Source organism: Anas platyrhynchos, chromosome 3 (genome assembly GCF_047663525.1).
Source record: "Anas platyrhynchos isolate ZD024472 breed Pekin duck chromosome 3, IASCAAS_PekinDuck_T2T, whole genome shotgun sequence".
Taxonomy (NCBI): Eukaryota; Metazoa; Chordata; class Aves; order Anseriformes; family Anatidae; genus Anas; species Anas platyrhynchos.
This window is the reverse complement of record NC_092589.1, coordinates 32,550,589-32,622,677: the sequence shown is the minus strand read 5'-3', so window position 1 is coordinate 32,622,677 and position 72,089 is coordinate 32,550,589. Positions and strand designations below refer to the sequence as shown.

Sequence of the window (72,089 nt, the reverse complement as noted above, 5' to 3'; positions counted from 1 at the left end):
TATGTCTGGGAAGATTTAGCCACCATATGCCTTGGCATAATTTGAATAACTGTCAAAAAAAAAAAAAAAAAAAAAAGTGTGCATTCTAAAATTTAATGGAAACTCTGTGTTTTCATTAAATAAAGTCAACACTTCCCAGTTATCCTATTTTGTTAATAAAGTCTCTTCTAGGAATGTTTATTTTATAAAGGAGCTATTTAAATAGGTAAAACTGTTGTGCTTACATTGTATGTTAGTTAACCAATTCCTACATATAAGCTATATGTATACTATACTATAACAGAAATATTCAGAAAAAAAAAAATAATCTTAATTTATTACTAAAATTATTTCCAAAAACTAAATCCAGTAAAAATAATAAGATATATATATATAAACAGAAAATTATCTGTTTTATTTGGAAAGATTAACTCCTACATATTCAAATTCATTGCACTATCCTAACACACAAGAAAATGAATCAGCTATTTTAACTTTAGTTATCCTAAACTCAGTTCTCCAAGGAGCAGGTAACACTTAAAATATAATGTTTTCAAGTTATATTTACTCTCTGCTGTTATCCCAGAAATAATATGATATTAAACCTGTTTTTCAAGTATCCACTAGAATCAAAATGTCAAGTGAGTCATTCTTTCAACGTATTAGGAAGACGTAGTTATTTTTATTTGTTGAAATTATCGTCATTTGCATATTCACCCCTATCACTAGTAATTCAAGAAAAAATTACTAAAGATGTGATGGTGATTTTAGACAGACTGATTAAATATAACATTATAGCGGAGTCAGTCAGTTAGTCAGAGCAATATTCTCTAGTTGATGAAGCTCTTATTCTAATTATAGGGTATTTATGGCACAAAAAATAGATGGTATTGCTCATGACTCTGTACACAGTAATTTCAGGTTACAGGTGGTTCGGTTTTATGTGTTAGGTGACAGCTTCTCAGCAGACCCAATAGATCCCCTGAGAGGTACCAGTGAAGCTCTTATCATTTTTTTGCCACTTCTTCTAAAGATTGCTAATTCAGGCAAGGTTATACTCACCTATAAATGTGATAGCAATACTGTAGTTGCTGACAGTAATACCATCAGAAACAGAAAGCCCACTCTCCCCAGTCATTAAATTGATACCCTAGCTGAGTTTGCTCCTGTGTATGACCTATTAAATACCTTCACAACAAGATTTCTCTTAGTTTCACACCGGTTAGTCATTTGCAGTGGAAAGAAAAAAAAAATCATATCATAAATCTGAATTATCCCAAACAGTCTTTACTTTTTTTTTTTTTCATGTAGCTGTAGGGTACAATGCATGTGGATCCACACACTCCAGAAGACGTTCTTTCTCCTCCTTTACTGAAGACATATATTCTTTAGAGAAATAAAAAGTACACAATGTTTTTGGCATGCTTGTGAATACATGTGACTTTTAGATATCCCAAGTCTTCCAGCAAAACTAAGTTGACAGTAATCTTTTTCTTGCATCATAGGTAATATGCCATTCATGGCACATCAATTCCTGTTCATGTATTTCTCATTATATATGGGAACAAGGTGAGAAGAGGAGTTAGGAACCATCTAGGAATTTAGACATTATTCAACATGCATGCATGGTAGACTAATATTTTTTTAGATTAACATTTTTAGTCAAGATCAGGGTGAAGAACATCACAGAGATAGTCTAGGAGCAGGAGACATAAGTATTAAAAGTGTCTCCCTCAAATACAAGACTTTCTTTTGTCATACATAATTTTATAAAATCTTATTTTCATGTAAGAAACCACCTCATCATTCTAAATGAGGAGATTAGCAAAAAAATAGGAGAAGTTTAATCACTTACAGAATTAAAACAACAAAAATAAAAAATCCCAAGCAGAGATTGTTGAGTAAAGCCTGCTTAAATCATACAGTGTTGTATAACAGAAAATGCCTTAATGGCCTGTTCTTTTCCATCAGCTCTACCGAGTTATTTTTTGCATTGCTCATCAAGCCCAGGCTTCTCTCCAGTTTTTTTATCTAGCAAGACTTTCCCCCCAAGATTGTGACCCCAGGGGCTGGCAAAGTCAGGACCCTGTACAACGTGTCAGGGGCAACACAAGAGCCCCTAATGGCAGACCTCACTGTTTAGCCCTGCCTAACCTCCTGGCTGTCTGAAGAGGGGGACTGTTTTCTATTTTTTCCCATATTTTCCCTGTCTGGAATAAACGATGAGAGGGAGAGAGGGAGAATTCACTACATCATTAGTATGATAGCATCATGTACCACTTACCTTCACCTCCAGAGTACTTTGCAAGCATTTGCTTAATTGATCTTTCTCATGAATTGAGGGAAAAAAAAAAAAAAAAAAAAAAAAAAAAAGAAGAAGAATTAAAAAAAAAAGAGTATTTTATCAGTGTTGCCTGAACATAACCACAAGTTCCTCTCTTTGATTAATTTACTTAATATTTCAGAGTTGTTCTACTCTCAAATCCTCAAATCTTTTCCTTGCTTGTGTATATAATGATACCTTTCAAGGACTTACCCCAAATATTAACATCTTAAATATATATTGAAGCTGGTATTGATTTTTGTGGGATTGTTCCTGGCTCCATGGCTTTCATAGCTCTGGTGTTTGGTCTCTTTACCTATTTATGTTGATAGTTTTATTCTTTGCATAGCTCAGGTAGTTCTGTAAATCATTTTTAAATATTTTTATTTAAGAGATTATATCTTAATATCAGTTGATAGCATACAGAGTAGCCTAAAGATTTTGTGACTGCTGAGCTATCAAATTCACTTTAGCATATATTACCTATGTCAAAAAGTAAACCATATATCCATTGTCCAGGTGATTACATATGTAAGTTTCATTAACTCAGTGGGAGTATGCTTGCTAATCTTTAAGAACTCTACATGAAACACAATGACATCTGTTCACATGTTTATTATACCCATAATTAAAAATAAATAATGGAAGAGATTATCATAAAAAAAACGGCAGCTGATAGCTGATATCCATAAAGTGTGTTCTGAGATTACCATGTGGAAATAATAGGTAAATGTACCAGAGGGGGGATAACAATATAGCAAGTTTTATGCATGCCACAGTAAATAATGATTGTCACACATGCCACACCTTACAAGAGCTATTATCTCTAGAAAAACATGTTATTAATTAGGTTAAGAGTAATATCATATTTGTCCATTAATTTCATATTTCAGATTCTCTTTAAATTCAGATTTCTCCATTAGCTGAATCTTTAGTTCTTTATTTCAGTCTTCCACGGTTTGGTGAAATTAATTGCTAAGGAATCTTCCTGAGACGCAATCACATGCCTTTCCAAAACAGATTGATCTAATGCCTGATATTGAACTTTCTACAATGTATACTAGTGTCCAAAGACACAATATTCTTGCTAAATTACTTGCTTATCCTGTAGTCTTAGCATGTTGGCTTTTTTTTTTCTATTTAACAAACACAGGGAAACTCAGGATAGGTAAGCTGATTTCATATTCTATCAGTAGTCTGTTCTTACATTGTCATATTGTCTCTTTAAAAGCAATTCAAAGATATAGTGAACAAAGTCTGATTGATATTCTGAAATGTATTATTGTTTAGATTGAACCTTTTCTTATGCAAATTACATGGTACTGTATTTCAAACTGAGAAATAATAATGGGCAATGAAATGAAAAGTAAGAAATGAAGAAAAAGATGGACAGCAAACAAATTTTATTCATTTGACCAAAGACTGAGAATGCACAGAGACAAGTAGGTACAAAGAACAAAACTGATACTTTAGATCAACACAGAGAAAGAAAGAAAGAAAGAAAGAAAGAAAGAAAGAAAGAAAGAAAGAAAGAAAGAAAGAAAGAAAGAAAGAAAGAAAGAAAGAAAGAAAGAAAGAAAGAAAGAAAGAAAGAAAGAAAGAAAGAAAGGAAGGAAGGAAGGAAGGAAGGAAGGAAGGAAGGAAGGAAGGAAGGAAGGAAGGAAGGAAGGAAGGAAGGAAGGAAGGAAGGAAGGAAGGAAGGAAGGAAGGAAGGAAGGAAGGAAGGAAGGAAGGAAGGAAGGAAGGAAGGAAGGAAGGAAGGAAGGAAGGAGGGAAGGAAGGAAGGAAGGGAGGAAGGAGGGAAGGAAGGAAGGAAGGAAGGAAGGAAGGAAGGAAGGAAGGAAGGAAGGAAGGAAGGAAGGAAGGAAGGAAGGAAGGAAGGAAGGAAGGAAGGAAGGAAGGAAGGAAGGAAGGAAGGAAGGAAGGAAGGAAGGAAGGAAGGAAGGAAGGAAGGAAGGAAGGAAGGAAGGAGGGAAGGAAGGAAGGAAGGAAGGAAGGAAGGAAGGAAGGAAGGAAGGAGGGAAGGAAGGAAGGAAGGAAGGAAGGAAGGAAGGAAGGAAGGAAGGAAGGAAGGAAGGAAGGAAGGAAGGAAGGAAGGAAGGAAGGAAGGAAGGAAGGAAGGAAGGAAGGAAGGAAGGAAGGAAAACAAATAAAGCATTAGTCAACATGGTGTACACAGACCATATCAAACAGGTTTTTTTATTTGTTTGTTTTCAGATAAGTCTTTCTAGTTGTAACATAATAAGACAGTGATGATAGGAAATTTTTTTACTTGCCTTCATTAGTTGTTGTGACCCGTTCTGAACCATTTGCCCTGCCTTACTACATTGTCACCTAAATCACAACTGGTAATTGCAGACTTTCTTAGTTGCCTAAGGATAAATTACTACTTTAATTTGAATGTGTTGTCTATTTCTACTCATAAATAATGACTAGTATTGCTGAATGTATTATCCTAATTATTATGTTTATGTAGAACATAATAATTCCCAGCCTCTAAAAACACTTCTGTAGTGTTTTACTGACTGTGTCTCATCATCCCAGGTATCTCTGAGAAACTTATGATCCATTGCTAAATGCTGAATCTTTCTGGCCTTTTGTATGATCCTCAGAAGAGCATTGGACACTAAACTGATCCATGTGTGGGATGTCCAGGGAGAAAATTGCAGATAGAAGAAAAGCAGGAGTCTCTCAGTTTAAGGCCCAATGGCAATTTTCCTCAGCTGCCTCTGCCAAAAAAGCTTACCTTGTTAATATTTATAGTGTAATAATGATTATCTCATTCACAACATTTCAGGAGGAATCTATCAAGCTCCTTGGTCTATGAACACTCCAGGCATTGCAGCCTCTTACAGCAGAGAGTCTGCAGAGAAAACCCAGTTCCCTCAACTCTACAAAATTAACATAAGCTTTTTCTTCCCCCTTCTATTTTCAGATCTGCTTCTTGCAAGCATAACATGTACATAGATATCGTTTGCAAAAGAAATACCACAGGCCTGCAGAATTGATCTGAAGTTATTAGTTCCCATTTTTTTCTGTTCTATATTCACTTCAAATCCCATTGCTCCTGCCTATGCCAGTTGGCATACAAGAATGAAATAAGGCAAATACATCCTCTTCTTTCACTGTAAAATGCTCACTGTTCCTCCATGAGATTTCTAGTGACCCCAAATGGAATTGCACTGTTGGCAGTGTGGAAACAGTCAATAGATTCATTGGCCTAATGGTTGTTTTCTTGTTTTTAGCATAAGTTCACTGAAAACTACTGTGCTGTAGAAGGCAAGCAAATAAGAAAGCCCCTAAGAAAATCTGATTTAGCTACTGGATTCAATACTGTTATATCCAAGTGAATACATCAATGACCTGGGTCATTTGCAGAGTTAGACTAGAGATCTAAAAGTCTTTTGCAGTGTTAGAGGTTTCTGAATCTACAGCATTACTTAGAGGACAGTATGTCAGCACTTGACAGTATACCATCTCACTGTGTTTTTTTGTTGTTGTTTTTGTTGTTTGTTTGTTTGTTTCTTGGTTCTTCAACAGGTTTTGCACCTCAAAAAATATTCAGAAAGCACTCTTTGATAGTGGCTTCAAACCCTCCATATCCATGCCTTACCTGGCAGCACCTTATTATTAGCTCCCTGAACAAACTGGACTCGCTGATGTGCTTCTGACACAGAGTTACATTTTCACATATAGCCAGGCATTTTAAAACAGCAAGAATTTCATCATATTTTTGAATTGGATGTCTTCTGCAACTTCTGGTCACCTTCCACTTTCATCTTTCAACTTCTGCTGAAAGACAGTATCCTTCAGCAAAGATGAATATCAGCTTCACAACAATTTAGTAAGAACATTAAACTCAATTTCATCTTATTTTTCCAGAGCCACAAAGCCCAGGATAAGTGGGATCTTTTATCCAAGAACTGACACCACACCACCTGAAATCTGCAGGAAAAAGTCTACAAATATGCAATTAGACTCAGTCCTGAAAGAAAACAAACAAACAAGTAAACCTCATTTTGTTTACTTTTCGAGAGCATATTTTGTATCCCTTTCTGCAGAGTGTTAGCTGCCCTGCCCTCATTGCCACAGTGTAGTTTCTCAAAAAGGCGTAGTAGTCAGTATGGGTATAACACAAGTGAAATTAGCGGAGCTTTACTCATATGTATCAGCTGAGTATTGCTTTGCAGTTTTGCTAAAAACACAGCAGATAGATTGGAAAATGTGTATGTGGAAAAGAGGAAAGGAAAGGAAAGGAAAGGAAAGGAAAGGAAAGGAAAGGAAAGGAAAGGAAAGGAAAGGAAGGAAAGAAAGGAAAGGAAAGGAAAGGAAAGGAAGGAAAGGAAAGGAAAGGAAAGGAAAGGAAAGGAAAGGAAAGGAAGGAAAGGAAAGGAAAGGAAAGGAAGGAAAGGAAAGGAAAGGAAAGGAAAGGAAAGGAAAGGAAAGGAAAGGAAAGGAAAGGAAAGGAAAGGAAAGGAAAGGAAAGGAAAGGAAAGGAAAGAGGAAAGGAAAGGAAAGGAAAGGAAAGGAAAGGAAAGGAAAGGAAAGGAAAGGAAAGGAAAGGAAAGGAAAGGAAAGGAAAGGAAAGGAAAGGAAAGGAAAGGAAAGGAAGGAAAGGAAAGGAAAGGAAAGGAAAGGAAAGGAAAGGAAAGGAAAGGAAAGGAAAGGAAAGGAAAGGAAAGGAAAGGAAAGGAAAGGAAAGGAAAGGAAAGGAAAGGAAAGGAAAGGAAAGGAAAGAGGAAAGGAAAGAAAGAAAAGGAAAGAAAAGAAAAGGAAAGAAAAGAAAAGGAAAGAAAGAAAGAAAAGAAAAGAAAAGAAAAGAAAAGAAAAGAAAAGAAAAGAAAAGAAAAGAAAAGAAAAGAAAAGAAAAGAAAAGAAAAGAAAAGAAAAGAAAAGAAAAGAAAAGAAAAGAAAAGAAAAGAAAAAGAAAAGAAAAGAAAAGAAAAGAAAAGAAAAGAAAAGAAAAGAAAAGAAAAGAAAAGAAAAGAAAAGAAAAGAAAAGAAAAGAAAAGAAAAGAAAAGAAAAGAAAAGAAAAGAAAAGAAAAGAAAAGAAAAGAAAAGAAAAGAAAAGAAAAGAAAAGAAAAGAAAAGAAAAGAAAAGAAAAGAAAAGAAAAGAAAAGAAAAGAAAAGAAAGAAAAGCTTTTTTCCATTAACAGTGAAAAGTTTCTGATAGGTTTCCACTACTTTAAATTAGTGCAAATCCTTTATGGACATAGGTTCAGATTGGCTGTAATATTTTGTATGAGTTTTTTTAATAAGACTGATGGCAGTATTTGAAATCATGGGTCATATGGTAAACCAAGGCTCATACAAACAAGCGCATAAACTTATTTTTAAAATCAGTGGTTCAGATTCATTCTGATGTCTTCTCTCCTGCTGGAATCTGAAGGAAAGTTTGTAATGTTTTCAAGTACATTTTTAATATAAACCCATCTGAGACGTTTTTACTGGTTTCATCTTTTTTTTTTTTTTTGTAAGATCTTATGTCATATACCCTCACTGGAATATCTAACCACTTCTCAACTGCACATGCTAGCAACACAATTAGCATCAGTGCTGTGCTGTCTTTTCGCACATGCTTTGCCAGAGGCAGAACAATGTGCATTGGAGCACCGTATTTTGGTTTGTTCCTGAGTGCTGATGTTTTCTGTTGTTTTTTTTTTTTTTTTTTTTTTTTTGCAGAGTGTTATGCAGCAAGAAAATATATTCAACCTTACAGCATAGGAAGCTACTTGGGTGAAACATCTAAAAGCGTTTTCATCCAAGCTTGTCTCCCTGTAGAAAGTACCTGTGAAAAAGACTGAAGTAAGAAATAGGTTAATTAAACTCATGTATGGTATATCTGAGCTTTCAGACTATCAAGTGCATTACAATTCTGAAAGACAAATATCTTTACTTATTTATTTTAAATAGATGGGTAAAAGTCTTTATTTCTCTCTCTCTCTTTTCCCCCTCTATAACTCGCTTTGAGGTTGATGAAACTATCCCTGACGAGCTATTCTCTCCTACGTTTACTAACATGGTTTGCAACTCAATTCGCACATTCAGGAGATACCAGAAATGAAGCATCCTGTAATATCTTCTGGGAACTACGAAATATCAATCTTATTTCAAGAACAAGCTCTCTAGTATTAAATTAAAGCTTTTTTAATTTGAAGTTTCTTTCTTTGATGAACAATTTAGCTTCCATTTTCCACCTTGATTCCTTGGCTGCCATGTAAACTGTCACGTATTGCTGAAATCGGTTTTGTTGGAATTGCAATTTGAAGTTTATTATAGATACCTTTCCTTTACAATATGCTTTACTCTATTAGACACAATGCTTCTGAGCAAACCTTGCTCCCACCTGGAGGTTCATTCAGTCCAAGGCAGAAATATATGATGTAGTATTTGGGGTAGGTGTGAAAATGCTGTGGAATCCAAATTATACTTGTCATCTCTTCAACTTAGCACACATATTCCTTGCAGCTCTGATAGCCTCTAGATTTTACTCTGAATTTTTGATGGCACTTGGATCTTGTACCCTTTTATTCCTTATTCTCTTTCACTTGCCTTTTTTATACAGTTTCTCAGGAGAAATTAGCAGTGATGATCAATGGTTGGGTTGCTTTGAATAATTCTGCTGTGTGAAAGTAATCAGATGTGGGATTTCAATAGGAAGCTCATTAGGCCAACATGAGTCAATTTAACAGAAAGTAAGAAATATTAACAAATAGATGCATACTGTGAGAAAATGGCAGATCTAAGCACTCCCTAGACAGAGAGGAATGCTATTTTCTGTGTGTCATTTTGGACTAACAACAAAACTAAATCTGATATTTTTGAAAGACTTAAGTTCCACAGGAGTAGCAAACATAGAAATACTATAACAGGATTGCAATTGCAATTCTTTGCAATTGGCTGGAAAGATCAACAGATTTTTGAGGTTTGATCCTCAAATATGAGGATCCTCAATATTAAGCCTGTTTTTAGATAGAGAACTGGAATTTGTCTTCCTATGTTTCTTTCATGGCCTGAAGATTTTTCCAGTGGGTAAATGGAAGCTTTTTAACTTTGTATGGAGATAGGAAGATACTTATGGTTTCCATTTCAGAAACTGTATTCCAGCTTCACTTAAATTTGTTCAAAATAATAAAATAGGATTTCCCCTTGACACATTTAGTTTACATGGGATCAGAAAGATGGTCTTATCAAAAAGTTCTTTTGAACTTATTAAACGTACATTACAATCTCTATATTTTTTCTGAATTAAGTTTTTTCCTTAAGTTTTATATGGTAGTGAGTTAGAGTGGTTCAAAAAGCAATTCAGAAATATAAGCATCAAGTGTAAGTTACAAAATGTTCTGCAGTGGAAGAGAGGGAAAAGAAGAAAAAGAGTCTGATGGGACTTAGGAACATACTTAGCTGTAAGCATGAACTTCAGCATTTTGATTTTTCAGTGCTTGTTCTTTTGTTTTTCATCTCTCTACTCCAGAAACATTCACACAGTGGAAATCATCATTCTAAATGTCTTGAAAGTTAAACAGACACCATTCAAAATTAATATTCATCATGATTTTAAGGAAAAAAAAATAATAATACCCATCATCAAGTTTATGTTTAAAAAAAAGTAAGAAAAATCTGGATTTCTGGAATAGAACTGTTTCAAGACTGAAATCACTGCTCTGCAGTAAAATCTAAGAACAAAACAAGCTCAAGGTTAGAAGGGCCTCAGGATCACAAGCCTTAGCAAAGAACTATGTCATTTCTAAATCAGGTTCCTGGCCCCACCTGAGGCACCCAAGGAGACCTGGAGTCCTTCAGATTTGGGACAGCCCAGGAATGGACCTGTCTCTGCACCACCCAGGGCATTAGGAAGCCCAGGACTGCTGTTTCCCAAACAGTGACAGAGAGAGCTGCAGTGTCTGGATATGTAGGTGAGATGGCTCAGCCATAAATTCCAATGAGAACTGAACAGTTAAATCCCTGGATTCTCCTTCCTTCTGGAACAAAGAAAACGCAAGATGGTTATTTCCACCATATGCATTATAAAAATCCTAAGGGTTATGTAATGCACTGTAACATTTTGGAACTAATTGGTATTGTTTATAAGACACAGTACGTGCAAATACAAACAAAATACCTGTATTTCTAGAAGATAATAGAAGTGTCATGGATCTCCGTAGATCATCTCAAGAACAAGAGAGAAAGAAAATGGCATCAGTTCACAGGCAACGCTTCAAAATACGTATTTTCAGAGGCCATGGCTATTGATGAACCACAGGATCATGTACTTCATTCATTCATCTTTCCTTCAGTACTCAGCAGCAGGGCTGGTCTGTGCCCTGGAGAGAGCGCAGTGGTGCAGATAATACCTCATCCCATCTTTATGACCTCTGCTCTGTCCAAGTGTCTTTGCCCAAGTTGGGATCCAGGGACCCCTCTCCACAAGGGTTACTTTGGATGTCACTCAGAGGTATTTCAGGCTCACTGGATGGCTGGCACACATTATCCCTTCAGGAATTTTTCAGTCACATTTCCAAGCTCTTGCATGCAAACAGCAATTCCAGGAACTTTCTTTTTAATGAGAATTTCACTCCTGAGGGAAGCTAATATTGCAAGGAATTTGAGACCCTAGGCAGGGGCTCATAGTGTTTCTATTGCTGTCCAACCCTCTGAACATTTGTAGATGCATTAGCAATGCACATTTTAGCAAACCTTGCCTGGGGGTCCACAATGAGATCCACGCACATAAAAACTGGGTTAATCTAAACCCCAATTTATTTGAACTTCAGGGCACATAAGGCCATAAAATAGGCAAGCCAAAGGGAAAAAAGAAAGGGAAAAAAAAAAAGAGAGAGAGAGAGAGAGAAAAAAAAAAAGAGAGAGAAAAAAAAAAAAAAAGCAAAAGCAAATACCACTTCTAGTGGGGAAAATAATCTGTGAACATGTTAATCCGAACGTGGAAGGATTCATAGAACTATGAAAGAGCAAAACTGTACTTGTTTTACTTGTGTTTTCAGCCCTAGCAGAACTAAGCCTCATACCATTAATAAAAAAATACAGCTTTAGCTCATTTTTCAGGTTTTTATTTAAAATGAGAAAGCCCTGTAACAAAGAGCAGAGGCCAAAGAGCTTTGCTTATTAATTCAGTTTTAATAGGGATTGTTATGTACTGTAGCATTATTCTCCATTATTCTCTGTGCACACTGATGTTCCTGTTTTCTCTCCACTCCTCTCCTTAGTGCGAAAGCTGTCTCTTCTCACTAATTAAATTTCATTACCTCCCACTGAACTGAAGAGACTGAGAGATTGCTGGCTGACTGCCTTTGACACACTTAATCAATCCCTAGAGAACAAATAATGACCCTTTTTTGTTTCCTTTTAACTTGTAACCTTTTTTCCTCTCCTGAGACACAATTTCTCCAGTCATTTGAATGTATGTCCATCTTCAGTTTCAAAACCCTACTGATAAGTAATTCTGTGGTCATGTAAGCAATCGATAAGAGCATAGATATTCTTCTCATCTTTGGCATGAATATTAAACTTGCAATGTCATTTTGCCCTTAAAAATTCACTTCAGTATTATTCATAGAAAACTCTGGAATCATGCTGTCTTGGGGCAACACTGACTGTGTTTACCCAGTCTTATATACAAGGACATTTGCATGAAAGCTGGACTTCATTTAGGGAACCTATATAAACAGTACCTCTTTTTTTAAATAGAAGGACAAATCAATACACAATGGCACTCCACTGATCTAAGATAAGTGACATTGCACATGAACTTTACTGTAATTCTCAATTAACTGGGTGCTAAGGATGCCTCTTATCAGGTAGTAAATCTAGGCAGCTCAGAAAGACCAAGTGAAAGAAATTAGTGAACTTCTAGGAAATAACTGTATTTTCACATTTACTTTTATATGTATGCGTGTAGTGGGTAGGACACATGCATACTTCTTTTGCCATTCAGATAGAGTACAAGAAAAATTATGTTAAATCATTAAAAATGATGAAGGAATAAATAGATGAGAATAGATGAGATAAGAATAGATGAGAATTCTTAGCTGAGAAAGCAGCCCTAACTTAGTGGTTAACCCAACAGAATAGCAGATTATACCTTGAAGCATCAATACACAGAAAATTTACATGTATGTAAATTTTCATGTGGGTCATTTTTATCCCCTGAGGTCGTTTTCTTACTGTCCTTGATTGACTTCAGAAAAATGAAGTCTTTAAAAGATTTTAGTTTGTTAGCTGACTACATGAGTCTTCATTCCCATGGTGAGACTTTTTGAGATTTGATTACATTTATGTGAGCAATTACCATGTATAAGCATGCATCTATCCACTGTCATCAACCACCTAAGTGTCTAAATCCCCAGAGCATACAAATTATTATGATACAGCTGTGGAAAAGGTTCAGATATCTTTTTTAATAAACAGAAATTCTGCTGTGCCACTCGTCTCAGACATCTCTTTTAGTTTACATCAGCATTCCTCCTTTTCCTTTGTCCACTTTCTGTGCTGTAATATGAAAGTTGTACATGAGATTATCAGTTCTATTTCTATGTAGATCAGTGTGCTAGAACTGATTGGTCTATTTATTTATTTATTTGTTTGTTTGTTTTATGATTGCTTAATGGATTAGCTAACTACCTGCTGGTTTATAGAAGTCTCAGTTGTACAGCTCTTTCCATGGTTTAATGAGGAAACTATCAGCATATTTTGCTTTCCAGAGCTGTCTAAATCCTCTTCTTATCATGACAGGTGTTATCCACACAGTATGAACAACTATCCAATTAATTGTAAGATGGCTATGTAACCTGATAATTAGAAGTGACAAATAATAACATGGAGGGCTATGGAAAACAAAAATACTTAATTTCAAGACTACACCAAGTTCCAGAAATAGGAAACAATACCTAAAATCTTCCATCAACCTCTAAAGAGTAAATTTAAAAAAAAAAAAAAAAAGTGTGTGTGTGTTGTTATCATCTGAACAGAGGTATTACAAATAAATAAATAAATAAAGTTCCCTGTCCCACAGGATTTTGCAAGAACAATATAGTAAGAGAGAACATAATGTTAAATACCTTAGATCTTTAAGGGAAATGTAAGCACTGCCTGGCTAAAATTGGACAAAGTATACTTTCTTCAATGGAAATACTAGAGAAATTGTTTTGTCCTCATAATCAGACCTCCCTATAAAATTCATATAAAATATAAATTTTATCTACCAATACAGAAGATTACCCCAAAGCGCCTTCTAACTTTATGAAAACTAAAAACTCAACTTTCCAATAGAAAGTACAGAGCCACATCCATGTTTTTGCTTCTCCTACACTGGCATAACTGGTTAGTTTTTTATTAATTAATGTCAAAGAATTCAGAAGTTAGTTTAGGCACAAAGTCCTTGTCTTCTTGGTTGATTGTATCTACATATAATGTAATTGGATCTATGTGTAACATTTACACTTATTTAAAGATTTATTTTATTAATGAAAATTGGAAATAATATAATAATTGGAAGTCCGTTCCTGGTTCTTTGTTTTCAGCATGCATTAGAAGAGCAATTGAGCTGCTGACCTCTGTGCTGATAACCACAGAGCACTACAGAGGGAAGACAGGGAACTTTTACTCCTGTGCAGTACATCACCATGAAATGTTCTCACCCACTCAATTTCCTGAGACTAAATGAGGACACTGGCTTGTGCATCACCTGCTGGGTGATCTGCTGGGATGAACAAAAAGAACAGAGCCACTAGCAGAGCACAGAGGCATTAGTAGAGTGCAAGTCATCCTAGCCTGTCTCTCGTCTCCTCCCATTCAGCTGTGCTTGCCACACAGCCAGAAGTGATGAAATGTAGATCGGGACATGGAAATGCAGCCTTGTATGTTCTACTAGAAAGGCAGATAAGTAAGTTCAGATAGATGTAAGAAAAATGTATGTCTAGGTTTTAATAACATACAGGCACAAACAGCTCACATCTCTTAAAAGTCAAAGAGCAATTAAAAATGCATGGTGATGTTCCTGTTAGACTCTTCAGCATAAAAACTGGGGATCTCATTTTCCTGGATAGTGAAAACAGCTTCATGGTCCATCCTTAAGCAGTTCTGGGGCCAAAATTTCTGCAAGTATAGAGTCCACAGGAAATGTCTTATTTTAAATATATATATATATATATATATATATATATATATATATATATATCAGAGAATATATTTCAAATTCTTTTGAAAGATGAATGAAATACAACTTAAAGAGAGTGGGCTATCTGCCAGTGCAAACTCTGGAATCTTGTTATAAATGTTACAGTCTTAACGTCTGAGATAAAAATGTGACACACACACACACACACACACACACACGCTTAAGTCAGTGGCAGAACTCTGATGAACTCCAGCAGGGATGAGGTTTTTCTTCAGTTGTTTGTTTATTATGAACTGCTATAATCTTTATGCCTTTACTGTGTTACATCATTAGTTCTTTCAGACTGCTTATAATACTTGCTATTTAATACTCCTATTTAATTGCCATCAATATTCATTAAACATAAATTGGAAAGGAAAGCATCTGTTTTATATAGTGACTAAATAATACCAGTTTGCTATGTAATTCTGATTATAATTTGCCAGTTTATGTTCACTTGCAATTGTCAATCATATTCATAGGTGGAAAGAAAAATCCATTCTTTCCTTGGCTAAAGCTGCATATCGTGGTTCTTAGTAACTGCGATCAAACTTACTGTTTGATGATGCTTGAAAGATTATCGTATTTTATTTTAAAGTCTCTCTATATATATACTAGTATCATCTAGCTGTATTCACTTTCATGAGATTTCTTGGATAGGAAGAAAATGTCTAATGTATAACACGCACCACATTTTGATTAATATGCCCAAAGAGATGCAACGAATCATATGACAAATTAAAAACATCGAAAATTTGAATCCATACCAATACCAATTTAGTTTAATATTCAGACATGAAGGAATAATAGAATGTAGAGTTTCTGGGGTCTCTTTTATTTTTACTAGAATGGCACTATTTTAAAATAACTGGTGCAAATCTCTGAATTTGTCATTGACTACAGGCAAAGGATGAAACCCTGTGGCAAAATATAAATACTGAACACAGTTCCATGGTGCCAGTTCAGACAAAAGATCCATTGAAATCATAAGAGATGTTAGCTTGGGGAGAGACTGGAAAAGCACTACTCTGGCTTACAATAGCTCCTGGCTGCAAACTCTAATTATGTATATATCTACATAAGAGAATGGAAACACACATAATGCAGAGCTGACAGTTATATGTTTCTTACCATTAAACTCCTTTCTAGTTTTTACTGACATTATTCAGTACATTGTATTTTTATAGTTTTCAAGTCTTAAGGACCCCAAGAGTGGAGCTTATTTGACCTAACGTCTAAATAGAGGTCAAATCAGAGCTGGTTGTCTAGACTCTCTAGATCATTGGTGGGAAAAACAGGCAATTTTGAGATATGAATCATTTGAACTTCAGGCAAATACCTGAATTAGATAATATCAATGACATATAAAATGCCTGTTTCTCTCCAGTGATCACAAATAGAGCCTAGACCACTATTTGAGATATAGACAAAGACATTATAGTTTGGTCAGTTAAATCTCCCTGCAAGGAGGATGGAAAACATTTATTACAACAGGTCACAAACATTAACACTGCAATTTTCCCCAAAAAGGGGGAAAGTAAAAAATAGCTTTTTGGAGCATAAAAATTTCTATTGCTAACCCCTCTAACTCCATTTCTAAGTACAAAGGACAAAGTAAGGATTGGTCTAGAAAGATTACATGTTTAGATCTTGTAAATGCTACAGTGAGTACTTGGAGTATCAGAAATAATTAGATTAGGTTTAGATCTTGTAAATGCTAGCAGTGAGTACTTGGAGTATCAGAAATAATTACAGATGCTTTACTTTGTTGTACAAGGACCTCAGACATGGCACTCTCTTCCAGGGGCTGCTTGTCTGGAGAGCAGCTCTGCCCCAGCATACACATATCAGGTGAGCTGAGAATCTCCATGCTCTGGGTAGTGAACAGCTGATGGCATATATGGAGGTACATGATCAAGATTAGCTGTGGTGAGCAGTATTTGATTCTGGTTTCTTCGTACCAGGATGTACTTTTCCCACTCTTGTAACTGGAGCACCACTGGAGGTGTTATTCTTTCAAAGAACCTCTTGAACTTTCTGCTCTTGGTATGTGAAGCTATTTGAAGTGGGCTTTAACTATTTATTCCCTTTTCAGTTAAAAAAAAAAAAAAAAAAAAAAAAAAAAAAGGAAGATAAATACTGGCTTTAAATGACTTAAAACACAGTGTTGAACAATACAAAATTATCTTTGTGATAAACATGGAATCATGTGAGGTTCTTTCAGACCTGTCAGGTCATATCGTGTTATGTCAGCAGTGATGTCAGAGATCTCTGAGCTACCATAATTCATAATGATGTGATAAAACATGACAAACATCATGTCTGAACAGAAGTTCCAGAAAGAGAAGGATTTTGAATCAAACTATGGCTGTATTAGCATGTGACTATTTCACATGTACTGTATAAGTGTTGAATGCTATAAGTATATAAGTTGATTTGTGAATTTTTGCTCTGTGGCTTTAAAAAGTGACTGCTGTTTTCCCATAGACTGTCTAACTGTTTGTTGTGTGGCTTTTTGTTTTTTTGTGTTTTTTTTTTTTTTTTTCTTTTTTTTTTCTAAAAATCATCTGCCAAGGTTGAAATACAGCTCTCAATACAGCTGGCAATAGATATTATTTTGCCAGTGGGCAAATAATATCTATTTATGGTTCTTCATAGTCAGATCTTCTTTTGTAGGTTTTGTTTCTTGTTGAAAGAGAACAGCTTAATCCCTTTGGCACCAAGATGCTGTTTAGTAAACCATTCTGGGAGAGTTTTCTCTATAAGAATTGTTTTGAAGAGAATGAGAATCGACCCCTTTAGCCTGCTCACATGTCTGCCTCTCAATGCATTCTAAAAAGACTAAGAAAAGATAAATTAAATCTGGATACACACAGTGCAAGAACTTGAGCCTCTGAGGAATAAGTCTTGTTCCCTCTAGGTCTGGCCTCTCATTACTCAGACTGTTGTTTCACAAGTGTAATATATGCTACAAGCTTACATATTTTATCAGCTATAATTTGAACTGATAAGATAGTTTATAATGGACTAAATCCATTTCACTAGATACTACGTATTTTTCAACTCTTTCAAAACACATTAATTGGCCCAAAGACCTTACAATCTTTTCTATACCACATAAGTATTAAAAAAAAAAAAAAAAAAAAAAAAAAAAAAAAAAAAAAGTTTAATTTCCAGAAACAGTGGTAACAGATCAAACAGATCAAAGTTTTGGGTAGGTGCTCAAGTGACACAAGCCAATGTAGCCATCATCATTGTTGCAATGAATTTAACACAAGAAAGTGGAGACACCAGGTGTTGTTTTCAGCATGACCATGGCAAGATTACAGCAATCAGCCCCTGCTACGATGACCAACCTTTCACATTCTCATATTGTATGATATCAGCTGTATGCAAGGGGAAACAGTAAAGTGCTAAGGAACCACAACATGTTACATGCCTTCAAGGGCACTCTAGCATTAAGAAATTCAGATCTGCCACAGTCTTATTATCTGATTTTGAAACAGCCTTAAATAGATGAGTTTGACACTTAACTCTCTATGACTTCTGTGGAAATCCATCTATTAAGTAGTTACTCTAGTCTCAGTTTAACAATAAAACTACATAATCTTTCTGCATTGGGAGGTATTATTCAGCATAAATAAAGGTAACACTATCAAATCCACAGACTGCTAGCTAACAGGACCATGGAGTAAACATACTGTGCATTAATCTTTACCAGAGCCTTAGAACGAACAGCTGCTTCTGTTAGCACAGAGGAAGAGAAAGTGTCCCTGGTGATCTTACCCTGAGGGTTTTTCTGTTCCTTGTTGAAGAATTTGTATCAGAAGTTCTGCAGAATCTCAGGGGCAGTGCAATGTATGATGCTAAACATCATGATGCTGACCATCACAGGAGCTGGATTTGAGGTAGATACTTTAGGTTTCAGGTAGAGATCAAGCTTTCTAGTTTATTACAGATAGGGAAATAAAGCCAAAATCAGTTCAAGTACAAAGCAGCTTCTGTGTCTCTTTATCAGTTGTCTGTGACTGCACTCCTTGTTTTAACAAAGTTTGTGAAAGCAACAATGCTTTATGGAATTTCTGAAGAATAGAATGCTTTTGACTAAATTTAATATATGTTAGCACTGAAGTTGTTGCTCTAACTGTAATGGTAGAAGGGTCTGATGTTACAAGAATTCACATTTTTATTACAAGTACAACTTACATGAAAAAAGCAAGTGAGGTCTTATATCAGGCACATAATATCTTCTGTGAGTGAATATCAGAAACTTGCTTTTTTGTCTTTTGGATATATCAGTTAATCTGATGGGAGATACTTCATTTTGTTACAAACTTTGACTTGTCTAAAATTAATTTGTAATGCCCTTGTGTGTATGTATCTTTTGAGATGAAGTAAAGTATTAAAAAAAAAAATCAAGGAGAAAATAAGATTTTATTTTATTTACTTTTTTACAGAATATCTATCAAGAGTTGTGCCAGGTGTCATCAAACTCCCCTGTGGTCAACTTCTTTAAAGTGACTCTTTTACCTGAAAAACTATACAGCTTTTAGTTGCTTAGAACTGAGGACCAGCCAATTCTTCATGTCTCATGTAAGACCTGTTCAGTAATTGTGTTTAGAAAATATTTACTAGATGTGTCCATAGCAATGAGCTAGCTGTAGAAATGTCTTATTCAGACTTTTCTGGAAGTTTGTTACATCAGCTCAACACCTTTTAGCTGGGATGACTGAATGTATTTCTGAGGTTTACCAGTTGCAAGATAAGGCAGGTAAGTAATTTAGGGTTGCAGACCAAGCAAAATGGAGTTCAGTGTCTAAATTAGGGCTCATATCACAAGTGACTCCTGCATGCCACCTCTTTTACAGATTCTGCCTCCAGCAGAAAAGCCATTTGCATTGCAAGGCCTGTGGCCAGGAGGGAACAATGTAAGGGAAAGTATATGCCTGTGACAGTGCTTTATGTATTTCTTCTCAATTTTTTCAAAGACTAAATTATTGCTCTACTATGGATTCAAAATATTATGATGTGCAATAAAAAAAAATAGCTTTGTTTGTTTGTTTGTTTTTGTGATGGGGTGAAAAATACAACAAAATATTTTCTTATCAAGCACTGACAACAAATAACAAATGCTAAAAACATATGATTCTTCCTCAGTATCAACATAAATGCTTAACAAAAACACTTGAAAAATGAATGCTGAAGTGTTCCGTAGAACTATAGTAAAAGCAATCATAGTTACAGTAGAATAAAATAGTGCAACCACCATGGGGAGGTTTTATGCCAAATACTTTAACAGTGTATAATAACAGGATATATGTTCTCTTCAAAACTTCAATCAGGAGACATTTTTTTCCTCATTATGTTATTTTCAAAGAATAAATCTTTCAGAGTCCCTACATCTGACATCTGATCATTTCTAGCATGCATGGTAATTGTTGTGAAGTTAATACTCAAGAGGACAGTCCTTTTTTTCTGTGATTATAGAAGTCTATTTCAGGTGTACTCCCAGTGTATTTTGAGAGCAGTGTCACTCATGATTTTTCAAAAAAATCCAATGAAACTGTATATTGCCCTAAATAGCTAGAGGGGTTATGTGTAGGGTCACAATTTAATTCTCATTTTCTTTGCCTATGAATTTTATTTTTAATTTCAGTTTGATTCAAATTGTAAATCACATTTGCACCAGAAGTATCCTTATTAGGAAACTTTCTATGTAATTGGCACTTTATTCTCATGTACTTACAGTTTTCCTGTTTGGACACTTATGAATCTTCTATGTTTCTGGATGAATTATTCTTTGAAAAACTTTAATATCTCTGGGGAAAACAGTGTAGCTGATATGCCAGACTGAGACTGCTTCTTTAGGGTTAGAATTGAGAATAGATAAGTTTAACTGTCTTTAGTTCCTAAGCCTGAAATAGAAAACACAGACTTAAAGTCAGTGGTATCCTATGCAGACAGAAGGATCTAACACCAGGAAATTTATTTGCAGTTCCCTAGTTTCTAATGTGATGCCCCTTATGACTAAATCTAGAGTGAGCTTAATTGACAGACATTGAACATGGGTAATAAAAAACTGTGGCTGTCCATGGTCAACAATGTATCTATTTATTTCTTTATTTTGTATTTTAACTGTCCTCTCTGTAACTCAAAACTATGCAGACTGAAAGTTTGCAGGATATTTTGTCCTTTACTGGCTCCTAGATAAAACATGACATTCACCCTCCCTCTTCAGCCCAACCATACTCCCCAGTGATGGGGGCATCCCCCTTGTTTGTGCAGTATGAGCATTATGACTACAGTGCAAAAGCAGCCACAGGAGTCAACCCTGCAGTTTGCACCTCAGGCAGGTGGAGCAGCAAGCATGAGAATCCACCCTGAGACAGACACCTGCATTTCTTCTGATACCCATAAAAAGCTAATTTATATCAAAAATAATATTCCTTTAAATGACTTTGGAAATATAGACTGTTGGTGGGGTTTCTGATGTAGAGAGCTTTGCAAAAGGTTTGTAGGTGCCACAGTCCCTTGGATACTTTTAAAAATGTTTTTTCTTGGTATGGAAAGAGCCTTTCCTCCCCCTGCTTACTGGTATGTGTAAATCTATCCATTCTGCTCAACAGCTGGAGTTCTAATGGAGAAAGATTCTCTTGGGGTGAAAAAAAAAAAAAAAATTATAAAGAAAAGGAGAAGCTAATCACTCTTTGTGAGAAAGAGAAGGGCTCACACAGCCCTGCTCTCTTAGGAAGGACATTTGGCAATTCATTTGGAAGAAGGATAACTGTAGTACAGCTGTATACATACAGTCAATTCTACACCAAAACCAGCCCTTTGCAGAAATATTTCCATGAGGAGTGCTTAGTTTTTAAAAATCTTCACACTTTTCATGTTAATCTTGACTGTATTTGTATTTTCTTCTGAAGCTGAAGGCCATCTCCCTTCTCAGAAACCTGCTGCTTACTCAGGGCCACCCCTGCTGCCTTGGGATGAGGGCTGGGGAGAGGCTGACAACTCACCTAGCAGCCCACCTCTGCCCACCAGCCCTGCTGGCCAGTGCAAGTCCTGCAGCCTAAGCAAAAGGAGAGGAGAAGAGTTCTTGTGGCCCAGGAATAAGACTTAAAGCCATTGGGAACTTGCACATTCACTCAGCTCCTTGTAGAGTGTCTTGTTTCCACCTTGTTTATCCTCTTTCAGCTAGTCACCACTGCAAAATGCAGGTATAACATGTCTACAGCCATTATACTGTCTAGTCTGTTTGTCCCATTTCCAACGCAGACTAAGTAGACTATAAGTCATTAAAAGCAAGGCATATGTACAGCTGGGCAGGTGTGCAATGCCTAAAGCAGGCTCTGTCCTTAGGACCTGCATTAATAAATACAAGTAGTATAATACTAATATTTAAGAATTACCGAGTTCTTTATCCCATTTAAAATATTGTCCAGAATTTGCAACAATACCAATATACTTTGTCATTATAAATGCCTGAGATTACATCTTAAAATTAAGATTTTTTAGTAAAATAAAAATAGACTGAAATGGGAAGCCTGTGTGCAAGTGAAGGACAGAATACGAGCTTTGTCCTTAAATAATTTGAAATTCCCCATGTTAATGTTATGCTTCAGGCTGAAGAAAACGGTATAATTTTAAGTATATTTTCTGAGAAAAGCCATATTTATAGTAATATTTAAAATCCACTGCTAGTCTGTAAAAGCAGAAAAATAGATACATCTAGAATGGTCTGTTGAGCAGAGATAGAATTATTCAGATTATTACTATTTAGAGCACTGATGTTTACTATAAAACTGTTACCACTTTTTTTTTTGGTTAGGATTAAAAAAAAAAAAAAAAAAATCAGTCACTTTTTTCCTGAACCTATTAAACTTTGATGCTTTTGGAACAAGTTTTGCTACAGGTACATATTTTATAACATAATAAGATTTTTAAAAAATACAGATATTTTTGAACACACACGTAATATAAAATTCAAGAAGCAATTGTGCATTGATTTTATTACAAATGAAAATACAATAGTTTACGCAACAGAAATATTAAGTGATTTACTGTGTGATTTGAACTGTACTAACCTTCAGTCCTGTAAGATTCAAGATATTTGAATACATTCATTCAAGTAGTGTCAGTGAATCTCATTTCAGAGAGTAAGGCTATGTTGTAAAAAACTTCCCACTGAGATTATGATATTCTTTTTTACAAGAATATTTGAATCACTTTTCTCCAAACAAATATTAAAAAACAAAACAAAACAAAAAAAAAAAAAAAAAAAAAAAACCAATAAAAAACAGTTGCTTTATTCAGTTCCTGTTTACCTTATACAGTATTTCCATTAAAAATAAATAAATAAATGTTGATATCTAATACAAAGTGAATTAGATGTCTTAATGAACATATTCGTGGATAAATTCTTATACAAAGGATGGCCTTGAAAAAATGTATTAGAAAATCCATTACCATCCCAAGGGACATGTTGTATTATTTTTAATTTTACTCTGGAAGATCAGAAAACACACATATTTTTAAATAATGTAATAAAATCTCTGAGCAATTCTGCCTGTTTGTGTTTAACACAAATCACTACTTGCTGTGGAAATGGCAATGTTTATATTTGAAACATTTTGATTATAGCTTACATATATTCCAGTCAGATAAATAAATCTCAAGGATTATCTTTAAACAAATTATTTGTAAACACAGTTTCAGAAAGGCTGTCATGGTTAGCTCTTTCTATGCTATGGCATATAACATGACTGTGAAATCTTTAAACTCCCTATATGCACTAATACGTAAAGAGGGTGATTTTGTAAACTGTGGCAAAAAAATAGGGAGTTTATTTCTTGTCTGTTGTGGTCTGCCCTTCATTAAGCTTTATGTGAACCAGCCATTTGTTTCAGACACAGAATGCTTTGTGAAAAACCCAGTTCAGAATATTTGAATACCAATGACTGAGAAAGCACAATAGTATAACTTTTGCATGTATAGTTATTGGCAATAAATCTGTTCTATTCAGTTTCTATTAGTCTGTAGCTCTAGCTTCTGACAGATTACTGGTTAGCTAAGTCCCTGTTAAATATTTATTTTTAGCCAAATCCTGTTTACATGTGCAAATCCTGGCTGTGCAAAATTTTGCATATGGCATTACTGCAGTATTTGGGAGACAAATATCTCTTTATGTGAGCCGAACGTTTCATAGCCCCACAGCTGTTCTTTGCAGGCTGGCAGTGTGGTGGGTGCCCTGTGGTCTCTGGACTGCAGAAGCTACTGACAGCCTCTGCCATCCAGGAGGAGAAGTGCATGTCAACAGCAGAAGCAGCTGGCAGAAACCTGGCAGGGAAGTGGCTTTCAAAAATGAGGGTCTTCAGTGTGCTCTGAAGTCTCATTCCAGCTCTGCAAATTGCCATTTTGATTCACCAGGTCTGCACTGGCTTGTAACAGCCAGGAAGCTTACCCTCAGCACGTCAGTCAAACTGTTACTGATATACCAGCCAAGTGCTGACGCAGCTGGAGCTCCCAGTGCCCACCTTGGCCCCAGGTGTCTGCACTGAGGACTACAGTACAGGCCCAAATCGGCGGGGTACTCAGATCCTATTGATATAAAGTCTGCCTAGAAGTCCATTAGTATGCTGTATTTTAAAGCAAAATTAAAACTGCTATGAGAAAGAGAAATGCAAATTACCAGTGGAAAGTAAATATATATGACATGTTTGAGCTGCAGTCAACTTACATGATTCAAGATCTTTTGTGCTACATAAGAATAGGCTAATTTGTACAATGTCAGAAGGAAAAGTCAAGCTGTGACTCTCAAAGTGTTATTTTGTTGTTGTTGTTGTTTAATTTCAATTGGCTTCTTCAGCTTTCCATTTAATTGAAACTGAGAAGAATAAAAATTAAATAAATGTCAAACTCTATATGAAGCTGCTACAACTAATAGGCATAGCAGGAAACTTTGTAATAGTAATACTTTAAATCAAACTTACTGGCAGAAAGCAAGCAATCAGTTTCATTTGAAAACTTTCCATTAGAATGGTTTTCCAATGGAAAACAATGCTCTTTTCAGTAAGAAAAAGTTTTTTTCCTGTTAAAAAAAAAAAAAAAAAAAAAAAAAAAGATTTATTAAAAAAAAAAAAAAGATTATCTTTCAGAAAAAAAAAAAAAAAAAAAAAGTCTGTGTCCAAAAAATGTAGCCTTTAAAATATCTCAATAGCCTGTATATTATCTGCAGAAAATTTGCCAGGTGTTAAATTGCACGCCAATGTAATCAACATTAGATTTTTCTGTTTTATAATCATTATTATTCAACTTGATATGTGGCTGAAAAATTTAAAATTCCTGTGAGAAGGAAGAATCTTCTCTTCAAAACAAATACAACTCTGTGAATGGACATGGTAGATTTCATTTTAATAAAATTAATTCTAATAAGGTTTTTTTGTTCAGTTCTTTTTTTTTTTTTTTTGTAATTTTAATACATTATCAAAAACGTCTATCTATATTTTCACTTTTAAAAAAAAAAAAAAAGACAAAGAAAAAAAAAGAAAAGTAAAAAAATATTTTAAAATATCAAGCTTTTCCCATTTTCCAAGTTCAACCATGCCTTGGAGTGAACCTCTAACCCCGTTTAAATTAATGCAGCTCTACTGAGAGTTACATTCTTGTTTTTTGAAATACCCATGATTTTTTCCTAGCCCAGAGCAATTCTAAAAAGGCTAGCTGTCCGTTGACTTTCATGAGGTTAGAGCTGTCCCTCTCACAGATTCACTCAGCACACCTTCATCCTTAACAATGAAATATCTTATTATTATTATGGACAGCATAGTGAGGCTTCATTACAAAATTTGTCAAAACCAAAGCCTTTGAGCATGTTCCAAAGATTGTTCTGCTTCTATTCAATAAACACTTTTAATAATAGGCCTTAATAATCCAGCCTTTAGCACAAGCTTTATTGCAAAAATTAATATCTCAATAAATATTACACTGTGAGCTTATTTGGGTCTTTGTCATTCAAAGCAAGCAACAAATATGAACTTGACAGTTACCATCTGGTTAATTTGATTACAATTACTAATGAAATAATGTGTAAAAGTATAAAGAGCAAGTATGCTCAAGTATGAACATCTTGAGTAATGAAAGTCTGACTACAAATCACATCAGCCATGTCCTTACTTAAGTTGTAACATTTGCAGCCTCAGTATAAAAAATGCAATATTGCTGAATGTAAATCTGTATAAAAATATTTTTATTGTTTTATTCAATATAATCAGCATGTAATATAATATAATATAATATAATATAATATAATATAATATAATATAATATAATATAAATCAGCATATTTATAATAATAAAACACCATCATTTTTGTTTGTTTGTTTGTTTGTTTTGGATAGAAATGCAATGTGGAAAAGAAAGATTCCCACACAAAGTTCAGATTAATTTTGTCAAAGCAATTACTACAATATTTCATGAATACACTATGAAAAAGTTATTCAACTTGTTTTGGATGTAAACGTTCAAAACCTTTATAGACCTTGTTTCCAAAAGCAAGGTCTACATAGACTGGTGCCTGCTTTGCCCTTTATAATGCACTTTAAACAAATCCTTGTTACATCTTTTAAGGTGGTTTACACTGAACACATGTTGCCCAGCTAAACAGGTGGTGGCAGTTTTCTCTTTTATAATGTCTTCTCTGTTTTCCTGCTTTGATTTAAGCATCACAATCTTTGCTTTCTTACATCTCTGATTTTAATGTCAGTCATGTGCAGGAAAGCATCATGAGTGTGTTGACCATGAGTGTTAGCAAATCGAATGTGAATTGGCCAAGGAACCATTGATGGATAATGAAAACTGTGACATCAACCTGAGCAGACCGTGAATTCTACATAGCATTTACGGAGATATTAAACAAAACTGACTACCTCCTGCAGTATTGCCTATGGGAGAACCACCACAATGAGTGCTAGATCAGATCTGGATGTTTTTGTTAATTATCACATCAAGGAGAAATACAGAGTACTTTTAATATACAATGACAGTAAGGGAGGAAAATTCCACTGAAGCCGGAGAACAAGCATTGACTTTCTTAGACATGTTTTATCTGTCTTCTCCACCTCTTTTTTTCTGCCCAAACCTGCACCAAGTTGTTGCAGCCTCCAGCACCTGGTCAGCTGCACAGATACCCCCTGCACGTGCAATATACAACCTGCAGAATATTTCAAGGGAAAGGAAGTATATCTGAGCCACTGCCTCACTCTCTGTCTGTCGCTCGTGTATTATTCCATATGCATCCCTTTGCAATTCCTGCTAGAACTTGGTCCTCAAAGAGGCATTATCTGTAAGACATGGTCATGTCATTTACTGAGAGCCTATAATTTTCTGATACTGCCTATTTATTAAGAGCTCATTAATTTGCTTTTTCTCCAGAAACAATGGCTTAATTCCTTATGCCTTATGCTGGCACAACAACAAGGCCTGAAATTCTGTTTGAGTACCTCTGTTACCAAAACAAACAAACAAAAAAACAAAAAAAAAAACCACAAAGTTTTCTAAAAAGCTCTTTTAGATTGGAAAGATTTGAAAATGTCTGCTCACTGAACTTAGTCTGTGGAACTTTTTTTTTGTTCAAGCATTTTTAGTCTTAGAGTTTCTTACCATATAAATATAAGCACAAAAGCTCTTCTTGATGATACTACTCCTGATCTGTCATTTCCAAGCATAAGAAGCCTATGTCTAGTCTCTCATGAGGTAAGCAGCAGTGAGCTAGACAGTGAAGACTGACTCTGCATATATATAAACCAAATGCTTAAGTATGTTTTGTGGTATTGTCAGTGTCTAATTTGGTCAAATTACTGACCACACAGCGAGGCAATACAATCTTTAGAAAATGTTACTGAAAGTGTATTTTTAAAGTAGAGAACATAGAAAAGGTTTTACCTCGAGCAAGTTAACATACCCCTTAATTTCTTCACAATTTCATTGATATAAATGAGTTCCTTCACTCATGTACACACACTCATACACACCATCAGTTGAATGCAGGGTACATGACTATTTATTTAAAACTAAGTAAGCAGAACTCTAAACCTGCTATATGTCAGATATAATTTTCAAAAGGATTGTGCTTTCGGTGCATAAACGTGTCCTGAATTTCTTGGTATACAGTGCAAGTGCCTCCACAGATTTCTGAATGCTGTAGCCATGACCAACTAGATTTACCAACCAGTTGTTGAACCCCTGACTCTCCTTGGCTTACTCGCTGTCAGTTTGTTTGTGGGTGTATTTAACAAGGGTATTTATCTGAGTCAGTCCCAAATAGCTTGTACGGAGGAAAAAGGATGTCTGTGAACCACTCAGTGCAACAGATTTCAGAAGAGGATATAATCCAGATTTGGGTCTCAGTAACATCTCAGGATATTGAATAATGCTTGTTGCATTATTCTGGATCATATCAAGGCAGATCAAACAGATGGTGAAATCCTTTAAATTCCTGATTGGTTTTAGTCATTTTTCAGTGGCTGTCCATTAGGAAGGAAAAAAAAAATAAAAATGAAAAAATAAGGAATTAACCATCAGGCTAGAAATCTTAATGCACAACAAATATTCTAGAATGTCATGCTGTCATTTCACCCAGGAGAAAGCTGAACTGAAATATATTTTAGAACTTAAATTTAAAGCATTTAGGTAATTTGGAAAATATTTTCTTAGATATTGTAGTTGTTTCTTACAGGGACGATGTTATATATTCTGTCTATTTGAGAAGACCAAAAGGAACAGAAACAAAGCTAAACATTTCACGTTTTGCCTTTCAGCTTCTTGTGTTTGTTGGGCCACATCCTTATCACTCATTCTGCACGCATCCAGTTGACACCAACAAGGAGAGCACAACAGGATTCTCGAAGTGAGTGAGATCCCTCTAGCAGCAAGAAGCAAGCCCAAAACTTACCCTTGTACCACTCTGGACAAAAAGCTCATCAAACACTAATGTGGGAAACATGAGCTCCTACCACAGCAAAAAACATTGTGTTTTTATTAAAAGCTTGGTCTTCTGCTTGTTGCTTTCAGTATTTCTTGTTTGTCCAAGAAACCAGAAGATGCCACTGAAATTCTAGGCAACAGCTATCTGATAGTAGTAGTTTAATTTGAGCAGCTGTATGATAAAATGACTCAACCTTTGACCACATCTCCATGTCCTTCCCACTAACCTTTCCTGGATCTGCTCTGATCTTCCACATCCCAGGGCAGTTTTGCACATTTGCAACATAAGAACACATTAAAAACAAACAGACCAAAATATACACGCTTGGGAAAAACAACAACAACAACTAAAACAACAACAGCAAAAAAGACAGCATGCAAGGAAACATTTTCAAGCTTTTTCCAGGTGCAGAAGATGCTTAACCAAAACTATGCAGGCCTGATATCCAGGATGGGCAGTATGCTTGAGCTATGCTTAGTCTCGGGGAATCCATGAAGGAAAGTAAAGGTTATGCTTCAAACAAGGGAAGAAACTCTTTTCTTATTCCAGTGTATTTTTTTTTCCTTATTAGGAAGTGAATTAGCCACCAAGTGTATAGAATATTTATGTATGTACTCATTGACTCATTTATGTATGTACTCATAGACATATAAATACATACACACAAGTATAGAAATCCCCTGCTCCCCCAAGCATTTTACAGACATTGGGCACTCTGGGATACCTGCCAATACACGTTGTTTAAATACTTTCCTGAGGGAAAGCTTTGACCCATGGCTGCAAGCTTGAAGCTGAGGAGCTTCCCCATGCTGCTGTCTGCCAGGGCTGCAGTGGCAGAGCGCTGGAGCCCTGGGCTTTGGACCACAAGCAAATGTATACCCTTGTACAGGATGTGCTCACTCATGTTCTTCCCATCTTTGCAGGTCCAATTTTTGCCCCTGTGGACCTGTCAGTACCTCTTATATGTGTAGAGGCTACACCCTGGGGTTTATCTGTGAAGTACATTGCCATAGATCTGTGCTACTCATATATCTGCTTGCTCACACAGTTTAATTTTAGGCCATTTATTTTGGTGCCTTGAAGAAAATGGTATTGGATTTCCCTGCTGTTCAGCTGGAGGACTTTGCAGTGTGCATATGCCCTGAGACTGGTGCAAAGGAAACACATCCAAGGCCATGAGCCCTCTTACCATTCCTGACTGCGCAAGAAGTGGTTATCATTAGGGCAAGAAAAAGTATTTGCAGAATTACTAAATGTAAACCCAGGACACTACTCTTAGAGACTGATTTTCAGAAATGTATTAGTTATTCTGAGTGATTGGGTGAAGACACTTTGGAAATCTGTTTCAAGCTCTAAGCTTGTAAACACTTCACTCCACTTGTTGCTCACAATCTTTGTCCTTTCCAAATACTCAGTTCTTCATGTTCTGCTATCCATAGTCACTATTATACAATATTGTTTCAATCTCTGTCTGGATTAGGAACTCCACAAGGAGCTTTGAAGATAGTTGTATGCATATTCTTAGAAGGAATCTGCATGGAAAAAAAAAAAAAAAAACAAAAAAAAAAACAAACTTTCCAGAGTGTTCACATTGCTATCCCTTCACAGGAAAGTAATCAAGACAAAAATTTCCTTTAAAGAATGTGTGCAAGTTATAAATAAAAGAGGCAGAAATACCACTAGAATATATTTTATATTATTCATTGAAATGCAGTAATTCATTTCAGTGTTGCCCTAGTTTGAAAGTTTGTATCAGCATGAAAGTATTTCTTAGATTTTAGACATTCCTTTCTTTCAGACAGTTCTAAGTTGCCTGAAACCCATACCCAATCTAGCCCTCCAGTAGGTCATTTTCTGTTGTCCACAGAACAACTTAGGCTGCTTGCACAAACTGTTTAGCTTATCTGCAATATTAGTTCTACAGAGACAAGAATTGCATTATTCCATAGTGTTTTTTGTTTATTTGTTTGTTTTTGTTTTGGTTTGGTTTTGGTTGTGTGTGTGTTTTTTTTTGTTGTTGTTGTTGTTGTTTTGTTGTTGTTTGTTTGTTTTTTCAGTGAAAATTATCCACAGAGCTACAAAAAGATCCAGAAAAGGAAGTTTTTCTCCTTTCTTTCTGTTTGTTTGTTTATTTCCTGCAGTGCTTTTACATCTTAAAATAGCTGGCATTTTGTCTGTGCCATATCTATCCCTCTCTAAACCAATAAAACAAAATATAAGTTGCTGCTAAGTAATTCTCCCTCTACTGAGGATGATTTTTTTTCTCACTGCATGAAGACAGTATTCTATTATACCTGCTAATTCTTTTTCTACACACATTTTCAGAAAACCTACATTCAATCAGTCTTTTTCCAGGGGGACATGTATTGATGACTAATTTTACTTGAGTTCTTACCATAGTGTGTATGTGCTGTTTCATTTCCATTTCACTAATGCCTACAAAGATGACTCTTTTTATCCGCAGCTCTCTGGGAATGCTTGTGAAATTCAGCTTCTGAAAAGGATTTGTGGCATAATATCTCAGCTGGAGATACTGTAAGATAATACTTTTTCTATAGCAGCAGGGAAGAAATTAGCCCATGTATCCTGTGGGGTGTTGTGAAAATGTTTGAGGGGGACAAACTAATTACACTATCTCCTCAACAGAAAATGGGCAGATTAGAAGAGCTACAACAGTCTAAAATTGTCTGGAAAGCTCACAAATGATTATTCCCTCCTTGTAAAAGTAAAGTGTTCTGTTAAATTAATAAACCTAAAATCAGCTTTCTTAAAATCAATAAATCAGGAAAGGACCTAGGTGGATTTTTTCAAAAGTATATAAATCATTTGGTCTATTTATTTGTGTTCAGAAATCACTTTAGATTGCAGATTTCCAACCTAAATTATAAAAACTGCTGCCCAGGTTTTAATATTTCATTAGAGTCTCTATTTTATGATTATACTGAGCATATTCCTGTCTGAGGTATCTACAATCACTTGATGTTGGTAAGTGCTTGGCAGAATTAGTTAAAATGTTAGTACTGGAAATATATTAGAATAACTATTGACATGTTAGATTTTATATGTATTTTCATTCTCCCTATATATCCATTCTCTTTCTCCCTGTATCTAAATATATGTGTACATAGATGCATATACATACAGATATTAGAAATACAAGTTTATGTTCATATAAACTTGCTAGTCTTGCAGTCCACATAAGACTGATTCACTAGAGATTTTATTTTGATGCAATAAGTCTCAGCCAGAACTTGTAAGACTACTGAAATTCAGATTCTTCTTTGTTAAACACAAACATTCTTTTTTTTACAGAGACATGAAAAGATACCTGCCTGAGCACCATTGCATTTCCCTATCTCAATTAGATAGTTCCCTATCTCATTTCTTTATCATCTTGTAGTGAATGACTGTTACAAAAAAGGATATTTGAGCATTTGCTGAAAGGAATCCTGGTGGATTCTGTTTAATTAGAAGGAATGGACATATTTTCATTAGTCTACATAGATGGTGATACTTCAAAAATATTGCATTTACATCAGTGTAATCCCAGTGTTACTAATTATGTATGAAGATCATAATATCGGTGGCAAAAGTCAGGGTGCTCCAAATATCACGAGCTTCTGCTCTAGATCTTCTGCTCTAGATTTCTTCTGCATGCAATGGCATCACAGAATAGTTTAAGCTAAAAAAAAAAAAGGAGGGGAGACACAGGATGGAGGACATATTAAAAGTGATATCACGCACTACAGTGTACAGTGTGATAGACAAGGAAATCAGGAGCAGATTCATGGGACCATCACAGCAAGATAGTAGAAAAATTATTTACTATTTCCCCAAGTGAATCACTAAATATAATGTTTTGTTTTATATTACATTTTTATTTATTCTTTCTTTCCACTTGTTTTCCATTGTTCCAAGAACATACATATATATATATATTGCCTTAAAATTAAATGCATTTAAAAATTATTTTAACATACCTATCAATAATTGGAGAAAATCATCCCAGTTATTTGTTCAATGCATAGTTCTTATGAAGATTTCTTCCCCAGAGTAGAGAAAAATTATTCCTCCCCTTCCATACCTCAGTCTCCTAAGGGCTTCATCTATCTGAAAGGAGCAATAGCATTTCCATTCCTACCTTTTGATCCATGAATAGCCTGGATCTGCAGAACTGTCAGTTACTTCCTGGTAACAGGAGCTTTGACAACAGTCCAGGCCATCTGGGATTAATTTATAGAGTTCTAGGGAGGCAATTATCAACTACACGACATGCTGTATAAAAGGGTAGGAGAAGAGTAGCCTGCAGTTGTTTTATGACTTTGGTTTAGGTGGTAGTTAATATATACTCATAAAATTTGGTGGCTGCTGTAGCAGGGATTGCACATTTTCAGTGTATTTCAGTTGTGTTGTTCCTGAGACAAAAAGAGACAGAAATAAGGCAAAGTTCAGTGGCCGTTTTGCAACTACCCAACAGCAGCATCAGTAACAATGGTGTTCATTTGAAATTGTTCTACAAATCCCATATGGTTATCTTGAGCATGCCCCAGCTGAAGTACCTGAGGAAAAAAACTCATGATACCTGGGCTTTAGAGAGTCCCTCAGCACCAGTTAAGGACCACCATCACTCACTGGATGGGTCAGCCAGTTCAAGGAATGTTTCTGGTCTGCTCGCAAAATAGCCCCCAAAACCATTTGTTTGCATCTGTTCCAGAATTGCTTTGTATGTTTTTCTGCCATAGATGAAGCAGTATTAATGCAGCCTGTTTACATGAATAGTTGTTGTAGGAATGATGGTTAAGCATGACAAGTATGAACATACCTGCCAACACAGGGACAACGGGTTCCAGGTTGGGCTGCAAACCATCCTCCCAGCAAAACATCCTTCAAGATGGAGAGGATTACAGTTCACAACATGGTAATCCCAGTGTGTCATTTCCACAAAAGTGAAGTGTATAGAAAAGACTTATAAGCTTGCTGTACTGTCTAAAGCAAACAGGCTATTCAGACAATAAGAAATGGAAAACTATGGGAAGTCCGATCTCAGAAAGTACTAAAATGCCCTGTCTTCACAGGAAATACAGCTTATCTTGAAAATATTGAGAAAAGGAGATGGATGTCAGGCAAGAACCAGTTGTCAAAAGTTATTTACTATGATATGACAGACTTTGTTCCCCTTTGAGATGTCCTCACAACCCTCTCTCAGGTGAGCAGCTGAGAGCTACAGCTATTCCCAGCCCATGACACTGCCATGGCCTCTTTCCTCATGGCCTAGCTCTTGCATAATTTAGGTGCAGCTGGTCACTGGCCAGATGGACATGGTTCCCTGGGACTGGGAAGAGGCTGTGCAATGGTGTTATGAATGTCCAATGTCAGGCATTACAGCAGGGGAGTGTGGTACAGCAGCCAAAAGCATAGCTCTTACACAGTGGGTCTGAGAAGTGACAGACTAGAGCAAGCAGGGGGTGAGCTTTTAGGGAAAGGAAGGGTGGACAGTCCCCAGAGTCTCCATAAATCAGCATATGCCAGCAAGGCAAGAATCCTTCTCATAACAGCTCTGCTAACTATTCTGGATCTGGCCCAGAGGTACTTGTTAATGTCTTTCCTGAACAGTGGGAAATGATCCATTTCACTTCACTGGTAGAGCCCCCAAATATTCCAGATCCTTGATAACTGACTAATGAGTTTAAAACTGTGGAGGAAGCTTAGTTCTTTTACATTTAAACAGCTCCTGCTGATAAAACATCCCCTTTGGCATGCAGGCACCAGCTGCTCTGACAACAAGCAGCCATGGGAGAATCTGGATTTAAGGATAGCAGCTTGTTAGACGATTTTCTCTCTTCATGGCACTCAGCATGACCCAAGACACTATTTGAAGAAGTTTTATTTTGTCCGAGTTTTCAGTTTGGCGGTTTTAATTTTTCTTTCTCAGAGCTCCTTACATCACTGCTGCTGTCCAGTGAACTCGTAGCATTCCTTCACTCCCAGCACTGCCTGCCCAACAATCCCATCCTGCAGGAAGCTTCTGCATCTGCAAGAGGCAGAAAACTCATTTCTACTTCTGACTTGCATCCTAACAAGATGACCCCTCTGCACTGTAAGCTTTTTCTCTCATGGGGCTGTTTGCTGGCACAGGGAACTTGGCTATAGCTGCTCTGAAACAAGCATCCTTCAGCAACAGCTACAATTCTGCTGTTCCCTGGTCCTACTTAGCAAGATGGTTGTGTTCTGAGAGGGAGAGAGAAAGGAGCAGCACTTGCAAACATCCTGTTTAATGTAGGCATTAGTAACACAGAGAATTCCCAAATTGCATGTAGGAAGACAATTCTTTCCAAGAAAGCTGCAAGTTCTGGGCTTTTGTGTAGTTTCTGCTGCTGCCTGTTGCATTGTAATGTAGGCAATGTCAGAGAAACAGGTCCCTGTTGTTTCTCCTCATATCCTCTATGAAAGAGCATCACAAACAGCGGGAACAGAATATCGTTCTCTCTGATCAAGGACTTCATAATGTTTAAGAACCATTACATATGAAATCAAAACTGGTTATGAGAGCTAGCCAGGTTCTCAAAATTGCTCAGTTCTTTTAGTCTCTACATTTAAAACAAAAACAATAAAAATAAAATTTAAACTAAAAATAAAAATAAAAAATTTCTGTGACTATTTTCCTCTATCAAATGGTTTTAATGATTATTCACAAAGCAAATTAGGGAAAAAATAATAAATTCTTTTCTATAACCTATTTTCTTACGTTTGTAGGCTACTATAAATTGAGTAACCAATAAAAGTGTTTAGATGACATGCAATTTTTTCAAAGCTGATCAAGGATATCTGAAATCCAATACAGTGCTAGAAACTAAGCAATTAGGAAAAAACTGGTAGGCAGATTTCATGGATAACAGTTGAAATTTGTACCTTGCAAGATCCCTGGTACCTTAGAATTTAGGACAGAGCACTTTTCCTCTGAATTACCACTGATATCTTACTTGATCCCATGAATAACCCCAACCCTTTCTTTTTCTCTCCCAAAATTGTAAGAATGAGTTGTGTTTGAACAGGTCTATGGTGTAGGTTTCAGCCATAGAACAGCTTTGGCATTTAATGTGTGCTATAAAAAAGATGATTTACTTTGTTTGGATAAATTTCAAAGCCATTCAAATCATTAAGTCTTTTAAGCACAATTATTCATTAAACGTTCAATTAGTTATATCCGGACCTTTTCCACAAATATAATTTGCTTAAGGAGAGAATGTACAGCAGCACCTTGATTGTGTGAATGATTGAAAACTTCCTGGTGTTCTGAGGTGACAAGGATTTTATAAAACTGAAATCAATACCTAGAAGTCTATTTGCCCTCAGATTCATGGAGAGGAAGTATGAAAAAAATGTATTATAAGGTATTGTTTATGCTCATGCCGAGCATTCTATTAGCCCAAAGACCAATTCCTAGGCCATATTCATGCTCTCCACTCCAAAAACTCCCACTAATAATCATCTTTCAGACACTATACTTGAGACTCTCTATCAGTGTAATTAGTTAGAAATGTAGTCACTTTCTTAAAACTCATCTTCTTATTTTTCTGTCTGTTATGATGTAAAATGGCCTTCATGCAGTCAAAAATCTGGCTTCTAGTGTATCGCCATCAGATCGAATGATGTCCTGTTAACCCAATTGAATGAGATAGAAACCTGTGAAAATCCCTGGAGAATTCAATGTCAAAACCAAAGAAATAAGTTGCTGAGTTCCTTGCAAATTTGTAGAAAAGAAATACTGTATGGATGAATTTGCTCTAAATTTTGAGACTTCTCTTTTTGTCTCCTGTGTTGTCATCCCAGCAGCATTCATTCCTCACGTAATTGCTCTGCTTAATTTAGAGAAGTTTGCATTCTACCAGAGGTTTTATTGTCTCTGCTTGTCAACCAATGCAGTTATCCATCACAAGTCCCACAGATAGCTGCACTACTCTCTTCTAATAGCTGGTTTAGAACAGGGCCAGATTCATGACAAAAAGCACCACCAAAACCTACTGGGAGTTGCTGCCCTACATTACCTTCTGGATGTTTATGGACTGAGAAAAATACATACACTAATCACTGCAGTTTTCCACATTGCCTGGGTTAATGTACTGTGATGTAAAAATTAGAGAATCAGTTTCTTTTGTTTAATGTTTAGAAGGAAAACTGAAAATGCTTTGGGGCAACACCTCAGCAGGCAGAAAGTAATTTGGTATATTCCTTTTTGGTAATGCTAATCATCTTTTTTTTTTTTTTTTTTTATCCTCTTTGATCTCCTCTCACTCTTGTTTCACTTGCTGAAAAGTACCCTTGATTCAAAAAGTCAGACTTGTCACCTGGAAACTGATACCAAGCAGTCAATTATACGTTACTTTATTTTAGAAATTACTTTATTTTGCTAACTTTCTGCTAATTATTAACTCTGCTAATGAGCTGGGGGTTGATTCCCAACACTATTTCTCCATCTGACAGACCAGTTATCAGGTTTTCCTTTTGTAAAACCAGAATCTCTCAGCACTAGTCGGTGAGAAATATTTTCTTCCTCCAAAACAAGAAAAACATTGTATATCACTTAAAAAAAAATAAATCACAGACTTCATGCTGATTCTTGAAATATAAGAATAATAAGAAGCATTTGTCTGTATTTTCTGTACCTTTGTGCTGAACAACTGTTTAGCCATCCTGCTGTATTTTTATGTTCTTGTTATTTGCACTGTGCAATCAGCTGCAATGCAGTGAAATCTATAATCATTATAAATATATATATATATATCAAGTGATATATAAACAAATCTTGTTATTTTGCATCCATATCAACACATAAATTCAAACAATGACAGAGCTCTACTACGTGTTTATATCTCATTAACATGGGCACAAGAATATCTGTTCATTAATGCTACAGATTTTGTGGCTTCATCAGTGTCTTTATGTAATTGTCCGCATTTATAGTTTACATTTTTAAGATAGAAGTTTCTAATTTTTTCTTTCCAAAGATGATCTGACAGTTCAAATCTAGGAAAAGTTGTCTTCAGTCTTGGTAAGAGAATCTCTGACAAAACAAGGTTTATAGGTATTTCTGTTTATCAGAGAAGTTTATTTAACAATTCCGTCAAGAAAGGATATGTGGCAAATTGCTCAAGTTATGTCATCAGAAAGTTTATAGATTAGGCATGATAGAGATTTTTCATGAAGTTACAGCAGAAATATAGTTTCCCCTTCATGGCTAAATAAATAATCATCAGGGGCTTTTATGGACAGGTCATTAGCAGTGACATTCTCACTGTGACAACATTCCAACAAGCTTGTATCATTACTGAATAGCATGTTCATCTATAATATAAACATAATCTTCCCTATTTCTACCTGAGTATTACAGCTTTGCTCATTCCTGTATTCAGCAGCATTTATTATGTTGTTCTTTTATGCATTATCCAATTTTCCAATAGAGCCTAATAACTATAAACCTTGTCCCCACAATTTTGTCCTGAAATAATTAAAATGCATAAATAACTTTAGATATACAGTTCCACTTTATGGCTAAATCAGTAACTTGTGGTCCATTCTGTGTGTGTTTTTTTATGCCCAGGTTAACATATAGATTTAAAGCCTTATTTTCTTCCTACTTGGTGTTGTGCATCTCAGATTTTGCACTCTACCTTTAAATAAATAAATAAATAATAAAAATAAACATTTATTGTTGGAGTTCACTTGAGTCTAATATTGTGTGTGAAAGTATACTTCTGTGAGCTGTGCAAGAGAAAAATGGGCTACCTTTTTGTCACCTCCACACAGGACTGTGAGGTTTGTGACTGTCTTTGAAAAGGATAAAATGATACCCCCTCTCAATTCAGCAGCTTTGTTCAATTGTCTGAGAGACGTTAAGGGAGAAAATTGGGGCAGCCATGGTATCATGGTTCCACCAGGGGTCCAGAGCAGTGTTGGCTCTGGGTGCTATGAAGGTGACAGCTTGCTTCAGCAGGGTTAATTTGCTTGATGGGACCTCTCCTTGGAGAGGCATTTTCTTCCTTGTGGTCATTTCTGGGATAAATATAGACACCATAAGATGCTGTCCATTTGCCAGGCCAGCAGGGAAAGCATAGTCATCTCCCCAGAGAAGGCAATCAAAAAGTGCAAACATCCTTCACTGGGTGACTATAACAACAACTGGATGAAAGGCACATTACATTTTAAGCAAATCAATTATTTAGGGAAATCCTAAATTTTCAGCAGCAAAATTTCTGTGATATACCACACCTCAGAAGACAAGGTCAGCTGTACTTTTTGCTATGATGAGAAAACCCTCTATCTGCATTCTTACAGCCATTGGTGAGGTATGTGAACGAAGATAAATATTCCTACAGTTTGTGTATTTTAAAGGTGATGTTGCACAAATGATGGCTCCCAGTATATTTGCACAGCACAGCACAGCATCCCTATCAGAGCTGTAATATGAACAAGTGACTTCCTACCTGGGCTATTTGGCTTGTCTCCCGTTCCATTCTTACACAGTGTCAACTTCTGGGGATGTACAACCCCCAAAAGGATGTTCTTGCCTTTCTGAGGCATCACAGAGGAGCAGAGAACTTCATACAGGCAAAACAGCAACTAGAAAATGTACCAACACACACCCTCCAACTAAAACAAATCTTACTTACTGCAAAATTAGCTAAGTTAGCTTTTGTTTTCTTGCTCCTCTGAGAGGTTCTTTTGTAAGTTATCAGCTCTAACAATTTCACATTTGTCATGTCCAGCCATGTTTGAATAGTTGTTGCTATTCTCAGTTTCTCCATTCATGGGCAAAGCTAAGAAACCTAGTGCAGCTATTTAGAAGGCAGGGAGAGGAGAGGATACAGCTCATCCTGCCTTTAAGGTTGTATAGAAAACCTTGGCCACCTCACCTTTAGTGGATCATTATAGAGAGAACCTTGAAGAGATTGTTTTAGAAATTACATTTGCAAGCCCACTCCATTTTTCAGGGAGCCTGAGACCTGACATCTGATCAACGGCAATGAACCAACGTGCTCCTAAACTTACATCAGTGTTTTAAATTGCACCTGTGGGCCTGTTTGCTTCAGATTTCTTGAATTGTCATGGTTCAACAGAGCAATAGTTGTGTGGCAAATTAGAAACACAAAATGTGACACAGGTTGAAAACTTAAAACATAGTGAAATTCATTTCTTTCTGTAACCAACATGTAATTATTCTGCTGACATAGAGAATTTCCTGTAATAACAGTAATGAGGATATCAAATGTGAGGAAAAATGGCCAGCTTTGAGACTGTAGTAAGTGACTGATATCTTTTGTCAAGGAAAAACATTCTTCATTTTTTAAAAGTAGCTTTTAGCACATCTCTATTTTTTCTCCATTTCTTTATAATCTCTACGATTACCCCTCCTATTGTCCCGTCCTCCTTACTGTAGTGTAACATCCTGTCCTAAATATTAATGTTTATGCCTTCTGACATTTCTTTTAAAATGCCAAAGTAATATAACCATCCCACAGAACCCACACTGCATATATATGTATATATTCCCACTAACAGAGCTCCATCCTGATCTTCCAGAAAGGGCAGAAGGAGGAGGCCATTGGTGCTGCTTGTGTTCATGAGAATGATTTGTGGTGCTGTCTGTGACCAGCTAAGAACACACATGTATGTGCTGTACCCCTGTGCCTCGTGGGAATACAGTCTGCCTTCCTACCAGCTGGACCTGGAGCACAGAGCAGCAGCAGCCTTGCTTCTGTATGGAGGTTACCAGATTTATCCCCCCCTAGCACAACTGACTCTAATTAGGCTTACAACTTCAGAATATTTAAATTATTTTTTTCTCTTATGAATAAATGAATCGAGTATAATTATCAACAATATAAATATTTGCATATTAATATTTTCATGTTTGTATTTGCTATAATAGCATTAAAATCAACATTAGTTTTTCCACAGGATTCAACACTACAAATTTTACCCAGTTAAATTTATTTTTGTTTTTAAACAAGTTCAAGGAGGAGAGGCTCACAGATCAATGGTCTAGAGCCAGGCAGGATGCAGCAAATAAATAAATAAATAAATAAATAAAAAATCAGCAGCCATGTTTTGAAAAGGATATGTTACATTGGTGCTTCTGTCATTTCTTTTGCTCATTAGTTATATTCACGAATGATGGTAGATCAAAGAAAATTGGCTTTTGGTCCTAACTCAAGCTTAAAAGAAGCATCAGTGGCAGGTAAACATGGCTATATAATTGAAAAAGAAAACAAAGTGTGTAGACAGTGTGGCAGATTTTATAGAATTAACAGAAAAAGCTTTCTGACACTATGAGGGTTGTTGGTCAAGAAAGAGTGTGTTACAACTGGGTCAGTCAAAATGAAACCATTACATGCTGTGCTGCAGCTCATCAGAGTGAAGGTATAAAACAATAAAGCTTATGGGTTTTTGCTACAGGCCACCTGATCAGGAAGTTGCTGAGGCCTTCTACGGACAGCTGGAAGTAGCCTCACAATCACAGGCTCTGGTTCTTCTGGGGGACCTCAACCACCGTTACCTGCTGGAAAGACAACACAGCTAGGCACAAACAGTCCAGAAGGTGCCTCCAGAGTATTAATGGTAACTTTTGGGGAGATGAGTGAGGAGAGGTGTACTGTTGGGCCTTGTACTGACAAATAAAGAAGGGCTGCTTGGAGATGTGAAGGTTGGGAGCAGCCTTGGATGCAGTGACCATGAGATGGGGGAATTAAGGATCCCGCTTGGAGAAAGCAGGGCAATAAGTAGGACTGCAACCCTGAAGTTCAGGCAAGTAAACTTTGGCCTCCTTATGGACTGACTGGAACAAATCCCATGCGTTAGGGCCCTGAAAGGAAGGGAAGCCCAATAAAGCTGGTTAATATTCAAGCATCACTTCCTCCAAGCTCAAGATTGCTTCACCCCTACGAGTAAGTAAAGCAAAGGGGGCAGGAGACCTGCATGGAATATCAAGGAGCTTCCAGTAAAAGTCAAACAGAAGAAAGAAGTCTACAGAATGTGGAAAAAGGGACAGGCCAGAAGAAAGAAGATTGAAGAAAACCAATGACAATCCAGTCTTCAAAAAGGGCAAGAAGGAGGACCCAGGAAACTACAGGACAGTCATCCTCACCTCCATCTCTGGAAAGGTGATGGAACAGCTCATCCTGGAGGTCACCTCTAAGCATGCAGAGGAAAAGAAGGTCATCAGGAGTAGTTAACATGGATTCACCAAGGGCAATCATGCTTAATCAATCTGATAGCCTTCTATGATGTAAATGACTGGCTGGGAAGAGGAGGGGACAGCATCGGATGTTGTCTACTTTGACTTCAGTAAGACTGCTGACACTGTCTCCCATAACATCTTCATAGGCAAGCTCAGGAAGTGTGGATTAGATAAATGGAGAGTGAGGCACATGCCTGTGAAATATTCCAGAGGGATGGAGTCTCTGGCCTGCTTTTCTAGTCAGATGGACAATAATAGAGTAAGGGCTGACACAGTTTTAGCTTGATCTCATTACAAACTTTTCTGTATTCTTAACTCGTACACTTACTGTTCAAACACCCGTTGACAGGCGACAACCTCCCTGCTGCTGCTTTCAGCTTCACCCTTTTACTTTCAAGTGCTGCTGTTTTTTTCTTACTGTGACTTCACTGTTCCCAGCAGCTGCTTGGCTAATGCACCTTTGTCCAGCTTAAAATAGTCAGTGCTCCTTTTCTTTTCAAGCCAATAATCAGGCCAGCTACTACAACTGCTTCTCTGGGGATGAATTCCTCTAAGCTAAGCGTGCTGCTGCTGTACTCTGGCACCTACTGTGCATGCTCTGCCAGTGATTGTACATGAGCTGAGCCATGCCCTCCATCCTCACTCAGTTCTCTTCCCAGGCACTCCCAGTATCTGGGCTCAAACCACTCTCCGCACTGCTTTCTGCAGGCTCCAGCCAGCACTGACCTCTGTGGTCTCTCTGTATGGCATTCTGGGCTCCCTATCACACCTTTAGGGTGAGGGCACTGTCTGCCCTTCCTTGGTATCCATCTGGAGAGATGCGTCCCTTTGCTTCATAGATGTTGTGGGCTTAACTGCAGGGTTCCCAGTGTGGCATTTTCCCCTCAGATATTAGGAGCACTGTTTTTTTTTGTAGGCTTCATTGCTTTTCCTTCCCATAAATGACATGATACCAGTGACAGCAGAATTCAGAATTAAACTCCTCCAGGATTTTATTTATTTTGCTCTTTGCTTAAAAACACATTATAAGTGCACGTACATTCTGTAGGCATTGCTGTGTTTCTCAGATCACAGTGTTACACGTTTGCAGTTCATCTATTCTTCCAGAGCTAATTGAAAAGCATGATGTCTGTTACAGCTGGCCATTGTCAGGAATAAGGACACCTCCAACTTGTTTCCACTCCACTGGCAGCTGCTGCTTTTAGATACAATATGAAGCTTGGATTAAACCAAATTTCTGGAGTTTAAACTTTGCTGAGTATTTCAGTTTTGTTCTATTTTTCGCTCAGGTTATTTCCATAGTTCATTTTACTTATGGTACCCAGTGTAATTCAGAAACCATTAAAATGGGAGGGCTGATGGAGTTCTGCCTCATTAGGTGTCTGGAGCAGCAGCAGCCCATGGCAGGCATGCCTATGCCAGCTGCAGTAGCCTGGGGACCCCACACCACCCCATCCACAGCACCAGCACAGCAGTTCATGCAGTCACACAATTACCTGAGCAGCCCCAATTGAAAAATAATCTCACAAGAGAAAAGTGGTTCATTTCCAACTGGATCAGTACTCTGATTCCCCCCCTCCTCCCCCCCCCCCCATAGCCCTCCAGTTATCTGTGCTAGCAAAACTGATCCAGTGCAAGGACAAGCAACTGTGAAAGTGACCTGCTTGAGAAAAGATTTCCTCCAAAGAAATCCCTGTGGGACTACAGCCCAAGGCTTTGCTGCCCTGCAAAATGTTAAGAGATGGTTACCAAACTGCTGCCTTATGCTAGGGCCTCTTCCCTACAGGAAAGAGAGCTTTGTGGGGTGTTCTAATGTTGCATGACTTATATACACTGAAGGTCTTGGATTTGGTGAGGGAGACAAAGTTGGGGGCATACACCGGGGCACACGCGCCAAGATTTTTGTGGCTGCGATTGAGCTTGCCAGCAGATCCTCAGGACCACACAATTTGAAGGTTTCATTTCCAGGATTTAACTTATGGCTCCTACCTGGTATATTGGAAATGCTTTGTGGAAATCAGTAAATTTGCCTATTTCATGGGATTTTTTTTGTGAAAAACTGGTGCTCTAAAGTAGAAATTCTGTGATCTGGGCATAATCAGTCTTTATATTCCTTGTGAAAAAGCAGAGGCAGTATCTTACAAATAGGTATTCCAAACACAAAGCAATTTCGTGTTTATACCTATGACTATGGTATTTTTTAACTTTTAGAAACTTTACATGAGAAAGGTACAGTTGCTGAAAAAGCAATGAATCACTCAAGCTGAACTTTAACACCCATTCAACATCTAATTAGTTGAATTACAGCCACTTTGCAAAGGAATCAATCAATTCTCTAGCTTTAGTTGCCCCAGTGGTTCTGAAATTTGATGATGTTATCATTACTTCAGAGGAGACACTCAGTTAGCATTTTAATAAGTGCATTTTCACCCAGCAGTTTAGCTCCAAACCAGGAACTATCATAAGTTAAAATATTATCTGCAAAATGCAGATTCTCCTGGGCCAGCAAAGTGTCCACATTTGAAAACTTTTCTGGTAGAGCACTCTTATTACTTTCACGAGGATCAAGAGAATTACCATCAACCCAGAGCTTCATGATGTGCAGAATGAGAAGGTAATTAACAGGACAGAGTTTGAACTGAAGTAATACCTTTGCAGAAGCAGCTCAAAATGAATTATTTAAATTCACTATTCATGTATGAATAAATGGTGAGATGAAAAGTACCTCCAGAAGGTTTAAACTAGCCTTTAAATACAAAGCAGATGAATAACATGCTACCAGTTTCCTCCAAGTTAAGCAAATACATTTGATGTTTCACAGGAGAACTGTCAAGCCAAGGCTGAAGATGTCTGTAAAGTTTGAAGCACACAAGATAAAAGGATATATACACATATAGAAAACCCTAAATTGGCTTTGGTTCTTGACTATTCACACTGCTTCCTCAGGAAGAGAAGAAGGGTCTCTCAAAGCTTTTAAATTGCTTGGTCTGATTTCTAATCTATACTTTTTTTTTTCCTCTGAGAAATTGTACATGAGCTCCTGGCTTCCACCTTCTGCTGTAGGATGTTGAGAAATGACTCAGGAGGTGACTTCTCTCAGGGATCCATTTGTTTTTATGCTGGAAAATGTTCTGTAATGCAAGCCATTTCTAGGAGAAACCCAGAAAAGACCAATGGCTATATCATATTTGAGGTTCTGGCTTAGCAGCCTTTGGGCAGCCTGGCTGTGTACTGAGAGAAAGATGTGTTTCTTGTGAGGAATCTGGTAGAAAAGCAGTAAGCTCTGAACCACACCAGGTGAAGGAAAGGGTAATTCAGCCCCACAGGTCTGTCCCTTGCCTCTCAGCTGACACTGTCTCTTCCCATTTCTCTCAGGTAGGCTGATGGCCTTCCAGCTTGACTTCACCTTTTGTTATCTTCCTTTAAACTATTACTCTATTTCTTCTGCTTTCTTGAGTACAACCCCTAGGTGAATGATGACATAGTCCAAAAACACTTGAAAGCTTCTCCACAACATTGTCAAACCCTTCTGGCACATAGCCACCATTAAGAAATTCATTTTTGAAAATTTCAGAAAAAAAACAGATGGATGAAAACAAAGATTTAAAATGACAATGTCACATGCTGTGAGTCAGCACACAGTGGCAGCTTTCATTCCTGTTGTAAGAAACATTAGCTGCTGTGCCAGACTGACACTATTTGCTGTCTGGAGGGTTACACTGCTTCTTTTCCATGCTTAGTTTTTAGATCTGGCAATATCCTCATATGTGATAGCTTTGCATAAACATCACCACCACATTCATTTCGAGTACACTGCCTCTATGAAAGTTCATTTTCCAGTCAGATTTCACTAAACTTCATTGCTCCTGGAAAACAAAATGACACAGCATTTCCAAAAGGTGATAACTATCAAAGAACACTGTTGGTCTCACATTTACAGCATTCCAGTTTAACAATTTGTTGCTTTCAAGGTTTAGTCAGACATTAGGAGAGGAGAGAGAGGATAAATAGGGAAAATGGAAACTTGACAGGCCATCCTAGAAAAGGACTGAATGTCAGCTATGGGAAGCAGTAGCTTAGTTCTCAGCCACTGCCCACAGCGGGGAAGATCAAGGCTGGATTTGATGCATATGTTCTTCGGTTGCTGTCAGGGGAATTACTGCAGCAAAGCAGGATTTCTCCTCTCTGTTACAGAATTGGGGATCTCAAGAGACTGAGGTATGGTAAAGTGACCTAGAAGATTTGCATGGAAATTTGAATGAATAAAATAATTAGGTCATACAGCCAGCAGGAAACTCTGCTGAGAGCAGAGCAGCCAGACAAGGACAGAGGTTGTAGCTTTTATCATGCTTTAGAAGGTATTCTCTTAATTACTACAAAAGTATCATTAGATTTCACCTGGTTAATTAATATACTACCTTAATTATGTTTGGTTATGAATCCTGGAAGGGTTAATATTTCCTCAGATGTAAGGACCAATATTACACGGCTCCCATTACCATCCCCAGTCATTGAAATGACACACTGTGTCTTTGATATAATTAGCATTACAACATCTCCATGCAGGAGGCAAGAAACTACTATTTCTTTTTTCATTTGTCAAGTGGAATACAAGGGAAATTTCCTGCTGATATCCTAGGGCCTGAAACAATGTCAGCAACCCACTGTAGAGCAAGTGTCTGAATCCAGGACCCAGAATTTTTAAGTAACTCCCCTGACTCCTGACCCATAGCTGCTTTTACAGTGCTTATGCAAAAGGTTACATGTCCCAACAAGCCATGACAGGGTAATACACCACTGATTTTTGGTCTCCTTTATGTTGATAAAGATACACCGACCTCTTTTTGCTATTTGTCCTGTGTCCCCTCCCCATATCAGGCTCTAGCGGGTATTTTATACCAAATAAGCCAGTCTCCTAACAGCCCTAGAAGACAAACATGAAGAAAGGAAATGAAGGTGTAAAAATAAAGGGAGAACCACCTCTCTTGATGTAAAACCAGCTCTTCACAGCAAACCTATGCATTTCAATCTAATCTTCTAGACAAAGTTCAGCTTCCTCTCCCAGAAAGCTGTCTGCTATCAGCACAGTGACCCTGCACATGCTAAAGCCAAGTCCTAGCTTATACAGATCAAGACCTCCTGGTAAAAATATGCTGATCTCTGAAGATGAATGAGAACAACAAACCATGGACGTGGTTCAGCAGGAAATCTAATTCTCCATGTTAGGTTTCTGTATGAATTGTGCCTCACTCAGCTTAATGCATTTGTCCTTCACATTCATGGACACAACTTTTTAAAGAAGCAGAATGAAAGACAAATTAAAAGAATGTGCAAGGTACTGAAACAACTAATCTGTTTTCTCTCTTGGTTTAGGTATGAATCCTAGAAGAAAACAACACGACTGACATGAGTTAATTTCCTTTCCATTCTCTTCCCATTAAAGATTATGAAATAGTGAATTATAAAACAGCAAATTCATAATAGACTAAAATCGCTTTTAATGCAGAGAATAATAAATGTGTTGAATATTTTACTATTTTAAAAGATTCAGATGTAAACCTGGAGGAAACATTTGTACTTAACGATATGAGCAAAAGCAATTAAAGTGACAGGATTATTTTTTTTTTTTTTTTTTACTCCTTTTTCACATTCCAGTCACTTCAGGATGTTTATATGCCATGACAGCCAGTCGTAAGCCAATGAACCAGATCCAGAGCTTGTAAAAACTGATGAAGTTAGTAGGACTAACCCAGTTTAAACTTGCTGACACCTGGCCCAGGATCTCCTATGAATGCCTCATATTTCCTTATCTTTGTATATTTATAAACACTTTAGCTTTTCTTTCTGCAGAGCTTTCCTGGTATGCCTTTGGCTGCACAAAGCTGTAGCTGGTGGCCACTGCAGTAGTATGCTACAGAGGAGTGCAACACTAGGAGAGGACATTTTATAATACAATATTTAAACACAGTGTCCCCAAGGGAGAGGTATGGAGTGGTCAGTCCCAGGTGTTTCTCTGCCCTTGTCCCATGACTGGAGGTGCACTTTGAGGAGATGCAGTGCCCAGATCATTTCTCCACACTGCAGAGCAGGGAACAGGACCCTTCCTGCTTAGCTTTGTATAATATGAAATGCAGAGTTGCCTGAGTAGCCTGAAAAGCAGGAGCTTTTCAGTTTTGCATGGGAAGCCTCTCCCTGGATCACCCCAAACCCCAGACAACTCCATTTTGTTCTGGCTTAAAATTCCTTCAGATACCTCTACCAGGTACTCAGCTTGTTCCCCAAGATTTTAAATGGCTCATTGCTTCCTCCCAAGCAATGAGCCATTAGCCTAAAACAGTTAGCCTACAGAAACATAGGTCTGTATGGACTTTAGCTTTTAATGTGTAAGTATGTACCGGAGCTACACTGCAACAGAGCCTGCAGAGAAAGAGGAAGCTGTATTTTATCAGGGTGAGTTTGGGAGACTTACAGACTCCAGAAATTAGTGTTATAAATTTGTCAGCAGGTGATGTGTGGCTGCAGAATAATCCCAGCACTACCCGTTGTGTCCTTTGGATGAAACATTAAAGAAGAATGGAAGTTAACTATGCATGAGATGCACTAAAACTCTATGCTTAAATAACACCCATCCACAGTATTTTCTTATTTCATTTCAAGTCGCCTTTTTTTCCGGTGTGGAAATTCATAACCAGATGAACAAGTATTTTCTTCCTGAGTCTTTTATTTAAATGCTTTCACTATGCCTTGGAGGAAAGCAGATTTTTACATCCTTGTAGCAGGACTGAAACATGGAAAGGGCAACCATTTTATGCTTGCATTGCACAAGACCATTGACTACAAAATATGCAAGACATTGGAGAACATTTCCCTTCTGGGATTGATTCAAATCTCAGAACAGGGTGATTTCATTGTGACCTCCCTTTTCATGTCCCCTACAATAATTCCATGACATTATACTAGTTTACCCAGGAGTATCTGAGACATGTTAACTACCCACTGAAACAAATGGAAAGCTGCCCTTTTCTAACAGAAAGAATTCCATCTATGCAAAGTTATCTGAACAGAAATAGTTTCAAATACTGGAAGTTTCTACCTAGATTTTGTTGTTTATCACAGTTCCACATAACATAAATGTAGAGTTTTGCTTTAAAAAAAAAAAAGTCATTTAACTGAGTGAAGATGATGGTTTCAATTTATTTCAGTTGGAATATGTATCAAAATGCAGATTAACACAACATTCTGGTTTTAATAGTTCCCATTAGAAACTTTAAACATAATGTATGTCTTTTCTGCTTCAGTGTTGCTTTAATATTATTGGTAAAACAACCTATGTTCCCCACATTAAAAAATAAAATAAAAATAAAAAACTGGAGGGTATTTTTTTTGAGTAAATATTTCTAATCCAGACTTTGTAAATGCATTGTTCTTCAGAGAGAAAATTAACCTCAATACTAAAAAACAAAAGCAGCAAATGCAATTGTTTTAGTAATCTTTATCATTTTGAGAATGGTGTTGTCAAGTCCTTGGATGTCTCCTTTCTGATGAACAGATTGATTTCTGGCATCAGCTGTAAAGTTCTCAAATGAGAGGAAAACAATGATGCTTGAATTAGCATGCTAAGACTTTGCAACTTATAAGTCACTAAAGCAATGAACCTTTTACTTTGTGACACCAACACCTTCAATAGTTTGAGTTATAACCTGTTTCTTGTTCAATACCAACGAAACAGTATACTTACAGCAGATTTTGATGTAAGTTAATAAGATTTCTCAAAGTTTGCCCTACATAAACACTTCATTTGTGTTATTTACTCATACTGAAAACCCTGGTGGCATAGCGCGAATATGAAAAGATTTTTTTTTTTGTTTCCAGGACAGGGTCAAGACATTTTTACTGTAAGATAACTAAACTCATCTGCTTTAAAGCCTTTCTCAGCTGGACAACCGTAGAAGTGATTATCTGTCAGTTAGCTATATCAGTTGAGAGCCACTTCGTGAAAGCTGACAACTGTATGCTAACAGATGCAGTACAACCAATAACAACAGGTAAATCAAATCTGAACCACTTATCTGGAGCTACTTGTGGATCTGTTTCTATTCTGGAAAACATAATAGATGTGGAAAGGAGAGGAACAATAATAGTGGCTTGGTTGTTAAAGGAAAAAGTACTGATCTGTTCTGATCTGAAATTGGTACAGAAGTTGCATTCTCAGGTTTTCTCCTTTACCAAGAGTCTTTCAGAAATGTCATCTTTCAGCTGGAGGTAAAGGGAAATTACTTTTGCAGACTTGATCTCTTTTATGGCCAGAGCCAATGTTTTTGTATTTCTGTTACACCCATATGTCATGGGAGATATTCTAATCTGGTGTAAATTGGCATAAATCTATAATGTCCCCTTGAGGATGAGCACAATACCTCCTTCTCTGTACATTACTGCTTATTGTGTTATCACAAATCATTGTACCTAACGTTAAGAGACTGATCTCATTTCAATCAGCATAGTACTGGTGTTAATAACAGTACAAATTGAAAACATCCCTGGAAAAACTAATGCTTAGTTGTCTTCGGGAATGAAATACTGAAGAACCTATTGGTCTTGTGTTAAGTGGACATCATCTTCAAGAATATTAGATGGATTAAGATGACTTTCAACCTCCTCAATACAACCCATCAAATGCAAACCCAAACCTACTTTTCTGTAAACAAACTGTCATCCTGTTTTATGATCACAGAATCACAGAATTTTTAGGTTGGAAGAGACCTCAAGATCATCAAGTCCAACCTCTGACCTAACACTAACAGTCCCCACTAAACCATATCCCTAAGCTCTACATCTAAACATCTTTTAAAGACTTCCAGGGATAGTGACTCCACCACTTCCCTGGGCAGCCTGTTCCAATGTCAAACAACCCTTTCGGTAAAGAACAACCCTTTCGGTAAAGAACAACCCTTTCGGTAAAGAACAACCCTTTCGGTAAAGAACAACCCTTTCGGTAAAGAACAACCCTTTCGGTAAAGAACAACCCTTTCGGTAAAGAACAACCCTTTCGGTAAAGGGTTGAGTACATTTGTTCTGATAGTACACGGAGGTATGGTATCATCATACCTCCGTGTACTATCAGAACAAATGACAATAACATACATGTAAGTTGTATTGTTATCTGCTTGCAGCTGTTAGAATCACATTTCTGGAGAGATCCAAATATCAGCTGTGAAGATTTCTTTGAAATAGAAGAAAAGCACAATGCAAAATAAAGGGATTCACTCACAGTTTGGATAGTGGGAAGACTCTCTTGCCATCAACCGCATTTTCCATTCCATTCTTCTCCTGTCCTCCCTTAGGAAATTTGAATCCCATGTCCTGAAATATGTCTTATCGTCATTTATAAATATGTATGACCTATAGTCAGCAGAATTGTTAGGAATTTAGATATTTCAAGATGCATTCCTGTGTACAGAGGAAATGACCATTCACGTGAGACTTCTCAGAACCATCAGATTTCAAAAGGCTTTTATTATATTGAGAGTTATCAAATTGGCCTAACAGCTTTTCTCAACATTTTCTTATCATTTATTTTTTACTGCAACACTTAATGATGGAAAATTGTTTCAAAGATTGGAGAAATGGATGATGAATTTTGTACACATTGTACACATCTTATTCCACTGATCTTAGTAGAAGCTTATTTAGGGAAAGTCTGTAGATTTTGGTATTTGAAAAGCAGTTCTATTGTTAGCTATATGAAGCAAATTGTGGGATTGGTGTATGGAAAGAGAAGTTCAAGGAGCTACAACAGGGAGCCATGGAAATGAGAGCAGGACCAAAAGATTACTTTAAAAACTCAATATTTTTTTCCTTCTAAATTTGAGACATACGTAAATCCCTGAGCTCTGCTGATTTTTGATATCATAAATATCCTATACTACATCATAGACCCGTAAAACATGGTCCATGTTTCTATTTCAATATAATCCTGAACACGTTGTTCTACCAGAAATTCACAAACTAAATATAAGTAGATTTTTAGGCCTGAGTTCTGGAAATAGAGAAGCATGTCTTTGAGAGTCCTCTAGATGCCATTGTGTTTTGTCAAAGTTATCAGACTAAATTCACACTCAACACATGTCATCTGAAGTCAGCAGCATTGTACCAGAATGAACTTGGCTCAGTGGGACTGGACTCAGGGTAATATTTAGTTCATGTTGTATGTAGTACAGCAGAAACCTTTTTGTACTTTTTCATTTTTTTCAATCCTACTTGGCAAGCATTATTGCTATGTCAGAAGAGGGTCTTTCTGCATCATAAATGTAGACTTTCTTTCTTATCTTAATTAAAACAAATTCTGCCTATTCGTTAAATTACTCACCTATAACATGAATGATTAGAAATGCTAATATAATCAATCTATCTACAGAGGTAGGAAAATTCCCATGCCTAGATTTTAATGACCTTAAATATTTCTGTATAAGGCATCACTTTGAACAGTTTCCTATGGTTCTTCATCTCTCATAGTATCAGCAGGTGCATTGGGAGAATATTTTTTCTGTACCTCAACAAAATTATGAAAAAACAAGACTGCTCCTCTCATGCTGGTGTGGTTATAAGGAGATATTGTACACAGGTCTGGAAATGTTCACCTTCAGAATACGAAATCTTTTTTGCATTTGTCAGATTGCCCTAACACCCTTGAGAAACATTGGCTCTCTCCCTCAAAGGAAGCATTATAATAACAGGATAACCTGCACTGGATTCTCAGCTGTCAAAAATCATTTTACCTTTTTCACTTTCACTAGAGTTATGCTTAAGCAATGCACCTGTGTCACCATCCCTGACACTGGTCTCAGTCTCGCTTGTTTCCTCAACACTCGCGTTGGACTGTGAATTGCCTCACTGGAGTTTCCCCATATAGCTCCAATGTCTCATTCTTCCACTGATGGACATGTAGTAGCATCAAACCTTCCTAACCAATCTCAGCAGCATCTCATCCAGCACCATTAACACCACCTCACACAGCACAGGATGCCTGTTCTCCAGCATGCATGAAGTCCAAACAGGTCATAAATAACCCTAGTTTATGAGGAATGCCACTGCAACACAGAAACAACTTATTGTGTCTGATGTAAGGCAACAGGTTTGATTTTGTGAAGTGCCCTTGTGACTAAAATGCCTGTGCTGCTGACAAATTGTCAGTGATAGGTATCTAAGACATGGCATTTCCAGAAGAGATCATTATGCAAGGTCAGTGCCTTGACTTGCTTACTGCAGGAACAGAATGAACCCTTAGACCCAGAAGTATTTAAACCTGTGCCTTTGTTATAATCCATGAAGGAAGCCTGCTATAAAATTGTAATTCTGATTCAATTTGTCACTATCTCCAACTAAGGCACAGGTAAAACACTAAATTTAGGAAATAGTTACAATATTTTAAATAAGCAATTCAACAAGTGTAGGATGTTATTGTATGATAGAGTTGCTATCTTTGCTTTCCAGAGATAGAGTATGCTAATGTGTGTTATCTCAAAGTTTGACAAGGAGATGGGGAAGGAAGAAGATACAGTAGTCTGTCAAAACGCAGATGTTAATAATGCTCTGTAAATGAAGTCAGGGGGACCCAAAGAATATTCATTCACTATTTGGATTCATTAAAAATATTGCATTTCTTCAACCTGTTTGCTGATTGTTCTTATATGGTTCTTTAACTTGTCACGTACAACATGACATTGCTTAGCACTTTATGGACCAAAAATTGGTCTTTGCAGGCTCTGGCCACCATCCTATATTTCTTCCCACAACTTAGCATTTAGGCCAAAACACAGATTTTGAGGACTCTTAAGAAAATCTCATCCTAACCTTTCTGTAAAAATGGAATAGATCGATAATTGTACATTGGCTCTAAAAATAGAACCCCTACCAAATTCACATAATACATCTGACATAAGGAGGAAATAATAGATGTGATATTTGCAGTAACTTCAATTACTTCCAAGCAAAATCAGTTAAAAAATGATGTTCCTCATGAGATTTCTCCATTTTTTTTCATTGAATGATTAAGCACATGCCTCCAACTAAATATTTATATTTTTTATTTTAGTATTCACACAAAAAGCTATTCCCTCTCATCTCTAATCAAAATTTACATGAATTGTGTAGTGCTTTTCACTTGGTTTTGCAACTTGCAAATGAATTGAATAAGCTCAGGAGGGAAGTCAAAGAACTTAATATGAACTGTCTAAAAGTCTTGCCTGAATCAGCTATCTATCTGTGTGGTCTATCTGAAGAAGTTGTCACACTAGTAGAAGTGACCAAGCAAAATTCTCGAGGCAGGTGAAATTAACTGTCTTCAGGACATGTCTGTTCTCTCTCCATTGACTATCAATCAAATCTAGGTGTTATTAGAAACCTAGTAGAATTTAAATGGTGAAGCCATATGGGATGTATACTACTTGAAAAAAAAAAAATAAAGAGGAAAAGTGCAGTTTAGTGACTCATCCCACCTGTACTATAGCTTTTCCAATACTTGCAGACCAGTGTTTCAGGCTCAGAAACATGCTTTACTTCATGTTATTTCAAACTTTGATTTTTTATTGATTATATAATTTAGACATTCTGTGACTAGGATTAAAAGTGAGACAAATATAATTAAAAAATAGAGTTTAAGAATAAAATTACAATGAAATCCAACCCCAGTTCATTTACCCATTCTAATCTGAATAGTCTTTTAGCATGTACATAAGATCATTGATGCCAAAATTTACAGGAATATACCCAATCTATTTGCATCCACACACTGTGGACTTTCTTTGACCTCCCAAACAACTATGTTCAACAAAAGAAAGGATCTCTTCCAATGATTTTGATAAGCCAATAAATCAGTTTTTCTAGTTCTCTAGGTGAGTTGACCCTTTTTTCTGCCCTCAAATTGCAAGGAGAATGCTCTTTAAAGCACTTAATGGCTGAATAGCCACATGTAAGTTGAAATTCTAAGACACTAGTGAAAAAGTTATTATATAATTCTAACACTACAAGGTGTACAAACATTAGTTTCATGTAGGGTTATAAACCTACCATCTATTGTATTGTCACTTATCATTAATATAAGTTTCTAGTTTTCTGGTCAAGGGTACATTAACATTGTTTTTGTGTTAGTTGAATTCCACAGAAAATTGCTTCTTTTTCTGATCCATGCCCTTAAGCCGAGCCCCTGATAATGTCTTAATTGCCATTATACTGCCAAACATTGATGGAAACTCAAAATTACAAGGTGGTTGGAAATCTTTGTAGTCAAGCTTTGAAGTATCATTATTTCAGAAGCTCTTAAAATTGTTTAGCTGTCACAAGATATTGAACTTATTTTTTGCAACTCCTTGTCATATTTAGAGATACATTGTTTTAATATACTTCCATCAAGTCAATTCCCTCTGTAGTAGGATACAGCAAAGTATTTGTATTTAATTTGGATAGTTGGTGAACCATAATATCCAGTAATTATCGCGTATAGATTTATTTTCTACATTATCCAAAATGTTTCGCTCAATTGTATCTTGTCTTGGGAACCTCTGAAGTAAAAATGCCATGGCAGAAAGCAATGTTTCTTAGCTTTCCTGTGAATTACTTGTCAGAGAATTCTAACTATGTGCAAAAGTATAAGCTTTAGGCAAAACTTCAAAACAGACTTCAGTGATCTTTAATGTAATAGAAAAGGTAACAATGTTAATAATAAAAGCTAATAATACTTACCTAACTGCCCAGAAATCTTGTTTCAACAATATTTGTTAAATGGCTTGAAATCAACAAGTGAATAGAAATAAGCTACTTCAGAATGCAAACATCGTGTTTGTGTACTTAGAAAAAAATAAAATTTTCAACCTTTCCCACCTGTTCATTTGTCTTTGTCTGTAGGAATTTCATAGAGCACCAAACATCCCTTTTGAAATACTTGGAATGAGTCTCATATACTAGTTTTGAAGAACAGTGAAGAACAAATTATCATTATAAAGCTGCAAGTTAAATGGAATTATTCACTTATATCGACTTCAGTGAAGTGATGTATGGCTACATTGTCTGAATTTTGTTCTGGTTTGATGAATGAAATACACAGTAATTAAATACTTTTGAACACCCAAGCTATTTTTTCTTATAGAGGACAAGCACTGGAAGATCTAATACATGAAAATTATCATATTGTTATTTAGGAAGCTAGGGAATGTAAGCTGGGACAGCTGCAACAAGGGCAGACCACTCCATTTATGCACAGACACCTCCTGCCATGCAAACACCCAGAGAAATTCAGACCTGAATGTTTAATGTCTTCCAAGGAAGTTGCAATTAATTCAATTTTTAGGCTGGTCTAGGTTAACAATATGATTCTTCAATATGATGTACTGTCTGGTGAGGGACTTCAAGGCAATGCACATGACAAGGACTTTGATGATTCCAAGCTGAGTGGTGCAAATGATACCAAAGAAGGAAGGGATGCCATTCAAAGGGACCTGGACAGACTGGAGAAGTTGACCCATGTGAAACACATGAGGTTCAACAAATCCAAGTGCTGCAAGGTGCTGCACCTGGGTCACAGAAATCCTAGACAGAAGTAGACTGTGAGAAGAACTCATTGAGAACAGCTCTGCAGAGAAAGACTTGGGGGTTCTTGGTAGATGAGCCAGCAGTGCACACTTGCAGCACAGAAGGCCAACTGCATCCTGGGCTGCATCAACACAGGTGTGACCAGCAGGTCAAGGGAGCTGATTGTCCCCCCTCTACTCTGCCCTTGTGAGGCCCCACCCACACTACTACATCCAGGTTTGGGGCCCCCAGCACAGGAAGGATGTGGACCTGTTAGGACAAGTCCAGAGGAGAACTACAAAGATGATCAAAGTGCTGGAGCACCTCGCCTATGAAGAAAGGCTGATAGAGATGGGGATGTTTAGCCTGGAAAAGAGAAGACTCTAGGGAGACCTCATTGTGACCTTTCAATACTTAAAGGGGTCTTAAAAAAAAAAAAAAAAAAAAAAAAGGAGGACTCTTTACTTGGGTAGATAGTGATAGAACTATAGGAAATGGTCTTAAAATAAAAACAGATTTAGATTAGATATCAAGAGGAAATTCTTCACTGTAAGGGTAGTGAGGCACTGGAACAGTTTGCCAAGAGAAGCTGTGGATGCCTCAGCCCTGGAGATGTTCAAGGCCAGGCTGGACGGGGCATTGGCCAACCTGATCTAGGGGGTGGCATCCCTGCCTATGGCAGAGGGGTTGAAGATAGTTGATCTTTAAAGGTCCCTTGCAACGCAAACCATTCTATGATTTGAAGTGCTACAAGCATTTAGCAGGTGGGACATAGGTAATCTGACATCAAACTTAGTTTTACTGTTGGCCTAGTGAAGTGCTTTGTTAGCTGATCTTTACTGTTAAATGTCAGCCACTCTCTCTGTGGCGCAATAGAAATAGAGAAATATAAGCAGTGACTACCAACAAAATGAGGCCTACACACACAGCTTGATGGTGTTGCTTTCTCCACCTGATTTCTACTGGAAGTAGGCATCAGAGGATTTTCCTTTTGTACAATGATGTTGCAAGGCAGCAACAAGTGCCAAATAAAAGGAACTGAACATAAGGGATAAGTATTCCAAAATAATGCACGGGATGTGCTGTCAGAGATCCACTGGTAGGGTTGTTCAGGATTATGTTTTGCAATTCAGTGAGAAGACATAAGAGTTGTTGTAGGACCTGAGAGGAGTGGAAAATGCAGTCTGTTCTATCATATACAGTGACTTGAGGCTACCTAGGCAACAAGCAAATAGTCATGGCCTTCTTTGCTACTACCATGCTTCCAACAGTAGAATATGCTTTATTAAGCATTGGTAGCTGTTACAGCATAACTCCTTCAGCTGAAGTGACAATAGGTTTTGCTTTTATGGAAACCTCCAAATTGTCAGAGAATAAATTTTGCTATTTATCACAAATTCCTAACATCTACAGGAAAGCTTATGAGAATTAGATTTCCTGACAGAAAAATGGAGGTGAATGCAAGACCAAAACCAGACAAATAACAAACCACTTGTTCTTGAGGTATCTTACCTGAAATAGGGAAAAGTAAGTACCCAACATGATAAATGTTACTTTTTTTTTTTTTTAAGTACTAAAATGATGGGAATGAAGATGCATTTTTTTAGATGCTCTCTGAGCACAGTACTGAGACCCTGCTAGCTTCTTGTTCTGACTTAACTTTAAGTGTTGCCTTTTAGATAAGCATGTACTGTGCTTCATTTCACTTGAATTTCAGGCTGGGAACAAAATAATATGAATCAAAACTTTCAGTCCTGAGATGTTGCCTCAATTTGTGAAAATGACACTGTATTCAATGAACCCCAGCTTTACCTGGGTAAAACAAGCTTTACTTTCTTGTAGTTGTCTTCATATTGGCTGCTTTTATAAATATTGCTCCCCCCACACACCTTTTTTTTTTTGGCCCTTGGAATCAAAGAAAATAAGACAGTGATTGACCTTGGAGACTGACCTCTGAGCTAGATACATCCAACAGCAGCAGAACAAATGTAATTCTTTGCCTCTTCTGAACTTTGAGAATCCCTTATTATGTATCATTCTGCCTGGTGCTCTTCCCATGTCGTACACTTCTGGTTTCTTATGAGATTCTTTTGAATTGGTTATTTCAGAAGCCCCACGTTCAATATTTTCCAGATCACCCACTCGGTGACCATTTATGCATGTTCTCTGTGCAGATTTTAGAACAGCTTTTGTTTCCACTACTTTCAACTCACTTCCTTCTGTTGCAATTTATTGTTTTTGCTAAACAATGTATTCCTAGCATATTCCCCTTTAGTAAGAGATGTCAGCAAAGAGATGTCAGCTTGATTCCCCTGTAAGAGATGTCAGCAAAATTCCTTGTTACATTTGGCCACTTGGTTTATATACCATTTTGCCTTTCAGTAATGGTTGTATCTAGAGCATAAAAGAAAGCCTTTTCCCTTGCTACTGTTTATTTCTTTTTTCTGTTGCTTCCAAAGCATGGAGCGTTCACTCATTTAATTTTCTCTTCTTTTGGTCTCTGTACTTTCACAATCCTGCCCTTCCCATCACTAGACCGCCTCTTTCTTCTGCATTTCACAAGTTGGGAGGGGGATATGAGGGACTTTAAATTATATCCTAAGCTTTAAAGTATATCCACAAATACAGGAGAATCAGAGAATCTGTCATAATAGAATAAATTTGAGGAAAAAAATGGGATGCCAAAGGCCTTGCTCTTGTTTGTACAAACATATTCAAAAGTATTGCAAGAGACTAGCAGGACTTCCAAAACAGAGCTTGTTTTCTGAAAAGGGAAACCACCTAGAGCCTCCAGTATCTAACACACCCCATACACCAGCCACAGTCTATCTGGTCTGGAAATAATGATTCCCAGTCAAGTAGATAGCATGACAGGCTGCCCTCTGATATTCAGAGGGGACATCTCACTGCCCATGCTCCACCATCATGCTATCTGATTACCTCTAACTCATTTACTTTGACCATTTACTATCTCATTTTCCAGTGTTTTCTCATAATGATTAAAGCTCAGAATCCTTGGGAGATGCTGTTTTATTGCAACTGTTTTGGGCACTGCACAATTTCACGTACAGTGAGATCTCCAACATTTTCCCCTGCATACCTCTCCCACCAGCTTTATTCTGCCAACCTGCTGGCAGTGCAGATGCTACTGTGGCTGAGCTCTGCTCCTGCCATGGTCTGGACCATTTTAAAGAAGACACCCCCCTGAGTGTCATGCACTGCGTGCAACAGTCTCATTGGGTTAGGTGATTCTTGCTATATTGATAAAATCCGATTGTATTATACAGTTTCAGATCATTCTCTCCAGTAACAATCCAGTCAAGCACAGAGGGAACAAGAGAAAGCCAGCAGAAGTAATTTGAGTTGCCGCTCTTAAGTCTCTTATGTCCATTCAAAAATCCTATACTCTGTCTTTCCAAAGAGACCACTGAACACAAACAGCACGCTAATGCTGTATGCATATTACTGAGCTACCTGTGACACACAATGATGCACTTTGTAGCACTCCATGTTGGAGGTGATCTGGCTCTATGTTACTTAAACACTGTGAACAGGGAGGCAATGCAGTCTCTCATTATAGATGCCCAAGGCCTTTCAACAGTAGTATTTACTTTAAATGAAATTGTTAACCTCCAAATTCCTTCAAAAATTTGTGAGTTTATCAAGGGAAGAACAGGTTGGAAAGTTATTTCTGCTTCCTTACTGAGTGAAGTGGTAGCTGCATGCTAAGCTTGTGTGTGCTCTGAAGGGGAAGATACATCAAGTGAGCATTTCCTGGTGAGTCTGTCCCAGTATTGCCTATACTGTTGATCTGGCTGGTTTTGACAGGCCAGAGACTTGTGACAAGCACAGGCTGTTTCCCACAGGCCTTCTAAATAAACAAATAAATGTTGTTATTAAAATGATAGAATAAACCCAATTTGACCTGGAGATACACAAAAACCTGGAATTAACAAATTGCCAATAGTCCTTTTAGCATAAACTTTTCACTAAGGATAAAAACAAAGGACATTACCTGTTAAACCATGACTAGATATGTTACACACATCTTGCAGCTCTGTATTCTCCCTCTTCTTTCAGGCCTAGGTTTACCAGGGACTAAGAGGGTTCTAAGTCACCTTTCCCACTATATATTACCTCAAAGACTGTGCACTTCCTGGTGAGTCAGATCACTCACAGCTGTAGCCACTTTTCTGAATCCTTTGAAGTCTTTACCTTCTCCTCTACCTCCATGGACATGATGGAAAGCACCTGGCCTTGTTTACAGTATCTGCCTCCTGACCTTAAAACTTTGGCCAAATTTCACATTCTTCAGTCTCCTATTGCTTTTACTCTAGTGTCCCTGATTGTTTTTCCCCAGTACTGTGTATTTTTATAGGGATTGGCTCAAACTGTTTATTGGAGTTCCTGCTTGTCATGCTATTAGCACTTTTGGAGCATGCTACGGAGGCATCAGTGTTCTTTATTGATTGGATTTTAAGTCTCCATGCACATGTATTTCTGGATAGTGTTAATCAAATACTCAAATGACTGTAACCTGCTTTGTTGTACAATGTGTGTGTTTTTTCCTGATATAAACTGAAATCAGCAAAAGGAGAAATGGAGGGAGAGGGGCGCGAGTAGGGGTGTTTCTCACACCAGTGGCAGCTGCTTCCCATGAGACCCTGCACAAGCAGAGTACCAGGGTCTGCAGCTGCAGGGCCATGAGACCCACAGTGCCAGAATAAAAGCATGGGAATGCAAGGGAAATATGTTGGCGAGGTTCTTGTGCTCTAGGCAGCTCAGGTGAAAGGTTACTGAGCTGCAAATAGCAGACCCATAACATTATAAATGTTGAAGCACTAAGGTACCTAGGCACAGTGCACTTTCATTTTCTTTTTGGCTTCTTTATGCCACATGTGATTCCTCAGATCTCCTCCATACCACCCTTCTTCATCTCTCTTCAGTCAGAGAAGTTTAGTTAGTCGTTCTCTGAGCAGTCTGCTCTGAATCTGTGATCATTCTAGTCATCATTCTCTGTGCTACTGTCAAACAATCTTTTGAGAGTGTTGCACTAGAATTACATACAATATTCAAGGTGCAGGGCATGAAAATATTTTAAGTGGCCTGCTGATGCTTTCTGTTTTACTTTTCCTCTCCTAAGTAATTCCTAACATTGTTTTTACTTTTTCACTGCAACGGAGTAATGCAGTGACCTTTCCATTTTTTATAAATCCCAAATCTTGTTCAGAGAATCAATTCAACAGTTGTAAGGCACTGGGAATTTTTCTGTTTCCAAGATTTTCTGTATGAAGTATGCAGACTGAAGCTGGATCACCACATGAGCTTGGGCATTTGGAAAGTCACAAATTTATATGCATGTAGACATGCAAAAAGTAAGGTTAAAAAGCAATTTTTTTTTCAAGTAATTTAGACATGCGATATTTATGCATGGTTTGGGAGATATATCCATAATTTTGTAGTCATGGCCTCTGGGAAGAGGACTTGTCAGATTTTAGAATTGCTGGTGTTCTTTGCAAGTTTCTCTTCAGAAATTTGGAAATACCTAGAGGGGCTGTTGTGTTGCAAGCAACCAACCCTCATGAAGTTGATTTGGAGTCAATCACTAAAACTATTTTCAAATAAATATTCATTATCAAAGCTTTGTGTTGGATTGCTGTAGAACTAAGCACAGTCCCTAAGTACAGGGACAATGCTACTTCTTGTGTATAGAGTGAATACGCACAGCCTCTTCATCATGTCTGAACAGTGTTGATTCTCCTTGGGCTGCCATTTCTGGTGCAGAAACTATACAACTCTCACAAATATTAACCCATTCCTGGCTGGAGAGAGAGGAGAATGACAGCATTAGCAACATCAGCCCAGTGCTAAGGAATGTCATTTACCAAAAGCCATTGAGGACCTGATTTGAAGGTCTGACTCCCAAGAACCCCAGGGATTTGAATCTGCATATCTGCTTCTGAATGCAACGGGAAACTCATCTGCATATAAATTCCCATTGTAATAAAATGTTTTGTGTTTCCCATGCAGCTGAGATGGAGTAAAATGAGTCACTGAGGAGAAAGGGAAATATTTTAATCTCTTGGAGACTTTGAGCTGACCCCCATCACCTCTTCCCTTGCTACACTCTCAAGCAGTATCTTGGACACTGAAGTGTCCCTTTGCCTGGGGGGTGGTTTCTCATGGCCAACAACAGCACACTGAGTGGGAACAGAGCACACAGACCCTTAAGCCCCATGCTGCGACCCTGCGTGGCAAAACATCCTCTGTTTAGCATGCTAGCTGTTTGACTTTCCCCAGCAATACATTGCATCCAATGTGACCAAACACAAAGATCAGGTAATAAAATAGCATCACAGTCACTCACGGCTTGTCACTAACATTTGCTTTCTTAGTTGTTTTTGAAAGGTAAGGAAATCTCAGAGATTCTGACAACAGAGTGCAGAGATAGAATCCATAATAATATCAAAGAAATGAAATTTAAAATAAATAAATAAATTGGAGGGCACTTATCACACTTTGGCAGATTTATGCTAATCTGCTTTAGTTAATTTTTATATTTTTAAATACTGTCTATCTTTTCCAATTCTTTTCTATTACTTCTTAGTGTAAAAAATTTTTCTTCTTCACTCAAAAATATTGAATTTCTTTCTCTTGAATGATTAGGGAAAAAAAAAAAAAAAAAGATTTTGTTAAAATTGTTGAGCAAATCTCGTTATCAGAAGTACATGGCAAGTTTTGTATTGCAGTATAAGGTAAGTCTAAATTATTATTTTCATTAAAGTGTTGTCTCAGTAAAGCATTTTGGGCAGACCTGTAAACTGCTAGTATTCCACAAAGTCCTTAAATGTCTGCTTAAATATCAATCTGTTTCCTTGAAATTGAGCTAAAATGTGTTTTTTACTTCACAATGTAAAAGAGACAGGTGATTCACTTCCTCAGAACTATAAAGCTCTTCTCTAAATATATAAAATTAATGCAGGCAGGAAAAAAAACTTTAAACCTCTCATTTGTTGAAAAACACTGTTCATGGAATTTGTGAATTCAGGCAAACGTAACAAATGCTTTTGTCAATAAAAAAGCAGCTGTTCCTCAATTTGGAACACTGTTTTGACTTATTTGAACAATACATTCAGCCTTTTTAATTTGAGACCTTTTGTTTCAAACCTGTCAGGTCCTGGGTAGGCAAAGGCACTTGCTATAGACATTATTCTTCTCCATTAACCACCTGAGGTTGGCATACTGCAGCTCTCTGTTCAGGTGGCTCCATCAGGTTGCTCCTGTTATGTGGCATGAACTCTCTGTGCCTGTTCTTTGGAGACAAAAGCAAGGTCATAAAGTTCTTTGAAATAGAAAATAAGCAAAAATCAGAATAGTTGATAGTACAGCCAGTGGGAATCATATCATGGATGATGTGAACCAGGACTTCAGAAGCAGGCACGCCGGTGAAGAAAACCAGGCACGCCGGTGAAGACCTAAGGGATGGTACGCTAGAATCAGAGGGGCTGTGTGCCAGTGAGGTCCTTCGGTTCGATCCACAAGGTGCTGAGTGTAAGGAGTCGCACCTGAAATGCTTCTACACAAACGCACGCAGTATGAGGAATAAAATGGATGAGCTAGAAGTCCTGGCCCAGTCCCGCAACTACGACATCATCGGCATAAGCGAAACCTGGTGGGATGAGTCCTGTGACTGGGGTGTTGCGATAGACGGTTACAGGCTCTTCAGGAGGGACAGGCAGGGTAGGCGAGGTGGTGGGGTGGCGATGTATGTGAAGCAGGGGCTGGACTGTGTGGAACTTCAGGTCGGCGATGGCAAAGTTGAGAGCCTCTGGGTAAGGATCAAGGGACGAACGAATAAAGGGGATGTCGTTGTGGGAGTCTATTACAGACCGCCTGGCCAGGACGATAGCGCCGATAACTTATTCTTTACAGAACTAAGAGAGGCCTCGAGATTAACTCCCCTTGTCCTTATGGGGGACTTCAACTTGCCAGACGTTAACTGGGAGTGCCACACGGCTGACACGAGCAAGTCCAGGAGGTTCATGAAGCACCTAGATGATAACTTTTTGGTGCAGGTGCTAACGGAGCCAACTAGGAAAGGTGCCCTCCTAGACCTGTTGCTAGAAAACAGAGAGGGTCTGGTGGGAGATGTGGTGATTGGTGGCCGCCTCGGTCATAGCGACCATGAAGTGGTTGAGTTCAAAATTTACGGTGACAGAAGGAAAAGTGCCACCAAAACCTCATCCCTAGATATGGGGAAGGCGGACTTCAGGCTGCTCGGGGAACTAGTCAGCAAGGTCCCCTGGGAAGCTGCTCTTGAAGGCCTTGATGTCCACCAGTGCTGGTCACTCTTTAAGCGATGCCTCCTAGAAGCACAAGATCAGGCGATTCCTAAATATCGCAAGTCAGGCAGGCGGGGCAGGAGGCCGTCGTGGCTGACCAGGAACATTCTTATGGAGATTAGGCGGAAACAGAGAGTGTTTCGCTACTGGAAGGAGGGCCGGGTGACATGGAAAGAATACAGGGATGCTGCTCGTGTCTGTAGGAAGAAAATTCGTGTGGCTAAAGCACACCTAGAGTTGAAGCTGGCTGTGTCTGTGAGAGAAAATAAAAAGGGTTTTTTTAGATATGTGAATTGAAAAAGGAGAACTAAAGAATACGTAGGGCCGCTCCTTGACAGGGAAGGTCTTCTCACAGACGATGACATAGGCAAAGCAGAGACGCTTAACGCCTTCTTTGCCTCTGTCTTCAATGCCGATGATGGGCTTCGGGACCCAGGGTGCCCCGAGCTGCAGGACCGGGACGGTGGGGATGACAAACTCCCGACCGACCCTGAACGTGTGCGGGATCTGCTACTCCACCTGGATCCCTACAAGTCCATGGGTCCGGATGGGATTCATCCCCGGGTGCTGAAGGAGCTGGCGGACGTCATCGCGGAACCTCTCTCAATTATTTTTCAACGATCCTGGGAGTCTGGAGAGGTCCCGGTAGACTGGAAGCTGGCAAATGTTGTGCCGATTTTCAAGAAGGGTCAGAAAGAAGACCCTAGCAATTACAGGCCTGTCAGTCTCACGTCAGTGCCTGGTAAAATCATGGAGAAGATGGTTCTCGAACGTATTGAGGCGCACCTGGGGGACAAAGCAGTCATTGGTCCCAGCCAGCATGGGTTTGTGAAGGGTAGGTCCTGCCTAACTAACCTGATTTCCTTTTATGATAAGATCACCCGTATGGTGGACCAAGGGAAACCAGCTGATGTGATTTTTTTGGACTTCAGCAAGGCTTTTGACACGGTTTCCCATAGGATCCTACTGGACAAAATGTCCAGCATACAGCTAAATAAAAACATCATACGATGGGTGAGCAATTGGCTAACGGGCAGGGCCCAAAGGGTTATGGTGAATGGGGCTGCGTCAGGCTGGCGGGCGGTCACCAGTGGGGTCCCTCAAGGCTCCATTTTAGGGCCGGTACTTTTCAATATTTTTATAAACGATCTGGATGTAGGAATAGAAGGCATTTTGAGCAAGTTTGCTGATGACACCAAACTTGGAGGAGTTGTGGACTCGAATGAGGGTGGAAAGGCCTTGCAGAGGGATCTGGATAGGTTGGAGAGCTGGGCGATCGCCAACCGCATGAAGTTCAATAAGAGCAAGTGCCGGGTCCTGCACCTGGGACGGGGAAACCCTGGCTGCACGTACAGACTGGGCGATGAGACGCTGGAGAGCAGCCTAGAAGAGAGGGATCTGGGGGTCGTGGTAGACAACAAGTTGAATATGAGCCGGCAGTGTGCCCTGGCAGCCAGGAGGGCCAACCGTGTCCTGGGGTGCATCAAGCACGGCATCGCTAGTAGGTCGAGGGAGGTGATTGTCCCGCTCTACTCTGCGCTGGTGCGGCCTCACCTCGAGTACTGTGTGCAGTTCTGGGCACCACAGTATAAAAAGGACATGAAACTGTTGGAGAGTGTCCAGAGGAGGGCTACGAAGATGGTGAAAGGCCTGGAGGGGAAGACGTACGAGGAACGGCTGAGGGCACTGGGCCTGTTCAGCCTGGAGAAGAGGAGGCTGAGGGGAGACCTCATCGCAGTCTACAACTTCCTCGTAAGGGGGTGTCGAGAGGCAGGAGACCTTTTCTCCATTAACACCAGCGACAGGACCCGCGGGAATGGAGTTAAGCTGAGGCAGGGGAAGTTTAGGCTGGACATCAGGAAAGGGTTCTTCACAGAGAGAGTGGTTGCACACTGGAACAGGCTCCCCAGGGAAGTGGTCACTGCACCGAGCCTGACTGAATTTAAGAAGAGATTGGACTGTGCACTTAGTCACATGGTCTGAACTTGGGTAGACCTGTGCGGTGTCAAGAGTTGGACTTGATGATCCTTAAGGGTCCCTTCCAACTCAGGATATTCTATGATTCTATGATTCTAAGCATATTATGTCCATGTTCACATGAACACGCGTTGTGTGCAAGCAAATATAGTTGAGGTCTCAGATGAACTGATGTCTGAAGAAACCAGAGAGACTATGAGATCTTTACCCTTGACAGTAAATACTGTAAAAACTAGAAGGAACAATTAGCACAAAAGCAAATACCTTTGGCGCTCTCATCTTCCTGTCTGTCAATAAACCCTAGCGTATGGCTACCTTTGTCAGTGAACACTGTCCTAGGCCAGGATTAAACTGTGATTGTTGCATTAAGTGGCACACCAGGGATGAATGTAATCTCTGTGACTGAGAAACATACATGTTTTTTCTCAGCAAACTACTGTCCCTCTTCTTTTATATTTATATTTATATATATATATATATATATATAATATAATTGCTTGTTTGTGCATTTTCATCATGTGATATCAATCTGGTGGAACTCTCAAGTCTGATTGTCATGAGGGCAATTGAGTTAAATGCAGAAGCATTAGCAGAAGGATGGAAATAAGTGATTCCCTGATACTTGGGAAATTCTTCTAGCTAACTGTAGACCAGAAGCTCTGATTAATATGGAAAATCACATTTAAATTAAAACAAATATCAATAAAGGAAATGTTTGGAGATTTCAATACACCACTGAAAACAGCTGAAAAATAAGCAAAAGACTATGTGAGAACAGCTATTCAATAGAACTAGCTGATGGGACAGTGCTACAAGGCATTATGGAATCATAAATTACAATTTTGCTTAAAGTTACAGAAAAGTTTAAGAAATTTGATAATCTTGTACATAAAGCATTACAAGATCAACTACCAATTTAAAATTGTTGGAAATCATGACCAAGAAAAATCCACATCTTACTTAAATAACCAGGACATACTGTGCAAAATTTGTCACTGAAAGAATAGTTTTATTTTACAGAAACTATTTGGAATATTGGTCTCCAGCAGGGAGAACAAATCTCATACTGTTTTTAATAATGATTGCAAAAGTAGGGAGGCAATATATTGCTTTTAGACTTTGCAGAATCATTGACAGAGTCACTTTTAATGCCTGATGTAAGAATACATTTATTAATAATCAAAGAACTTCCTTTCATTCTGAGGAAACATCATTGGAAAACATCACTGGATTCCTCCTATTAAATATTCCAGAGCCACTCACCTGCTGACTTCATCACTCACACAGATTGCTTTCTTTCCTTATAATATACTCTGAAATGATATAACTGTGTATATCCTCTCAGTTGTATGTCATCGATATACCACTACATCAGCACATACATGTAAATACACAAAATAATGACTATACTCACTAGTATTAGTTTATTTGTACAAACAAAACAATGCTAACATGGTCTTGTCTGTGAAACAAAACTTTTTTTAATTTTTCTGTCTGATTTTTCATCACAATACTATATACTGGGGGGGGGGGGAGTGCTGGAGGGCAAACACTTTTCTACATTGGGGTGCTTTTTGTGGTCATAAAGTAATTTAAATTCATTTGGTTTTCATATATGTCCATGTGTGCTTGAGTATGGGTGTGTTCTTTTATGCATTTTTTTCATTTTCTATTAGTTGGCCATGATGTTTATCAGTAATTCTGAAATCTAAAGTCAGCCTCTTGTGAATATTTGTATGTCAATCTTCAATCTTGTAACAACATACTATTTTTCTCAAAATTTCTGCTTCATTTGAGGCACTGGATGCAACCACCTCCTGGGAAATGCTTTCTGCCTTTTTTGAAGTACTGTGAAATGAATGCAAAATGAACTGAAGGTAAAGTGCAAAAGATGTTAAATCATGTAGAAAGAGTTCGTTGACCCAACAGCTTTGGAGCCTGACAATCAGTATATTCATGGGTGAGATATAAGTTCATACATGCTATGACCATACACTTGAGAAAGTGTTACCAGGAGAAACTGTGAACAACCCACCATAGGCTATATTCAAATCTATCCATAAGGACTTCAAATCCTTGGAAGAATGTTTACATTCTCCCAACAGAGAAGCTAGTTACACATGGTTTTCCAATAGACTGAGGTACTAGGCTATGCAATGAAAACAATATAAATGCCTCTGAAATTTAGACTTTCACTTTCTGGTCTTGAAAAGGCAGCATTAAATTTTGGATTTAGCATGTTTGACTGAGCCCCAAATAAAATTATTTAATGTCTTTTTATATAAAGCTAGAAACTTTAATTTTTGTCCTAGCTTCACTTACTTGTAGATTGTGGGTCATGTTCTTGTCATATATACAAACAGGGAAATGAATATCCAAGGGCAGAATTTGTCCATGTAATATCAAATTACAGTACACTGTTGGTAGAAGACTTTTATAGATTCTGACATGGAAAGATACATTAACATTTTGTGGGGAAAAAAAAAAAAAAGGAAAAAAAAAAAAAGAATCAGAATTGGCTCTTCTCCAGTTTGCACAAATGAGACTTCAGTACCAAATTTAGTAAGAATATACAAGTTTTAGAAGCCTGACTTTTCTGCAAAATATTTATTTTACAAGTCATTTCTTATTTGGAGTCAGTGTGAATTCTTTATATGATACAAGAATAATTATGTATGTTTGGTACAGAATTATGTTTGGTACAGAATTTGTGCTACACTGAAACAATGTGCCTGAAAATAGGCCAAAAATTCAATGTTAATAAGACATGAAGTTTTATTTAGAATTAGTGTTTTTTTCAAAGGTATATGTATACAAATGATACTATAAAACACATAAAATTCAGAACTAAATAAAATACAAATAAATAAAATACAGGGATTTGGTAAAGTGTTGTATTGCACTTTTAGTGCTCTTTTCCTAGTGCTTCAAGAAGGTTTGGGTTGGTTAGTCCCCACAAATGAAAATATCAGTCATCACCCTGCAACACCAAAGTTAGACAACATAATTTCAAATTTTTTATGCTTTGACTTTCTAAAAGAAACTGTCTACAATTTGCAATTATATTCCCCTCATGTTATTAACTTCACATGAAAATAGAATCTTCATAGAAAAAAAAAAAAAAAAAAAAGCTTTTTAAAGCCTGTAATATGCGTAGACAGTAAGGGAAGCTTTAAAACAATGTTCATTTCAAGACCATTTTCAAATGTTTTACCATTCAGAAGATCTCTCTGCTCTTTTTGTGCTGTTGCTTCATATTATTGAAAAATACATCACCAAAATTCAAACTAAATCATCAAAGCAAAGTTGATTATTAATATAAAATCACCAGGACTAATTATCTCTCTCCAGCAGTATCTCAGAAAGACAATTATATTACATATACATCAAAACTAAGAAAGAACACACATTTCAGATATGGTAGGGAGGAAAGGATTAGTGCCAGTGTCCTTGGCTACTAGTTGGCTTAGAGGAGTTGCCAGGAGGCAGTCAAATGGGCAAGTGGATGCTGTGAAGCCCACCTAGTGCAGCTGCAGTTGCTACTCTCCTGCAGTGTGTGTGTGGCTGAGAAAGTGACCCATCTTTGCCTATGGGTGCAGAGGTAGATCCCACAGCCTTACTGGGGCTCACAGAGTCCAGGTAGGAGCAGCCACCCTACAGATGTGTCCCTGGGGGTACACATTAGGGAACAGAGATGTGGTTTGTGTTAACATGGAGCTTCATTTCCCTATGGAAAGCTGCTGCAAGAGAGTAGTAACAGGCAGGATGTTTCTGAAAAAAAGAAGAATATCTGATTCCAACCAGTTCATTAAGGGCTAATCATTTACTATGCGAAGTATCACAGAAAGCCAGCAGCCTCTGCAACTCCCAGACACAGAGAGGAAAAAGAAATCTGATTTAAGAAAAGAAATCTTTACAAAAAATGTAAAATGTTACTATTCTAAGCACACATTTTGACTGAGAAAAAAAGTCATATCCAGGACAGCATGTGTGCTTCAACCTAAATGTAAATATATACTTTAAATTTAGTGACACTGATGGGGCTTAAGCACTCAAAAGTAAAACCTGTTTATGGATTTTCCACTTAAAAATTTGAGGCAGGAAAAAGGTGGTAGCGGGAGAACACGCCTGGACCAGATGGAGCATCAAATATTCACACAAAGGGTGCTGTGGACATCCGTTTTGGAACAAAAAATTCAAAGTATCTGGGAAGTCACTGGATGTGACAGATGTTCAGTTGCCATAGAAAATCAAATCCTCTTTACAAAGGTGATTAAATATGTCTGTGGGTGGCTGGTTTTATTGAAAATGTCTGCCTTAAAATCAATGAAGCTTATTTTGCTATAATCTGTATTTGATGTAACCAGGTTATTCAGCTTTGTTTATCCAAAATGGTCTTCCAGTTTTCCTGGACATAACATGGCTTCCTAAAAACATCCAGTTCATCAAAGTCCCATCAAAATACTGAAAAAAGGTAACTAATATTGAATAGAGACCCAAACTTAAAAACTACTTGTAAAGGTTCTGATAGCATCTCTTTAAATATATTGTTATATGATGATATATTTTCCTGTCATGTTAGCAGGTTAATCAGGACCCTGATACATGCAGAAAGTTAGTTAGGTACTCAAGACAGTCTTTGGGAAAAAAAAAAAAAAAAAAAAAAAAAAAGTAACACCCTGGAATGTTGACTCAAGCATACAAGACATGATTTACTGGAATTACCAACCTCACAAACACTAGAAATATGATGCTTCTTTTGCCATGTTCTTCTACTCTTTAAAGGAAAATTAATGCCAAATTTTTATGTTTCAACAGAGATGCTATTATAGTTTGTTAACTGTATATATGTGCAAAGTACAGCTGTAATATGAATTCATATGAATATTGATATGGATTCATAAAGAAAGGTTGATTTTGTTTATCCTAAAGGAGCAATGTTATGATACATACACTTCCAATACATAGTTCTAACATTGTTCAGATCACATGCCTGCAATGTCAGGATAAAAATAATCCTCATCCCACTTTTGTATCACAAGGTTGTCATAAAGTCTGTAGATTTGGGACCTAAAGTATTGGCAAACTAAGCAGTAACAGTTTGCCATTTGTAAACAAAAGTTCTTAAACTGTAAGATGTGAAAATCCAGCAATATCTCTTGAGCCAGGAGAATAATTCATACTTTAATAGTTAAACGAACTAAATAAACTCAAACCAATTTATCCTCCATGGTGTAGACCACAGCATACAAACCACAAGGACTGGTGCAAGAACAGAGGGCACACAGCACTTCCTACAGGAAAGGTCTCCCTGGAATTGTTCCTGACTCTTGCAAGATGTTTCAGCAACACACATTTCAGTGACGGTGATAAATGTCTCTTTTTCATTCATAACCTACTCTTTGAGAACACTGTAGGATAAATTACTATGCATGTGTACCTTTTGCTTGAATTTCTGGAAAAATCATTTTTTCTCCTTATTGCTTACTGGTAAAATCTAGACATAATTTTCTT

General features: G+C 37.5%; 1 long non-coding RNA gene across 2 annotated transcripts; it reads right to left on the bottom strand.

Annotated features, from left to right (window-relative positions):
• Positions 1–31,905: 31,905 nt before the first annotated feature.
• Positions 31,906–60,512, bottom strand: LOC106017916 (uncharacterized). 2 transcript variants are annotated; one of them, XR_011808151.1, is made up of 4 exons: positions 60,272–60,512; positions 33,283–33,344; positions 32,441–32,875; positions 31,906–32,142 (listed from the first exon to the last, which is right to left on the bottom strand). It is a non-coding gene; the product is annotated as an uncharacterized lncRNA (long non-coding RNA). The 2 variants fall into 2 exon arrangements; XR_002403394.4 differs by lacking the exons at positions 31,906–32,142; positions 32,441–32,875; positions 33,283–33,344 and adding exons at positions 43,299–45,560; positions 50,963–51,054 and having other exon boundaries at positions 60,272–60,509.
• Between the last annotated feature and the right edge of the window lie 11,577 nt (positions 60,513–72,089).